Here is a 72,089-nt window from a genome sequence, read left to right as displayed (position 1 = left end):
GCTGGATTTAGGCAGATGTGATCTATGTCAGGATAAAGTCTTAATCCTGAAAGACAGGAAGGTGGAGATAAAGGCCAAAATTGTATTCACGTTGTAAATAGGTAGAGTCAAAAATTGAAACCATCCTGTAAAGAATGTCCAGATCCTCTTAGAGGATTGTCTGGAGGCGGCCCAGATGCTGGCATGGAAGAGTCTGGAAGAGAGTCAGCTCAAGTGTGATAAAGAGATAAAGAGAAACGGATCATGGGAGTGATAACCAGTTAGAAAATCCTGACCGAGGAGACAGAGGGAAATCCAATTGTGTAATCCAAGGTGACAGCATCCAGGCAGGGGCTATGCTCTGTAGGCTGAATGTCTGAGAAAGGGAGGCTGGAGCACAAAGAGAATAACTAGTTTAAAGATTTATGGTAAACAGAGATCATCCAAACTGATTTGTATATAACTTGAGCCCAAATGGCTACTGCTGGCTGCTTCTTGTCTTTTGTCTCCTTTAATATCATCTCCAAAGTGTCAAGAGACATGTATTATTTAAGTATAAAAGCCACGAGCAAGAGTAAATCCTGAAAAAATCAGATTAGGTGTGAGACCAGGAATTTGTGCATGGGTGAATACTTTGTCTCCTCTGGGTAACTTTGCAGACTCTTGTACCCAGTGTGAGGCAGTGGATGAGGCATGACGATAATGTATTCAGCCTGATTTTTAAAAACACTCTTGAACTTTTTTCTGTATCCAAAAACGTGCTATATCCACAAGAGTGAAGATAATGAAATTAATTCAGTTATATCTGCTCCTCACATTGATTTAAAAAATGTCTTCTGAACCACCCTTTGAACCAAATATATTTTAAAAGTTTTAAGTTTATTTTTAAATGAAAAATGCTATTGTTCAGTTTATTCACTCCACCCTTTCACCAGGATTCACTGTGATTGATGTTCAGCAGTTTTTAAAAGTCAAATCTACCTTCAAGTGGCGATGATTTCTACCACTGGTGACATTCAATACAAGTTTAGTTGGGAAAACGTTTTGAACAATTTTCCATGGTGAGTTATAGAAGGTGAGAATCTAAGTCAGGACAAAAATGTTTCTTGTGCCTGTGGAAATTGCCACTTTTTATGTGATCTTATAGACTCATCTTGTACACCTTTTATGTCCTCGTTTTATTGACACTTTGATTTTTTACATGCCATAGAACTGGTTTGATTTTGTATAAAGCAAAGAGAACATGCCAAGAGAATAAAAGAATCAGTCTTAAAGTAGTTATCTTGTTTGTATCATATGCCTCTATAATTGGTGAGTTAACTGAGAAGTATCTATATGTTTGGATAATAATCACAGTTTGTTGCTTTTGTTACTACTTTAGCATTTACACAACTTCTTCCGTGGACATTATTCTGTTTGATTCTCAAAAACCTTGTAGGATATTCATTTTAGGATGTAAGTAATTTTCTATCTCTGTTTTAAAGATAAAGGTTGAGTTCAGGAAATTAAATGATTTGCACAGGCTACATAGTAAAGTGGAAGAATTTTTGCTAAAAGTCATTTCATGAAAGATTTCTTTCTGCTCCACTATGTGAGGCTCTAAAAGATTTATCTGACATAAAAATGAATGCTAGGATAAAAGACATATGCTAAAAATTCAACAGAGAAGAAATCCAGGAAATACCATAGAGCAGAGTATTTTGTTTACGTGTGTGTTAGGGGTATGTGTGTGTCAGTGTGAGAGAGAGAGTGAATGCACATGTGTGTATGTGTGTGCATGTGTTTATGAGGTGGGGAATACAGGCAATTTAGATTAAATGTACTGAGAGTGTTCTTAGTTTTGTAATATATAAACCTTGAGGAATGACATAAGGAAAACTAAAATAATATGGACATTATTTATGCTGTCTCTGAGCCAAATAAGGGTAAGATTTTCAAAATATATAACAGGTTAGACTATAATCATTCTCCACAAATCTCTGTGCTCATTGATACTCCCTTCTCTGGCTGTTTTTACAGTGTCTGCTTACCTCTCTTTTCCTAATTTATAACCTACTCTTCCTTAAAAGACTTCAGTTTAAGGTTTATTTGTTTCAAGAACTTTTTCCCTTTTCAAAATTCACTCACTGAGCTTTTCTTAACTCTAAAGGCTTAAAACTTCATGGATGAGTGCACAATACTTAAATTATGTCTCATCTCTCAGTTTTCTTTTATTTAGGAAACAATAATTGAATAACCACCATATGAATTTAGGTACAAATTCCTCCCCTCAACTTCAACCCCACATTGAATAATGAAGTGCTTAAAGACAGACGAAAAATATTGTACCTTATATCTATCCACAGTATCAATACAGAGATTCTCACAAATTAGGAAACACAATTATCGTTTAATTGATTATTAGGGTCTGTATGATACCTTTATTAAATTCATAAAATATTAGTAAATCGACACCAGAAGGAATTGTTTAATTATTAGTACATCAAAAGGAATTGTTTAATATACCACTGAGGTAAAAATAACTATTTTAAAAATGAAGACATCCAAGTAAATTTAAAACAGTTTGTTCACATATGGTTAAATATGACTTCTAAAATAAAATATTGTCACACAATTAATTTATTCATCAGTAATCAATACCGTTTTTTGTAGTTGGAGATCAAACATTTCAGCTTGGTTCCCTTTTAGATTATCAACTATATGAGTAGATAAAAAATTAACATGACATTTTCTATCTGAGTGTGTGTGGTATGTGACTATAAGTTCAACTAAAAATATCTTCCTGATGAAAGCTCATAAGAGGAGATAAAGAGCATATGGACTTGCTTTCTAAGTCACATGTGTACATTTTAGTAGACAATAATGGTATTTTATTATCTAAAATCTTTTTATGGGTAAACATCAAGACCCCAGAATGGATTTCAAAAACGCTTTGCAGTAATGATTTACCTTATCTCCTACAAAAAGACTGCCATGTTGTAGATGTTGAAAAATAAAGAAGAATAATTCTAATCATTTGGTTGCCTGGGTGCTCTGGATACATGGTGGAAAAGAGGAATGATAAAAATAATAATTGGTTATAAAACTCCACTGGGATAGAAAGTGCCAGTGCACATCTTCAAATTCCATTTGCATTTAAAAGAAGCACACTCAAAAAATAATTTTCTCTTCAAACATTGCTAAGCCTGAATTTATTTTATATAGCTCCCGTAGGGCACATTTCTGGTAGCAATTGAACACATTTCCTTGCTCTGATGTTAAAGCTAATTTATTGAGCAAGTTGTGCCAAAATACCTATCAGAACTCTTTTGAGGTGTGGTAGTCGTGTCACCTGATTCTAATACCAAAACCATCCAAGTTATATTGTGTTTAAAATTTCTTGCCAAAATATTCAATCAAGAAAAAAATATAATAGTTAAAATTATCACCCAAGTTTACAGACTGAAAGGGTTTTAACTAGATCTACACGAGAATTGCAAATGTTTCTGTTTGTTGATATTTCTGTTGTCTGAGATTCTAAAGCACCCACGTTTATAGGAAAAATGCATAATTCAAATGCCATACATTGGACTGGGTTTTGCTATTTGAGAAACAGAAAACAGTAACATTTTTCAGCTGAAAAGTATGCTTAAAATTTACTCTCCCCCAAGTTTTTCCTTGTGGAGATGAAGAAAACAAGATCCAGAAGACGTTCACTTATTCCCGCGTTACACAGCAAATGGAGCCCAAGTTCAGATCTCCTGCTTGCTAATTCAGAACGCTTTTCTTTACCGCACCATGTCATTCTGGGTCACTATTCATGTGCCTTCATGAAGATGGTTGGTGTTCGACACCCCGCCGTGAAATTATTCCACCACACCTGAGGCCTGTCTTTCTACTAGACCCAGGTAACAGGAGTAGGCAGATCAAATGGGCCTTCAAGCATCTTTCCCTTATCCCGCACTGAGGAACCTTTTGTGGCTCTCTGGGTTGCTCAGGACTTGACCATGGAAGTTTGCCTCCTTGCACAGGAGTAAAACATGGGTGTTAAGAGTTTGGTAATCACATTTTTCATCCTAACTCCACCATTCCCCAATTCAGAGTTATGTCAATTGGAGAAAGTTAAATACATTTTCTTGAGTTGAATACACACATCTCTCAAAAGAAAATTTACCAAACTCTCAAAATTGTGTCTAGCTGGAGCATATAATATCTGTCAATAAATGATGCCTATTATTCTTATTTTTAGTAAACTTGACATGATTCACTAGTATGGAGTTATTGTCAAACAAGGTTAATGCAGCAATGGACATATTAATGGAGAAAGGTGTCTGGAAGGGGAGAACTGCTATTTCCACTCCTTTCTTTATTGTCAGCCCACTCCTGGGTAAAATCTACAGTTCTGTATATAATAAGGTTCTATAAAGAACATAGACATACCTATTTTTTTTTCTTCTCAACTACAATGTGAGTTTCTTCAAGTGAATCTGTAAGTTTCATTTGTCCTTATAAATGGTGCACCAAATACATAACCTCAGCTTTCTTATTTTTAAAATGCAAAAAAAAAAATCACCACTTGCAGGGTTGCTGTGATAATAAATGATGACAAAATTATGAGCAAAAATTCTGATACATGGTTTTTACTCCTTAAAAATATATTATCTTCTCCTCATGCCTCAGTTCTGTGTCTGCCTTCCCAGATATGATGTCTGGTTTCTACATTTCCTGGTTATACCCTTTGCCATTCTGAAAACAGTCTACCTTCTTCACAATGTCATCCAGGCTCTGCTCTCATACAGAAAGTGGCTTACTAATCTGAGACGTCTGTGCTCTTGTCTTTCAGATTTTAAAATCCTAGGTCTGGAAAATAAAAATGAGAAGCAACTACAAATGTAATCAGGTCCATCCTCCCATTGATTGACTGAGCTTTTACTGTGGCCCTTCCACTTGGTTAAGCATAATACACCTCCTGCTTCATCTACTCCTTAAAATATCTCTATAAAGTAAGTGTTATTATCGTCTCCATTTTAGAAAACAGAAAAATGAGGTTCAGAAAGGTTAAATCACTTGCTTCAAAAAACCATAGCTTAGAGGGGTGGGATAGGGAGGCTGAGAGGGAGATGCAAGAGGGAGGGGATATGGGAATATATGTATACTTAGAGCTGATTCACTTTGTTATACAGCAGAAACTAACACAACGTTACACAATGTTAACTAACACAACATTTACAGTATTGTAAAGCAATTATACTCCAATAAAGATGTTAAAAAAAAAACATAGCTCATGAACAGCAGAGCTGAGAGTTTAACCTCTTTTGTCTGATGCCAAAGCCCATGTTCATAATCATTTTTGTTTATGATGACTCCTTTCAATTTCCATCCATTGATTACGATTCTCCCTGTAGATCTGAACAAAAAGCATAAATCTCTTTCATCTGACAGTCCTCTACACAATTCAAATCAATTATCACTGGATGTTGTAGCCTTGAGTCTCTGTTTATCCAGGCTAAAAAAAAAAAAAAAAAAGAAAACAAACAAACAAAACTAAGGCCCTTTAGTACTTATACATATGACATCATCACAAATCTTGTCAATGTTCTGGTCACCCTTCCCTTAACAGCCATGACTATTTTATCTAGCCTCCACTGAAAACAGGAAATTTAAGAAACCTCTACTTCTCCTTTTTTTCATTTCAGCAAAGAATGGAAACACAGAATCATGTTTAATTTTTGCCTGATGATTTTGTTATTTTTTTCTTGACATTCACTTCATAAAATTACTTATAATAAAACCACATAGCATTGAGAGATGAATTAATACTTTAAAAGCATATTAATCTGTGTGTCCCTGTTTGGTAATATTACAGCAGATATAAGGGAGAGAAAGGACAGATAACGTTAGCATAGTCATTGTTTTCCCATCCATTCAGTAAGCATTTATGTAGCATACATTATGTGAGGAGTGATGAGCCAGACACCAGAGATAAAATGATGCCCAAGATGTCTGCTTTTTCCATAGGAGGTTTATAGCCTAATAAGAGAAAACAGACAAGAAAATAAAGAGGAATTGATAAAATATTTTGTAATAGAAGTCTGTATATATTTTTGTGGAAACACAAAAAGAGAAGGATTATTCTATCTTGAGAGAATCCAATTAAAATAGAGGTGATGGGGCTTCCCTGGTGGCGCAGTGGTTGAGAGTCCGCCTGCTGATGCAGGGGACATGGGTTCGTGCCCCGGTCTAGGAAGATCCCACATGCCGTGGAGTGGCTGGGCCCGTGAGCCATGGCCTCTGAGCCTGCGTGTCCGGAGACTGTGCTCCGCAATGGGAGAGTCCACAGCAGTGAGAAGCCCACGTACCGCAAAAAAAAATAAAAAAATAATAATAATAAAATAAAATAGAGGTGATGATATTTCAGCTGAATCTTGAAAGATGTGTTGCTGACCAGGAATCCAAGGTAGTGGCATTAAGGAAGAACAAAAAGGTTGAATCTTAAGGAGGCAGAGATATCTGCCCTACTTTGTATAAACTAGCTGCCGAATTAAAAACAGAGCCCCCTATGGACTCATCCCGAGCTTCCTCAAGACTTCAGAGATTGTTTCTGCACTCTTTCTGGGCTTCCTCTCAACTCTAGAGCTACCTGGAGCCAACCCTACACACATAGCAAGTTGAAGTCCTGCCAGGTAGGGGAGAGGCTGACTTCCCAGTAAGCAAGCCAGTGCCTGGTTCATCTTGCCTCAAACTAGCCCTTCTAAAAGATTACTTGAACCTTCTGAGTAGGCTGATGTTAGGCAGATACCTAAGCCAGCACAGAAGAATCTGCTTGGGCATGACTTGAAGATTCCAGAGAGACCTGTGATACAGAGGATCTTGAAAGGATGCTCTATCTGAATCTTTTCAAATGATATTTTGGGAAATTGAAGTAGGGGTACAGCAGGAGGATATGGGCCAGGTGAGGAGAGAAAGGAACTGAATGCATAGTGAGCCTTGACTGACACTCACTGAATCAGCAGCTAATTTGAGGTTGATAACATCCTATCAGAGCTGTTAAGTTTTAAAACATGTCTGCAAATTCTTTGACACTTTTCCCACAAAAAGTGGAGTCTAATTCCTCACCCCTTGAATATGCATCAACATTAAATGACTCACTCCTCATGAATAGACTGATATACAAATTCCATAAATTTCTAATTGGCTGTCTCTCCCAGGTCTTTGGAACCCTGTACATCCATGAATGAAGTCCAGTTCCCCTGAACTCAATATGCTTCAGTAACCATATGAAGACAGAGAGACTAGCTCAAGAAGCCCCAGCTGTTCAACTCCAAGTCCCAGCATGTGAGTAAAAGAGACTTCAGATATTCAAGCCCTCAGTTTTTGAGCCACCCTACCTGATGGTGAGAGGAGGAAAGAACTTTCCTTTTTCCTGACCAGATTGCAGATCCAAGAACAAATCATGCTGTTTTATTTTATGCCACTCAACTTTGGAGTAGTTTGTTACAGTCACAGCCACTGGAACATTAGCACAGATGACCTGAGTCTCAGAAAATTTCAGTATTTGCTGTCACAGAACTAGAGAGTACCAGAGCCAGGCGCTAACCCCCAGTTTTCCTTACACCAAAACTATGGTCTTTTTCTCATTCTACATGAACCAATAGGTCTCCTTTCAGCTGCAGACTCCTGATTACCTGTTTCCCCACTGTGATGTCTACCACACCAGAGTACTAACAGCTTCCTGTTGGTATCAATAATCAAAAAGCTGTTATCTGGTTGCAAATCTCTCGGAAAGAACCTGTGACACTGATATAATAGTAATAATAACCAACTGTATATACATTTGTAGTTTAAATGAGTCATACCTGCGGTAGTTAGGCTCTTTCAGGAGAAGGAACTTATATCCTCTCCCTTGAACCTATGATCGATTTTACCAATAGAATGTAGAAGATGCGATATTCTCAGACTTCTGAGTTCTGGCCTCTGTTTTCTTCCTCTTGAAACCCTGAGCCACCAAAAAATCCCAAGCTAGACTGACAGAGAGAATAGCCACATGAAAAGATGATGGAGGATAACCTGCCATGTGGAAGGAGAGAGGCCAAAGGGAGGAGCACAAGAGAGCAGACATCTAGCCTCTGCTACAGCTGTCATCCGACTAAAACACATGAGACAACCCAGTGAGGCCAGGAGAGAAATAACCCAGCTGAGCCCAGGTCAACCCATGGAATTGTGCGATACAATAAAATGCTCTGAAGTATAAGACTTTAGTGTGCAGAATTCTCTAATTTATGGATCATGGTACTATCCTTCTACCACACCCACTTACCTCCCTACATTTTTTCCTCACATTATTTATGAAAACTGGTTCTTAGAAAACTATACTTGTATGTGGATGCTTTATAGACATTTCGGAAAATGGATTGTTTTGGGGCACTTGTTTTGGGGATTGTTTTGGGGATAATTCCTAGAGGAATTATCTATCAAGTTTCACTGTACCCTTCAGGAAGTGAGAAGTTCTGGAGTTGACTGGAAAAAGCCGTGTTCAAAAGATGAGCAGAGTTCCTGGATGACTTGGGTAGTCTGAATACAAAAGAACTGACTAGGTTCCTAGTCATAAAGATGCCACCCCAGGATGAAGCCCTCTGGGTCTTCAGAGATCCAGGCTAGAATTTAGAGATACATTTGCTCAGAATGAACTTAGTGTATGAGAAAAAAAATGAGCTCTATATCTTATTAAGTGCCCACACCTAATAAACTGGAATAGACATCAACCTGGGAAGATTTCCAGTTTGAAATGAAGGCTTTCTTATCATCCGCATTTGAACTGGAATTCTTCTGTACTTTAAAAAGTGCATGGCATGAGTAGTTGCCTGCCTCCCTCTGTGCCTTGAATTACAGAAATCATCCACCCATCCTATGCAGCTCCAGCTTGAAATCCTAAGTACTTTGATGACACATTTTTCATTAAGTATTGGTTTGTAAAATTAATTGAAAAAATTGTGAGAAAAATATGTTTTAAGGGTGACTTCCTTCTCATTTTACAGTTTTTATTAAAAAAATTAATTCACATTTACAAAGTCCCTATTTTTGGTCCTGAGGATACAGTGATAAATGCAATAAAAATGTTTTCATTCTTTAAAGAGCCTAGAGTTTTCTATTTCAAGGCAGGATTTTTCCTGAATTCCATGTAGCTCCAAATTTTAGGAAATATTTATCAGTGATTATATGTTTCTGTTCCATGGATAAGACCAAATGAGGCTCAAAGAAGAAATGAGCTTATGCATGTGAAGTATTTCACAGACCTGTAGATTATTACAAAACAGAATTTACAGATAAATAATTCCCAATAAAGCTAAACAAATTACTAAACAAAGATGTCAAATTCCCAATATCTTACAGAACTCATGACTTCTAATTTGCATTTCAGCATTCTTAGTTATCAGTTCCCAAAGAGGTTTATAGTGTGACTTTTCCAGTTCACATTAAGATGTTTCCTGTGTTATTAAGGCGTTGAATTGGTTACTTCAAGTTTTTATAGAGTAGTTGAGATCACAGGCTTTGGAGTCATAGTGCCCTGGGTTCAAATCATGACCTCTCTCTACTAGTTGCATTATCTTGGACAAAATGATAAATTTCTAGGAGCCTCAGTACTTCCATTGTTAAATATTGGCTTGGCCAAAAAGTTCATGTGGGTTTTCCGTAAGATGTTACAGAAAAGTCTGAAAGAACTTTTTGGCAAACCCAATAGATTCTTTCTGCCCTCTTGGAATTGCTCAATTAATGTTAGCTATGAATTAGCAGTTTTCCTCAACTGGACTTCCATTTTATGTTTTATCCTTGGAAATTTTTAATTTTCATGACAAATCTTGGTTGTAAAGTAAAGCAATACTCTCATGGTTCTGCACGTCCAGTCTCTGGCACTAATGATTATAAATAGGTGTTTGGTGAATGAAAGTTATTTTAAAAAGACAAGGGACCCACACTCAGAAAAAGACATTTCTACCTACATGTGTTTCAATATTATTTTTTCAATGTCAACAAACACTACCAATTTGAGATAAGAAAAAATATTGAAGAAAGTTATGAGAATAGTTTAATTTACGAAGTAGTGGATAACCAAAGGTAACTGGGCATTGTCTAAGTACCTCAGAGAAAATACAGTCCAGTTTTTTTGGCAATTCCAAAGACCCTTTGATCATACAGCTTTCATATGTGATTTGGCCTTTTGTCTCCTAGTGAACTTGACCATGGTCTTCTGTTGTATATTCTAGAGCTGAGCAAGGGGAGCCAGCTTCTTAGTCCAATGTGGTTGTAATTTTTGTATTATTTGTGAATGTGTCTCTTCACTACATTAGGCGAAAACATCTTTATTCTAAGTTAGTCAAAAAAACAATGCCAACTCATATGGTCTAAATAGTTCATTATCTAAGATTAGCAAAAGAACTTTGGCTCTAAATATTTATTTTCTGTAAATAGTTAGATGCTGGGTGAATTAATTATGTTACTAGCAAGTGTTTTAAGCCCATAAAATTTGATTAAAAACTTACCATATGTACCCAGATACTTGTTCTTCTACCTGCACTTAACTAGGAAGGCTGTGACTACTTTACAATGATGTGACCATTGCTGGAATCAAAGGTAAAGTTCTATAGACTTGCTGTATAGGTTAAAACTCCAGTTATGCTATTTTACCAGATGTGCATTTTCTACCAACTTATTTGACCTTTTCTGATCCTTACTTTTCTCATCTATACTATGTGGATAATAATTGTTCTTGGCATTAGTGTTGCCGTGAGGGGTAAATGAGCAGTACGTAGTCTTGGAAAGCTCTCAGTATATGTTAATTACTATTACTATCCGTATTACTATTGTTCTTATTATTATTTTAGCTATTAGTCATAGAGAACAGTCATTTATAATGGATACCATTTTTTGAACATCAGCAGTGTGCCTAGCCCTGCACTAAGACTGTATTTCTTCTCTCTCAGTGACTGAGAGAGAGTCTCAGATGAGTGCACAGGTACTGCTAACATCCTTTGCCTTGATCTGGGCACAGACTGGATTGGTATATACAATTTGTGAAAATTTGTCAAACTGTGTCCTCTTCATAAAAACATCTTTTGTTATGTGAAATATTGTTCAATACAAAGCGACCAAAAAAAAAAAAAAAAGAAAAGAAAAGAACCAAACAGTTATAACAACAATACAAAATAGTTATATCTTACACTCATGGGTCTATGTGAGCCAGTTCTGTATGTTAAGATATAAGCAGAATTCTACAGAATGGGGCTTGTGATCAGGCTATTGTTTTTCTGATAGAAGGGGAAGACTCAGGTTGACCATGACTTTTGCCTTTTATCCTCTCCATTCCCCTTTTCTCATTCCTGGGATTCAGGCATGAACCTGGAGTTATGTCATATCCTTTGTATCAATAAAGATAAAAGCCACATGCTAACGCAGTAAAGAAGGAAGCTAGGAGGAGCCTGGGCAGTGACTTCCTTGAGCAAAGAACCTGGATTGTGACCTCTAGACTTCTTATTATTTAAGAAAAACATATCTTTATATATTTATGGCACAAAGTCTTAGATTTTTCTTTTGCTCTCTCTCTTTCATTCCTTTTTTTTTTTCTTTTACATGCAGCCAAATTTAATCCCAGCTTTCCAACCTTTCCTGAGAAACTACAATATTTACTCTCATGGCCAAGTTGTGTAAACTTAAAATATTTTATATGTAGGATTAGAGAAACCAACTAGCACCACCTGGGTTGATATGTCTGGAGAGTTTATGTTCCTTGCAGGGAATTACTAGTTGCTTGCACATGTAATATTACAATGAAATATTCAGATTTTATCTTTTTGCTACATTTTATATTCACTATCTTCAATGCCTTCACTATCTAATGCCTAATAAATTGGAAAGCCCATCTTAGAAAGAGCTAAAATGAAGGTAAATATACTCTACTGTTTGGTTTTAAAAACGAAATTGAATGAGGCTGAATATTCTATATTTCATTAATCGAACTGAATTCCTAAGAAGGACTTTAACTGCTCTGAGCTGAGCAGCAGTACTGTACTAGTAAATATTCTTCTATGAAAAGTCATTTGAAAGATAGCATTTATCTCTGCATATACATTTTGGTACTAGCAAAGAAAAAAAACTCAGCAATTCAGCAAATGTCACATTTGTTCTTCTAGTTGTTCAGGCTCCAAATCTTGAAGTCACACTTAATTCCTCAGTTTCTGTCACATTCCACATCCAATCCATCAATATCTGTCCTCTTTACGGTCAAAATACATGCAGAACCCATACACTCCTCTCCACCCTCACCTGCTCCAAATCCCAGCTGTTCTTTCCTAGACAATTGCAATACCCTCCTTCTCCTAACCGTCATTCTGGATCTTGACTCCTGTCTCTCCTTCCTGTAGGCAGAAGGCAGTTCACTCCTCTACACAAAAAAGTACCTATGTCTTCCCATCTCACTCGTATTATGATGCATAGGCTTTATTTTGACAAAAAATCTTTTTGTGACCTGGCCCACTGCTATCCTTATATCTTACCACTTATTTTTTCTTACTTTATCAGGATATGCTTTTGACTCAGAGACTTTGCATTTGCACTTCCCTCTGCTTGAAACACTTTCATCCCAAATGATATCTTGACTCACTCCCTTCTTTTGTTCATAGCTTGGATCAAATGTCCCCATAGCATAAAGCCCTATACTGACCACTAAATCTAAAACAACTAACCACCTTCTGCTTCCTCTTTCTTTCTCCATCCCCATTATCCAGCTTTCTTTCATACTATCTATCATGGGAATTAGTATATATTTAATTTATCTAATATATCGGATATATTTATTTTCTGTATAAAATGTAAGCTCCATGAAAGCAGTTATTTTACATATTTTATTCATCAAAGTGGTACATAAAATGAACTGAATAAATGATGAACAAAAAACATCAAATTCTGCTTCATCTTTGGACATGAGTTCAATTACTGGAACAAAAGTTGGAGGAAGAAAAAAAAGAAAACATGGAAGAAATCTGCTTCCCCTGGAATTCTTTGTGTAAGACATTCTGACAATTCTTTGTCAGATGCCCAATGCTAACAGCGCAGTTACTTAGGACACATTCATCATGGTCAGCATTCCACACGCTGCAGTGAGAGGAGGAAACCAGCCCTTCGGGCTGACAACTCTCCCAGCACTGACCCTCTGTGAAGCCTCATATCACCCCAGAGTATCCCAGCCCACAAATAACAGGCCCTCAGTTTCAGTTGGGGGACACAAGACAGGTAGAGAAGCTCTGTTCTGCAGCTTCAAAAGATAAAAGAATGCCCTGAGTATTCTGGTTTAAGATTTATGGCTATGAATCTGATAAATCATCAGAGATAAATGTGGTTTGTTTTTCTCTCTTGTCAAAGATTACCTCCCTCCAGACTGCCATAAATGTCTTTAGGTTGTACCATCTTATCACTGCAAGAATAGTGTAGAAGTATGTGAAATGCTCATTTAAATCTCATCCCAGGATCCCCAGCTTCCTCTGCCTCCTCTTGCTCACACTCATGCTAGCTTTTTTTTTTTTCCATATGTAAAGTATGAATACACACACACAGAGAAAGATACTATCATCTTAATGTTTTTTTCTGGTAGTTTTGAACATGCTTTGCATGAGCAGTTTCAATTGTGAACTCTGACCTGCTTATCCAGGCAATGCATTCCAGGTTTCAGCAGAAAGGTTTTTTAATGAAACTATCATCTTAGGAAAGCAAGTGATGGTGCTTTTTTCAAACATATCTAATTCTTAAAAGGTTACATAAATAACCTAAGACACAATCACATTCAATTCTGTTTTTCTTTCTGCAATTGGACTTTTTTTTTTTTTTTTTTTTTTTGCTATTTCTCCATTTGCTTGTGGGGTCATACCACTAGGAGATCTGAGGAATTAAGGAAGAAAATTTGGAAAGGGGCCAAACATATTGAGTTACCATTCTAGTTTTCTAAACCCTTCAAATAAAACCATTGAATATATCATTTTATGATATGAATATTTGATTTCATAAGCTGTAAATTATTATTTGAATGTTTGATTTTTAAATATTTTTAAATCATAAAACGTCTAGTTATTCCACAAATTTGATGTGCTGGTATATATTGAGTAAACCTTCACATTTTCTAATAATAGAATGTTAATGCTTTAATTTCTATTTCCTGGACTGGAGAATGCTTAAATATTAGAGGACTCAAGATATATATTAAAGAAAACTAAGCTTTGAAAAAAGAAGCCAGGCATTCTAAGCACTTTAATTATTTTTCTACTTCATTCCTGTAGTATTTCTATGAATAAAGGTTACTACATCTAGTTCACAGATGAGGAAACTAAAGTTCATACAAGTGAGCTGATTTTTTTCAATGGTACCCAGCTGGCATGTGTAAAAGTCAGTGCTCAAAGATGGATCTGACTCCTAACCTGTGTACAAGATACAAGAAAGCTGACATGGAACTCCAATTATTTTTTGATATCTATCTGAATCTTTGATTCCTTAGAATATACGAGACAGAGAGGATTCTAAGAAATCTTTGTAGAAGAAGTAAAATTTAAAATGGACTTTAAAAGAAAGATGATATTCAAACAAAGATAATAAAGGTAGAAGGGATAAAGGGAATAAATACTCTAGTGAGAGAAGGGAAATTTATTGTTGGGTAGAAAAAGCCTAGATCAATTAGAGCTGTAATTTTGTGACAGCTGACTCTATGACTGGGGAGATAGTTGGAGTTAGGAGATGGAAAATTCTGGTATATCAAGCTTATGAGAATCCTGCAGATACAGGTAAGACCCTGAAGATTTTGTGTAGTGGTGACATGTGTAAAGCTGTGGATTAGGATTATTCATCTAAAAGTTGAGTCTGGGGAAATTAAAAGGGGAAAGAATAGAGATAAAAGTAGAATTAGAAACCTGTCACAAAGACTAGTGCAGATGGTTGTAGTTATGCAGCTTTGTAGGGAATGTCTACACAATCATGAGGAGGACACTTTGCACATCACATTAAGAGAATATTATGTATCCTGAATTATTTTTCCATTCATTTATTTTTACTGTTTAGTCAGTACCTCCTCCAAGCTCAGGAGTTTGGATACATAATGGACATATATAGTCCCTGACCTCAAAGAGCTTCTATTCTAGTAAGATGGACAAACAAGACACCAAGCAGTTTTAATATGGTGCACTTATTGCTATGAAGATGGCAAATACTGGGGGCTACTGCAGCATGTGGGAATTCATTGCAATTGCAGTTTTTCTGTATCTTTGATCCACAAGTTATTTAGGACTGCTTTGAGCTATATATTTTGTTTGATTTTTTTTTTTTTTTTTTTTGCAGTACGCGGGCCTCTCACTGTTGTGGCCTCTCCCGTTGCGGAGCACAGGCTCCAGACACGCAGGCTCAGTGGCCATGTCTCACGGGCCTAACCACTCCTCAGCATGTGGGACCTTCCCGGACCAGGGCACGAACCAGTGTCCCCTGCATCAGCAGGTGGACTCTCAACCACTGCACCAGCGGGGAAGCCCCTTGTTTGATTTTAATTTCCACGTTCTTGGTGAATGAATAATTCTATGAACAAATGAAATGCTAATGAGAAAACAAAATTAGAGATCCAACTTCACTAAATGAGCAAACACTCAGGAAATTAGGTGACAGCTTTGGAGAACAGGGTGGGCCTGAGTATGGAGTGTAAAATCCTTTATATTTCCAAACAGCAGTTCTGGAAAGGTCCCTGGTAGTATTTGGATGACCAATAGCAACAGTTGTAATTTAGTAGCAACAGCAATTATTAAAGGGTATGAATACTAGGAGGCAGTTTTCATGGTGATTTAAAATGTTTTGATAATGAAATAGGTATTTAAAAATAAATCAACAATTTTAGCATCTCAGATTTTACATTTAAATTTGCAGTGAGAAAAAATGTATAGGTTTGCAGCTATATTTTTCTTAGGATGAATATTTTCTCTCGTTAGAAGTAAATGAATAATTACAGACTGAGTTTAAAATAAAATAGGGGGGGCTTCCCTGGTGGCGCAGTGGTTGAGAGTCCGCCTGCCGATGCAGGGGACACGGGTTTGTGCCCCAGTCCGGGAGGATCCCACATGCCGCGGAGCGGCTGGGCCCGTGAGCCATGGCCGCTGAGCCTGTGCATCCGGAGCCTGTGCTCCGCAACGGGAGAGGCCACAACAGTGAGAGACCCGCGTACCGCAAAAAAAATAAAATTAAATTAAAAAATAAAAGAAAATAGGGGAAGGTAGCATGTTATCTGGCTACAAAACGAAACAAAAAGGAGGCTGAATTGGGGTATCAGAAATCTCACCTTGGTTATAGTGATATTCTAGATATAACTATAAGGACTAAGAGCAACCTAATATTAACTAACATCAATGTGCTTCTCTTTCTGTCCTTCTCATTCTCTCTGTATGATACACCCATTCACTAGCCTCTCTGCCTTCCTCTCCTACTCTTTCATTTACATATCTGTTAACATTTATCTGGAAAAAGCAGAGCCAAATGGTTAAAAAATATTCACAGTGACCTTTTCATCTCTCCGAGTTGAAGTTTCTTTATTCCTAAAATGAGGATATTAATATATTGCTTATTTCCTAGAGCAGTTTTGAGAATGAAGGTGATGGTGTATATGAGGTGCTTAGAACAGCCGCCAGCATATGGGAGGAAATCAATCACGTCCTTTATTATCATTATGTACTAAGCACTTAGAATTGATTCCTCAATTTAATGTCCCATATATTCTCTCAGGTGTGTTATAATTATCTATAATATTAAAGGATACTAGTAATCCCCCTTCCATCTGTAAAACTCTGCAACTCAATGTTACGTTTATGCATTCAAGTTACTAAGAAAAATATAAATTGTCCTTGTATACTGAAAACTCAAACTAGGAATACACACAATTCTCTCTCTCTGTCTCACTGTCTCTCTCTCTACTGTCTCTGTCTCTCCTGTCACATCTCATATAAGAGAAATATGATGCCCACATTTCAAGTTAATATTTCATTCTCCTGGTGGCTGTAGGTTATTGATTTCTAATTGGTAAGAAAGCCCAGGAAGCCAGCAGTGGCAAAGATAGAAGCTAATCTCATGATTGGTGTAATATGACCTCATTTGGAGCTGTTTAGACAGCCTGCTACTTGGTTTACTCAACTTGCTTTTAATATGCTCATGTCGTATGTGGAGGAAAAACATAGAGCAAGAAGAGTAGAAAGGAAATTAACAGCTGAGTTATAGCATCATACGCATTCAGTTTTTTTCTTTCTTTGTATAGAATATCTTAGATGAAATGGGGATCAAGATTATAAAGAAGATCCAAAGAATATAAAAAAGATCATTTCCTTACAATAGAGAAGTATCGATGTGCACCATCAAAGATGAGCTCTTTGCACAAGCTATATTTTATAGCAAACATTGTAATAGTTTGATTAGGAATCAAAATATAGCCTGTAGTTCACTTGAGAAAATATCATGAAAGCTTATATGTCTAATGAAAAGCTCAACAAATTCTTCAACTTCATAACAGTATCAGGTAAGAGTAGATTTAGCTATTGTTTAGTTTGAGGGAAGATTTTCTCGTAAAATGTTTGGATTTGGCACTATCTCTTGAGGTTGTAATATAATTAAATTTAAAAGCATTGACTCTTTCATTCTTTCAGGGTGTCTGCTCCTGTGAGCGTATGATAAAAGTTATGGACCTTGCCATAAGAATAATATACATATGCACAGATATTTGAAATATTTCAGAATTTAATAACCTGATTTCCCCCTTTTCTGAAGTGCTCTCATTAACCCTTGAGAAGTCATGACCCTCTGCTTTTGAAAATATTGTCTTCCAAAGCTAAATGATTGTCCCAGGAAATCCAGATTTTCACTTCTCACTCTAATGCACAAAACAAGCAAGAAAGTTTGTGGAATTTCAAAGATGATGGATTTTTAAAAGTCTACCTTAGTTTGCTAATTCAGAAGAGAACAGAGCAAGTTAAATCATTTTGAAGGATAGAGATAGCTGTGCTCATCCAAAGTTCCTTCTCTTTCCTCTTGGAGATGCATTCTAGCTTTGTATAAGCTTTTTAGAGGTAAGTCTGGATTGTACAAAGAAAATAGACTTTGATATTAATTGTATATGAAACCCAGCAATGGGTCAGGCCCAAACATAACAAAAATGGGACATTCACAATAGAAAAAGCTGGCCAAAGCAAACACTCCCCTCTGACTCCTCTGCAGTCCATGGGGTACTATTAACATCATGGTTGGCTGAGCAAAAATTCTCAGGATATGAATTCTCCCAAGAAAGCCATGGCAAAGCCACCAGCCTCCAGGTTGAAGAAGTCACAGGACTGGCAGGGCTGCCATCTGTTCTCTTTGTGCCACCATTTTTTTATCCTCTGCACTTCAAACTGGCCAAGAGCTGATTTCTGTCTAGGGAGGGTTAAGATGCATGCAGGTGGCTTTACCACCTGTGACCATGGAGATTCGGCCAAAACAATGCTCTCTGGAATGCATGGCTGGGAATTTGGATAAATACGAAGAGATGACTCAGAGACCAGAGCGGAAGAAGACTGTTTCAAAAGTGGGGAGAGAGCAGGGAAGGTGAAGGGCAAATAATAGATATGAGTGATTCTCCTACCTCCTGCCTCTCTTTGCCTCTTAATTCATTGCATGATGGATGGTTGATTAAGTAAAGATATTGATACTTCGTGTTACAATGCACAGTCCTATTAAGAACAAATGATTTACACCTGGCATTTGTGTACTTTGGGTTTTACTTTATTCCTGAGACTGTTTTTGCTTCTATTTCCAGTGAATCTTTCTCCTGGGTTTTAAATTTAATGCTTCCTGTCAGAAAGACTTTTCTATATCTCCCTTTTGTGGGATGATGCAGACATCTGAAAAGGAGAGAAAAAAATACTTTGGATTATCATGCTAAAACACAAGCATCATGAGATATATTCATTTATTAAGTGCTTACTCTGTGCCATATGCTGCAGTGAGTATTTTACATGGATAGTTTGCAATCATCACAACTCTGCAAAAGGCTTTCATTACATGCATTTTCAGTTGAAGAAACTGAGACACAGAGATATTAAATGAACTGACAATCTTATCTGTGAAGGAGAAAGACCAGAAAATACCTTAAAGGAGGGCCAGAAAGTGTGAGAATTAGTAAAGGCCAACATTTGGGCCATATAATCTCTGCCATGACTATTCCAAGTACATTGCATATACTTACTATTACCAGAATTATATGAGGTCGTCTCATTTTAACAGACAACAAAACTGAGACACAGAGAATTCAAAGTCAATTTGATAGTAAGTCTCATGGTCCCAGAGAATACCTGAGTTCTTAGAGAATGGTGGGAACACAAAATAAAAGGAGGCTGGATTCCTGAATTTATACAGTGAGAAAATCTTGCCCAATTTGGACACTTTGGAGAGTTACGTCAACAAGAAATAAACGTTTAATATGTTAAGCAACCGAAATATTGGTGTTTATTTTTAGAGTTGCTACCTTAACCTTAACTAAGTTAATGATTATGATAAAGAGAAAGATTATAGAAATTATTATATTTTCCCAAACACACAAATTTATTAAGAAGCAGAATCAGTATTATAACCTAGATATAGCTAGATTTAGTTCTAGCTATATCTATCTATATCAATCAGTAGATTATAGATAGATAAATAGGTAGATAGATCTATCTATACCCACATGTCTGTCTATCTAGTTATCTATCTGTCCATAAACTTTTACTGTAGCATCAAACAATTCTGATATCTCTATTGTTTTAAATATATAGTTCTTATTCATGTACACAAGAACAGCAATCTGCAGTTAGATTAGGCTTATCTGAGCTGTGCCAGGCTTCTGGACTATGCTGTGCTTGGTTCTATATGTCTCCTTATTTCAGAAACAAGGCTAAAATTATAGTTCTTTTCTGTGACATAATTTTCTTATAATAGAGGCCAAATCAGAGACAGAAACATGCACAAGTGCTTTGAAATTTTTGGTTCATGTGTGGTATATAGCATACTCACATTTAATTGTCCAAAGGAAACCACATGTCTAAGCCCAAAGGCAATCAAGCAAGAGATTACATTCTCTCTAGCAGAAAACATGGCAAGTGCAGGGAACAAATGAATCATTAACCAATAATACATCCACTACATTTTGGGGTCCATATTCATTGCATTATGATACTTTAACAATAGCTATGGAAGAAGATGAACATCATCATATACTCCTAATAAAGCTGCTTAACTAATAGAGTGATCAGCTGACCTTATTACCTATAGATAAGACACATATTGAAGATAGCATGTTAAAATGGGATATGGAAAAGAATACAGGGTGTTTTTAAGGAGGTATCTGAGCCATCATAATACAAATGTATGAATTTTTCTATTTGTGCCAAACAAATCATAAAAGCCACCACCTTAAAGTAATTTTTTAACTCTTCATATTTGTACAATTCCATATGTGGAACTTACTCAATGAAAATTCAGTTAGTAGTTATGAATCTCAAAATGTATTGAATTTTATCATTAAGAACTAATATAATTTGAAATAATCACTTCCACTCTACCCAGAACCCTTAACAAAACTTTTTCTTCTCTTTCTTCTCTTTATAACATCTGGCTAGAAGAACACAGATACCTTCTTTGAAAACCATTTGGCGAGCAAGGCCACCCATGATTGAGGTCAGTCATACAACTGAATTTATCTCGCTAGTTTTAAAACATCCAATTGTTTGATGAAATTCAGTCTGGTATCTACCTTTTCCCCCTTCAATCTGGAATAGTGTGTTCCTCTGTGTGTGTGTGTGTGTGTGTGTGTGTGTGTGTGTGTGTGTGTGTGTGTGTACTATAAGTTCCACTTATTGATACCAGTTAAGAAAAAACAATTAGAGAATGATGACTGACTGGGTAAATTCTCCACATCTCACTTAGACACACAGGTGTTATGCTCTTATACAGAAGACATTGTATAAACATAAGTTCACTGCAAATTAATTAAACAACTAGACATGTAAAGAATATATCAAATAGTTTGTATCAGTTCACTTTCATTAATGGTGGGCAGGATACACTGGATCTCTATTAAGTTAAAAAGATGTGCTGAAGGGTTAAGGGAATGGGAAGTTTTTATCTAATAAATATAAAGTTTCAATTTTACTAGATGAATGAGTTTTAGAGATGTGCTATATAACATAGTGTCTATAGTTAACAGTATGATATTGTGCACTTCAATGTTTGTTAAGAGGGTAAATCATGTAAATTATACTTATCAAACACATACACACACAGAGACAAGCACAGAGACACAAAACAACGGGACACACAGAAGTTTCAAGAGTTGTTGGATGCATATAATGTACATTACCTTAATTGTGGTAATGGTGTCATAGGTGTTTGCATATGTCTAAGTTAATCAAATTGTACACATTAACTATATGTGGTTCTGTGTATATTAATTATACCTTGATGGAGCTGTTAAAGTTGCATATAGACTTCATTAAATATATCTTCACAACTGAGCATTAATATAGGTGCTGTAATGCCAACTTACTTATGAGGCTCAGAGTTATTAAATGATAGTAACACTTGTATATATCAAAATACAGTCCACTTCTTCCTAGGTCTGTCAGAGTTTCTTTTGCTTCATGGAAGAAATTATACCTATTTCAATGAGTCTCCTAAGCACTACCTTGTCATGTGGCTGTGACTAGATTCAAAATAATAATAATAATAGTGATGATGATGATGATTAAAATAGACACGATCTTCACCCTCTGAGAATTGATGGGTAATCTATATAGACAGTAAGATGGACATAATACTCACAGTACATCAAGCAACTTAGACATCTTTAACCCCTTGGAAGGCACATGCTATTAATTAATAGAAATACAGTTCTTATATTTCAGTTCAAAATATATACATGTAGAATTTATCTCCAGGTCAATGGCTTAAGGAGGGATTAAGCAATTTAGTCTAAGGACAAGATCAGTTGACCTCAGTCTGGTATTTCACTCTTAAGGTACTTTGGGATAAAATGGGTGGTATGGGGCTTCCCTGGTGGCGCAGTGGTTGAGAGTCAGCCTGCCGATGCAGGGGACACGGGTTCTTGCCCCAGTCTGGGAAGATCCCACATGCCGCGAAGCGGCTGGGCCCGTGAGCCATGGCCACTGAGCCTGCGCTTCCGGAGCCAGTGCTCCGCAACGGGAGAGGCCACAACAGTGAGAGGCCCGCGTACTGCAAAAAAAAAAAAAAAAAGGGTGGGATGCCTTCTCTTTCACATTATGTAACTTGGAGTACACTGTAAAGACTTAATTCTAGAAGAACTTAAAGCAATAACTTCTTATTACTTCCTTAATGGTTTTGTAAGAAGAGACATTAAAATTCTTCCATGTTAATCAACTGCATGGGAAGAAAGAAATATATGAAAGAAAGAAAACAAAAATTTTAAATTGTATGTTCAAAACTTTAATAAAATAATTGATGCTGTGATTTCAAAGACTCAGGGCAAAGTCAACATTGATCATAATCATGAAAAATTAGGAAGATCCTAAATATCCAAAAATAGGAAAAAATTACTCAAATTTTGACACATGTACATAATTTAACATTAGGAAGTTATCAGTAAAATATATTCTTTTTATACTACATATTGTGTGAATAGTGAAAATCCAAGTATAAAATATAGTGAAAATAGTGGAAAGAAACAAAATATATAACATAATGTAAACAATAGATATATGAGTGATAAGAACATTTAATTTTCCTTTTTTTTTTTTTTTTTGCTATACGCGGGCCTCTCACTGTTGTGGCCTCTCCTGTTGCAGAGCACAGGCTCTGGACGTGCAGGCTCAGCGACCATGGCTCACGGACCCAGCCGCTCCACCACATGTGGGATCCTCTCGGACTGGGGCACGAGCCCATGTCCCCTGCATTGGCAGGTGGACTCTCAACCACTGCGCCACCAGGGAAGCCCTAATTTTCCTTTTATTTAACAAATACTAATATAATACTAGGTGACAGGCATGAATTCAGCATCTTGTGAATATTAATTTATTTATCCTCCAAATAATTATATGAAAGAGGGGCTATGCATTAGTTTTCTATTGCTGTGTAAAAAATTACCTCAAACTTCGTTGTAGTTGCACTTTAGCAGGGCTGCATTCTGATCTGGAGGCTCAACTAAGAAAGAGTCTTCTGAGCTTATGCACATTGTGAGCAGAATTCATTTCCTGTGGCTTTATGAACCCTGGTTTCTGACTGTCAGTTGGAAAATATCTCCTCAGGTTTTTAGAAGCTGCCTGAACTCCCCCGCCACATGGTCCTCTCATAGGGCATTAAAGACACGGCTGTTTGTGTCCTCAGTGTCAGCAGGGAATCTCTCTTGCTGCAGTCCGCTAAGACAGAGACATATAATGTAATGGAGTCAGGGAGGGACAGTCTATCTTGTTTGCTATACAATGTAGCCTAATCAATGGAGTGACATCACATCATTTTGACATATTCTATTGATTAGAAGCAAGTCACAGACTTTCCACGCACTCAGGGAGAAATTATACAAGGACATGACTCTTTGGAGGTAACCTTAATTTTCATCAGCCACATAATATTTTTCTTATCATTTCATGAATAAGAGAATTGAGATTCAGAGAGATTAAGTAGCTTGGTTAAAAGTTAGTAGTAGGAAATGCCGGTATTTGGACACAAGCAATATGGATCTAAGATCCTTGCTCTTAATCTTATCTTTTCTAAAATTCAACATACATTCAATATATAAATTGAGTGTCTCCAATGTGTTAGGCATTATGGTAACATTGGAACTACTGTAGCAGAAAAGATATAATCTTTACCCTCAAAGACTATGTAGTCTAGTGGGGAGATGATATAACCAGGTGAGCAACAAATACAATTGAGTATAAAGACAATGCAGACAAAGTGTGGAGTGCTGTGTAAGCCCAGAGAAGGGCTACCTAATCTAGAATTGTAGAATCAATGGAGACGTCCAAGAAAGCATGACATGAAATCTATGGTGAGATGAATGGATAGGAATGGAAATGGAGGGCAAGAAATGAGTGAAGGAAGCAGGTAGGCAAAGTGCTTCAGGAGATGGAAGCAACAATATTCAGAGGTACCATGGTGAGAGTAACATCACTCTGACCAGGAATTAAAAGTGTCTCCACAGCTTCAACCAAAGATTATGGGGCCATAATGGGAAGGGTAGATATAAAACTTCTGGGTTAGCAAGGGACTTGTGAAGGAACTTGGCTTTATATGAGAAAATGGGAAGTCATTGAAGAAAGTATTTTCTCAACTTATAAATATTTTATTGGCTGCAGATAGAAGGATAACTCCAGGCTGGGGGCCCAGCTAGAATATTGTTGTAATAACCTAGGCAAGAGATAATAATGGTATGGACCAGGTTAATGAGATTTGGATTGGACAGGGTTGATACATTAAGAGACTATCTCTATGCTTTTTTGTCTTCCTTACAGTTTTCTGTGTTTTCAGGATTATAAATAATAAGCATATCTCACTTTTAATGTCAGAGATACGTGCTTTTAATAAGGAGTCAAAGCAGATATTCTCCCCAAACACAGTGCTCTACTAATTTTCCTACTAAAGTTAGGTTCATTTACTAAGAAGAATACCAGCTGGGGCATTTACGCATCTTTTTCTGCCTTCTTTCCTAAAGAGCTTAGGGTTTCATAATGAAAAGCTGCTTCATTAGTTTTAATGGTTTCCCTGTCACATGGGTCTATCCAGAATTAGTTTTTTGTACTTATCTGTAGGAAATCAAAAGACCCAAAAACCTATCTTATAAGGTCCATGAGACAGGAGTGCAGGAGTGTTCCCAGAAACGGGCCACAGTGCTTCTATTTCAGCTCACTGGACTGCAGTGGCACATGAGGAGTGAGCAACTCAGTGTGAGTCTCAGCATTGTCTCCTCCCCAGATGCTCAAAGATACGTGATATAAAAAGCTTGGCACCAAGATTCCAGAGTCCTGACTCCGGAGCATCTGCCCCATTTCCATCATCTCAGAATGTTCCATTGAATACCCTTGGTATATACATTCTCCCCAAGTTTTACAACAGTTTAACTTCTTCATTCTAAATGGCACTGAGATTTGGATGTGCTTGAACGCTCCTCTGTCTGAAAAAAAAAAAAAAAAAAAAAAACAACCTATTCGCAATCAATCATGCTGTACCCCCAAGATTAAGCTATTACCTGGAAGCAGTTTGAGTGATAGACAGTAGGCTAGATAATGACCATATAAAGATACTGAGTCTTAATCCTTGAAGCTTGTAAATCTTACCTTATTTGGGAAAATGTCTTTTGCAGATATAATTAAGGATTTTAAGATGTGAAGATTACCTTCAGTTATGCAGTTGGGCCCTAAATGCTATCACAAGTATCCTGATAATAAAGAGAGACAAAAGGAGATAACAGAAGAGAAGGATGCTTGATGGAGCAGGGAGAAATGCAGCCACAATCAAGGAATGCCAACAGCTGCCAGAAGCTGGAAGAGATGAGGAAAGGATTCTACCTTAGGGCCTCCAGAGTGTGTACTGCTTTGCTCTCATCTTGATTTCAGGCTTTTAGCCTCTAGAACTGTTAGAAAACACAATTATATGCTTTAAGCCTCTAAGTTTGTGGTAATTTGTTATGACAGCCCTAGGAAAGTAACACAGGAGGGATAAGATAGCGTTAGAACATTTTCTGTGCAAATTAAGAAAGGCGTTTGCTCTTTGAATGGACAGAGTTCCACAGACAACCAGCCTGGAGAGGAGGTACCTGGGTTGGATTTTAGCCTCCACTTATCTCTTCAGAAGGTACCTTTGTGAAGAGAACAACTTGCACCACAGTCCTAAGAGTGGAAGAGATAACAAGATTCTGGGTTTACACAAAGGCAGAAAGAGAGCGCAGAAATAAGAGTCAGGTGGCATGGAGGACACATTCCAAAAATCATGATTATAATTCTCACTTCAGAGTGTATCTCAAAAATGCTTCATGTGAATTATCTATGTGGCCTCACAGTATCCCTTGAGAAAGACACTAGCCCAGTTGCCTCTGAATTCTGTTAGATACTCTAAGAAGATTCACTTCCAAATATTCTCCTCTGTTTCTTAGTTTCCTGTCACCGTTGGGTTGACTAGGCAGAATCACTTTATTCTATAGTGAGTTTAATTAAGCAATTCTTTCAGGAAGCCCGGCAAGTCTAGATTGATTAAGATTGCTTTCAGAATGATATTTAATTGGGATAATGGTTTTCATTGGTTATTGATGGGGGAAGATTTGTTTGTGACTAGCTTAATTCCCTCTGGGTGAGATCAGAAAGCTTTCCCCGGCCAGTATGTAGTTCCTCGGATAATTTGAAAAAAAATTATATTAGGCATAATTAGCGACTGAGAAAATGCTTGACTGAGGTGATCTAAGAATTTAGCCAAACCATCAAGAGTATAAACTCTCTAGAGGAGACACACTCTAAGTGACAAACGATTTCCACAGAGTTGACTGTGAATTTCATGCTAATTTTTTGCTTTCATAATGTATACTACGGGTCAGAGGCAGGCATTTGCAGCGTAAGCAACAACTAAGAAGTCCGGAGTCCTGCCAAAAACAGAATTAGGCATTGGACACTCCATACCTTTAATCACTATGCTGCTCTGAGTAGAATTTTACCATTCTCATTTAACAAGGCTCAGAGATATCAAATAAATAATCCAAGACCAAACAATGAGTAAATGGTGATTGGTAGCTTTAAAGCTCAGATCCCTCAGAGTCTGATGCTAGTTCATTCATTCAGCAACTATTTAATAAATACCTACTGTGAACTAGGCGCTTGGGATAAAGCAGAATAAAATAGATTCTGTCATCCGAAAGCATACATTTGAGTGTGGGAATCAGAGAGTGAAAAAATACAAAAGGAAATAAATTAAGTATCAGGGTATAGGAGAAGTTAAATGTCCCAAAACACACTGTTCTCTCATTCATTCTTTTCTCTTTTTTCCCCAAGATACCGTCTTTGTCAGGGACCACACAAGGTCATGGATTCAAACAAGAACTTTTAATAGGAAGTTTCCAGGAAGATATCCTCTAAGCAGACAAGGGCAATGTGAAGAGTGCCTCGTTTCTAAGAGGTTACAATGGTGATTTTATAAAGATGAGGTCTTTTTTGCGCAGGCTTAGCAGCCATGGCTCACGGGTCCAGCCACTTCGCGGCATGTGGGATCTTCCCGGACCGGGGTACGAACCCGTGTGCCCTACATCGGCAGGCGGACTCTCAACCACTGCGCCACCAGGGAAGCCCCGTATTTTATTTTTAAAGGCATTTCTAATGTTACAATTTCATAAGAATTCCCCATAAAACAATAAAGAAATAAGTAATCTAGCAATGTCTGTTTCTTTTCATGATTAATTATTAAACAAGCTTAGAATTTCCTTCAGAATTAATAATAAAACTCTGGATTTCAGTAGCATTCCAATTAGCAGATGAGTGTTTAAAAGACTAGATTAATCTGTGAGAGCTACCTTCATGTGTGCAAAACCCCTGCTTAATATTTGAATGACTATCTAGGTGTCGTTCTGGTAGCAGAATTTTTAGAATGAGAAGACAAAAAGATCACCTTTGCGGGGTATATGTTTATCTTGAGATTAATAAGGAACATCAGGAAAGAGGATTCTATGCCCAGGGTATTCAGAGAGAGTGATTTTCTTATCCTATTAGAGTATAGCTAATTTCTTAATTACTCTAGATTTCTTTCTGATACATTTAACAAACTGAATAATAGGCCCATTCACTCCCTGGTTAAATAATTTCTTTTCTATATTGCTGGTTGACAGCTGAATTATTGGTTGAGAGTAACTCTTGGCTTTTAAATAATTCAGATTAAGGAAAATAGAAATAAAATCTCTGGGAAGAGAATAGCTGAGTGATGCTTGTAAAATAGTTGAAGATGTATTTGTTCACTTCGGCTGCCAAAAAGCCCCAAAAGAAATGAAGAAAATATGTCTTAAAACAAGGTGGCAGGGCTAGATCAAACATAACTTTCATAGCAAATATTGAATTAAAAACCCCACAAAAGTATATACTATGTAAAAGCAAAAAACTGGAAGCAATGTGATTCAGAAAAGTTTAAAATTAAAGGATGGGCAAAAGCATAGAAAATAATATAAAACTACAAGAGACTTAGGCAGAAACACAGTATTATGAGTTATTAATAAGTTTCTTTTTTACATCCACTTCCCAATTTAAGCAGACAAAGAATAATAAGAAAATATAGAGAATGTATTTTTAAATGGCCATAAAAAGATCATATAATAGATCAAAATTAAACAATATTTATTAAAATTCTAACTAGTGGAATTAGTACATCTTGGATACTTTGATACAGATGGCCTGATTTCCCATTCCAGCTCAGCCACCTTGAACAATTCCCATAGTCTTTCCATGCCTCAGCATTCTCATTGTAAAATGGAAATTATAATGGTACCTACCTTATAGGGTTATTGTATGTGTTAAATGGTTAGTAATAAGTAAAGCTCCTAGAACATTGTCTGGCACTATATAAATGTCAACTGTTATTATTTCTAGTTCTATTCCTATCAAATAATAATTTCTCTGTTCTGTATATCTCTTTTCTGCAATCACTTATTTTTCTTTTGCTTCTGCATTCTGGAGGGCCTTTACAGCTTTGCTGCAGTTCTCAGCAACGTCAGTTCTTTATTACCTACAAATATATTTCAATTTTGCTATTGCATTTCATATAACCTCATATTTTCACACAATAGTCTGATTATTTTCATCTCTGAAATTATTTCATCATATCTCCATATGATATCTTATTCTCAATTTATTAAAAACACATCTTCTTGCAAATATCTTATGATATTTAGGCAATGCTTTCTAAAAGTTTAATTTTTTAAATGATTATTTTCAGAGAACCTTATTTTTCTGAATTTTAAGACAATGCAACCTTGAAAACAGATAGAATAACTGTGTTCACTTGTGATATATATTTACAGTCTTCATCTATTCACAGAGAGAATAATTGGGTCTGTAGTATTTTTCATCATGCAATCAGTGACTTAACTTTTTTTAGCCATCAGATATCCATTCAATTTTCAATAAAATATATACTGAGGACTTACTAACTTACAGACACTGTTCTAGATGATGGGGACACATGAAGCACAGGTCAGAAATGATTACTGCTTATGTGATGGACAGACAGCTGACAAACAATATATGCATATATAAAATAATGTTAGTACTAGGAAACAGAAAGCAGGATAAGGGGCTGGAGAGTTACAGAGAATAGAACGGAGGCGGAATGTGACTAGACAGAGAAATGAATGAAGAAATGGAGGTCTTCTGTGATCAACTGGGCATAGAGAATTCCAGGAGGATGTTCAAGGCTAGTGCAAAGGCACTGAGGTGCAATAGGGTTGGTCTGTTTGAGAAACAGCCAAAGGTCTGGTTAGCTAGAGCAGAAATATAAACTCAAAGCTCTTGTGTGCAGGCTTTAATTAAATTACTGATACCCAACAGATTCTTGACTGTTCTGGAGCTCCTTGCATGAGGAAGAGAAGTTTCTTGCCCTCACTGTTAGGTTTTCTGACTGAACTAGAGTCAAATGCACTTTTTCAACTTTCTGAGGACTGAGGTTAAGGGAACTCTTTCACCTTCCAATGGCATCCAATTTTCTGATCAAATACACCCTCTATATTCCACAATTAGACACAATGGGGCGAAAAAAGGCAAAACCTTTCTGTGGTATCTGAGAGCACATCCTATTCTGCATTAGATTGGAGCATATGCCACTTGCAGAATTATGTGTTTTTCTAAGTCTATTAACATTCACAGCACTGATAGCAGGTTTATCCATACTGAACATATGCTTTTCGATAGTTTTTAATACATAGACCTATTGTCAATTTTTGCTTTTTTACATTTCTTAGTTAATAGAGAATTTCAAAGAGACACATACCAGACCAATCCATCCCTGTGTTCACTTGTGAATTTTGAGGGAACAGCTTTGAGGAGTAGATGATGGATTTTTTTTAACATCTTTATTGGGGTATAATTGCTTTACAATGGTGTGTTAGTTTCTGCTTTATAACAAAGTGAATCAGTTATACATACACATATGTTCCCATATCTCTTCCCTCTTGCTTCTCCCTCCCTCCCACCCTCCCTATCCCACCCCTCTAGGTGGTCACAAAGCACAGAGCTGATCTTCCTGTGCCATGCTAGATGATGGATTTGATTCAATAGTCCTTGAAACCTTCCATTTAGAGTTCTCTGGTGTGTAGCAGAACTCAGGGGAGAAGTCAAGTTTGGAAAAAGAGATCTTTGAGTGATTCACATAGAAGTGAGAGTTTTTCATTCCCTGAAGCAGGGTGAATATTTCTCATTTTAACAGTCCCTGTGCTTGGTGAAAGGCTGTCTAAGTGGCACTGATCATATTTATCTCCTTTACTTTGCTTTACTTAGCTGACCCCTTCTCATCCTCTAGGATTCTATTCAAACGTTTTCTTCTCATAAACTCTTCCCTGATCAAACAATCTATTATGGGGCATTTTGTGTTTGTTTATCACCTAGTGACTACCCCTTTTATCTCATAGCACTATTCTACATGTAATTGTATATGTTTTTGTCTTTTTATATAATACCTGTCTCCATCATTAGATTTCAAGGTCACTGACAACAGGGTTGATGTCTGTTTCATTTATCACTGTATTCTAAGCTTATCACAATGTTTGCCCCATATGAAATGTTAATTATTATTTGTATTTAGAAGGAATAAGGGGAAGACCAAATAACATAGAAGGTGTTTAATACATATGTATTCAATGAGTGCATTATGAGAGAAAGAAAGGGAACAGGAGATGAAGGGAACTGTGGAAGAAAATCACATCACCAAGAAAATAAAAACAAAAAACACACCGAGAAATAAAAGTAGAAAATGAGAAAAGAATTGGGATTGGTCAGCCTAGTGTTATTCAATAGTAGCTTCCTGTTTTTTGTGGAAAATCTTCTAAGAAATATATATTATAGTTAAGTATGAAATTTATATTTCATCACCAAGAAATGTCTAGTTAGCACCAATATTCCTACCATAATAACAGTAGACAAATCACCTTACCTACAAAATAATATTTCATGCTTTATGTGTAAGATACAAGAGAGAGATTCATGGAAGACTCATGTCTTCTAAATTATACATCTATCGAAAGAGGAATTAGTCTGGTTTTGGTAAGAAAGTGGGGGGGACCAAAGAGGTATGGTGAGGTGAGGGAATATTAAAAATATCAACTTGCTCAAAGCTCTCTATGAGAGATCAGGGAAAGTAGAGAATATAGGTTGTGTTCAAAGATAAACTGAGGCATATTAAAAATCTGAAGAGTTTATTTGACCAAAAATCCATTGGAATAGGGTAGCGCCAAACCAAAAGTAGTTAGGAGTGCTCCAACTATAGAAGCTGGGGAAAACCTTTTGTACAGAAAAGGCAGGAAACAAAGTAAGAAAATTATTGATTGACTATAGCGTAAAGCCCAGTTGGCCGTTTGCAACTGGTTGTCCTTAGGTTTTGATTTTGTAATCTTGAGATATTTAAAAGTTTAGATTTTGGTTTTCTCATGTAGGCCACCACTGCATTAGAGTCACCTCAGTCTAATATGGCCACGTTGTTTAATTAATTTAACAGTTTAAAAAAATTGTTTTTTCTAGAGAAATGGAGAAAGAGCAAGAAATAATTACTATGTTATCTTATAAAACATAGTAGATTTTAGAAAGGTCAATTTTCAGTTTCTTAAGGAACCTATATACTGTTTTCCTTAGTGGCTGCACCAATTTACATTCCCACCAACAGTGTTGGATGGTTCCCTTCTCTCCACACCCTCTCCAGCATTTATTGTTGGTGGATATTTTGATGATGGCCATTCTGACTGGTGTGAGGTGATATCTTATTGTAGTTTTGATTTGCATTTCTCTAATAATTAGTGATATTGAACATCTTTTCATGTGCCTCTTGGCCATCTGCTTATATGTGGAATCTAAAAAAAAATGATACAAATGAACTTATTTACAAAACAGAAACAGACTCACAGACTTAGAGAGCAAACTTATGGTTACCAGGGGGGAAGGGCGGGGAAGGGATAGTTACGGAGTTTGGGATTGACATGTACACACTGCTATATTTAAAATGGATAACCAACAAGGACCTACTACTGTAACACAGTGAACTCTGCTCAATATTATGTAACAACCAAAATGGGAAAATAATTTGAAAAAGAATAGATACATGTATCTGTATAACTGAATTACTTTGCTGTACACCTGAAACTAACACAACATAATCAACTATATTGCAATATAAAATAAAAAGTAAAAAAAACCCTAAAAAAAGGTGGAAACAGGTCAAGATTTCTCTTATCCTGCTTGAGGACAGTTGGACAGGGAGAATGTTTCCTAAACAAATTCTTCCTCAGTTAGGGGTTCATGCTTGAAAACTGATAGAAAACAGGAAGAACCAAGAAATTAAAAGGAAAGACAGTTCCTGTAAGATTTCCATGACTCTCTTGCAGATTCAAGTACTTCAGGGCCTTCCATGCAAATTAAGCCTCCAACATAAAACACTGGTCCCAGAGGAGGGAAAGGAATTTAGTCTAAGTACGCAGGGCCCTAGTTGTGAATGGCTCATCCTAAGAAAGCAAGCTAGGTGTAGTCTAACAATATTTTTTTTCTTATCAGTTGCTCAGTGAACACAACAGGAATGCAGGAGTGGTAGAAGCAAGCTCAGCTAATAATTCACATGGAAACATCTTAGTAATGGACAAAAGTAGAAAAACATTGTCTCACATTTCAGAATATTGAGGAAAGAAATATCACAAAGTCACCATCAACAGTAAATTGTGATTTTTCACAGAACTAGAACAAAAAATTTCACAATTTGTATGGAAACACAAAAGACCCCGAATAGCCAAAGCAATCTTGAGAACGAAAGAAGGAACTGGAGGAATCAGGCTCCCTGACTTCAGACTATACTACAAAGCTACAGTTATCAAGACGGTATGGTACTGGCACAAAAACAGAAAGATAGATCAATGGAACAGGATAGAAAGCCCAGAGATAAACCCACGCACATATGGTCACCTTATCTTTGACAAAGGAGGCAGAAATGTACAGTGGAGAAAGGACAGCCTATTCAATAAGTGGTGTTGGGAAAACTGGACAGCTACATGTAAAAGTATGAGATTAGATCACTCCCTAACACCATACACAAAAATAAGCTCAAAATGGATTAAAGACCTAAATGTAAGGCCAGAAACTATCAAACTCTTAGAGGAAAACATAGGCAGAACACTCTATGACATAAATCACAGCAAGGTCCTTTTTGACCCACCTCCTAGAGAAATGGAAATAAATACAAAAGTAAACAAATGGGACCTAATGAAACTTAAAAGCTTTTGCGCAGCAAAGGAAACCATAAAGAAGACCAAAAGACAACCCTCAGAATGGGAGAAAATATTTGCAAATGAAGCAACTGACAAAGGATTAATCTCCAAAATTTATAAGCAGCTCATGCAGCTTAATAACAGAAAAACAAACAACCCAATCCAAAAATGGGCAGAAGACCTAAATAGACATTTCTCCAAAGAAGATATACAGAGTGCCAACAAACACATGAAAGAATGCTCAACATCACTAATCATTAGAGAAATGCAAATCAAAACTACAATGAGATATCATCTCACACCAGTCAGAATGGCCATCATCAAAAAATCTAGAAACAATAAATGCTGGAGAGGGTGTGGAGAAAAGGGAACCCTCTTACACTGTTGGTGGGAATGTAAATTGATACAGCCACTGTGGAGAACAGTATGGAGGTTCCTTAAAAAGCTACAAATAGAACTACCATATGACCCAGCAATCCCACTACTGGGCATATACCCTGAGAAAACCATAATTCAAAAAGAGTCATGTACCAAAATGTTCATTGCAGCTCTATTTACAATAGCCCAGAGATGGAAACAACCTAAGTGTCCATCATCGGATGAATGGATAAAGAAGATGTGGCACATATATGCAATGGAATATTACTCAGCCATAAAAAGAGACGAAATTGAGCTATTTGTAATGAGGTGGATAGACCTAGAGTCTGTCATACAGAGTGAAGTAAGTCAGAAAGAGAGAGACAAATACCGTATGCTAACACATATATATGGAATTTAAAAAAAAAAATGTCATGAAAAACCTAGGGGTGAAACAGGAATAAAGACACAGACTTACTAGAGAATGGACTTGAGACTATGGGGAGGGGGAAGGGTAAACGGTGACAAAGCGATAAAGAGGCATGGACATATATACACTACCAAACGTTAGGTAGATAGCTAGTGGGAAGCAGCCGCATAGCACAGGGAGTTCAGCTCGGTGCTTTGTGACCGCCTGGAGGGGTGGGATAGGGAGGGTGAGAGGGAGGGAGACGCAAGCGGGAAGAGATATGGGAATATATGTATATATATAACTGATTCATTTTGTTGTGAAGCTGAAACTAACATACCATTGTAAAGCAATTATACTCCAATAAAGATGTTAAAAAAAAAAAAAGTAAATTGTGAAATCATATGATATTTGTCTTCCTCTGTCTGGCCTACTTCAATTAGTATGAAAATCTTTAGGTCCATCCATGTTGCGGCAAATAGTATTACTTCATTCTTTTTTATGGCTGGGTAATATTACATGGTATAAATATACCACATCTTCTTTATCTACATGATATTGCTTATATATGGAATCTAAAAAACCATGATACAAGGGAACTTATATACAAAACAGAAATAGACCCACAGACATAGAAAACAAATTTATAGTTACCAAAGGGGAAGTGGGGGGAGGGATAAATTAGGAGTTTGGGATGTACATATGCACACTACTATATATAAAATAGATAACCAACAAGTACCTACTGTTTAGCACAGGGAACTATACTCAAGGAATCTGAAAAAAATATATATGTATATCTATCTATCTATCTATCTCTCTATCTATCTATCTATCTATATATATACACACACACACATATATAAGTGAATCACTTTGCTGTACACCTGAAACTAACACAGCATTGTAAATCAGCTATATTTCAATTAAAAAATAAGTTTAAAATAGTCAGTTGCAATAAGCAGAGTGGGGAATAGCAGAATGAAGGAGGAGAGAAGACTTTCAATAGAGAAGATTTGGGAAATGCATAAAGACATTCTGCCTTCCAGAGAAAGAGCCAGAGCTAAATCTACTCTGCTCTCTACCCTGTACTCTAACTTGACCTCTTCATATAAACTTTGAAACATGTGGGCCTTTGAATTTTTCAATGGCATATAAATAAGAAATCCCAAGAGCAAAGATCAGATTTAGAGCCTAAAGAAAAAGAAGAAAATATATTTTTCACTTGAGATAATTTATTACTATTATTTTCACTAATGATAATTACAAAGAGGTTTTCCTTTTCCACAGAAAGCTTTCATTCAGGAAGGACATTGGAATTAAGGTTTAAGTTGATTGGAAACAAAAAGTACAATAATATTCATTTAAGAATCTACTTGACATATTCCAGGCACTCTTCCCTTTCTCTGTTTCAGGAATGAGGGAGGGATTTTTTTGGCTTTCCTGAGTTCTGAGCCTCTAAAGAGATAGGAGCAAAACAGCTAAAAGAAACCAGAGGAGAGCTGTGGTTCATAATGGGGCTCACAGGACTTCAGAGTGAGGTATTGGGGTTCGAGTGACAACATTTCCTTCCCAGATGCCTTTACTCAGGTGTGAAATGGAAAGAGTTTGTTTGTCTCTTGACAATTATTCCCTCCAAATACTTTCTTTATACATGTGTGTTAGAATGATGAGTTACCACATGGTTAAACCCAGAAATCTCTAAAAATAGAATCACCTTCGGTAAGTCATGGAAAAGCCAAGCCTCCAGGATACAATTTATGAAAACAGAGATAATGAATAATAATTGGAACCTCATATTTATTAACAGCTATGATATCTAATATTCCTGGTATAGCCTCTTAATCACATTAGAAATGACTCACTGGTGCTCTTTAAGTCCAATAATTGCACTAAAGGCTTAGCTAGATTTCTGGTTTTCTTGGCAGATAAAGGAGACTCTGACCTCTGCTCTTGCTGAGATGTGGTCCTTTCATGAAAATCCAATACTTAAAAAAAATCTTTTTAGCTCCTCAATCAGTTTAATTTTACTTTAAAAAGATCTCTACCACTTAAGGCAACCTAATAGAATTCCAGATGAAGACCCCTTGTCACCTGTATTACCTATGTACCTGAGATAGGGGAGTGACCCATAGGATCTTCAGCAGAAGTAATGGTGACCTTTGTAAAGGGCTAGAACATTACATATTTAAAAAATACATGAATAATTGACATCTGGAAAACATTGTTCTGGTCCTATGACGGCTACAAAGGTCATATGGATCAGAAATGTTGTTTAGAAGCTCACGGTTTTGTAATGGATATGAAATGTGTGCATAAATAACTCAAATAATAGTCAGAACTAATATAAATCCACCCTAAACAAAAAACCAATATGAGAATACAAATCAGAGAATAGCAGCCATAGAAGTTAAAACAAGCAAAATGTATTCCTCCTACAGAAAATAGGGATGTTTTAAATGAAGAATACGGCAAGTTCTAAATGGAAAGACAAGATGTAAGAGAAAGTAAGGGATATTTTTGATATAAGGAACAACTCGGGCAATAAAGTTAGGCTAGAAATTATAAGGATATTTATTCCAGGTTTCCAGGGTCATAGAATATATTTTCACCAATGGCAATAAAGTGGGAGAATTACTTTCTGGGTCATGAAAATTTTTGGATGCATGTGAAGAATTAGGAGTGCTGAGTGAAAGCTTCTTGGAAGGAGACTACCTGAGACCTTTATGTGATTAGAGCTAGACACTTAGAATATTAATCTGTCAATAGTTATTAAGATAGATTTTGGTGGTTAGAAACTGAGCGAAGTATTCCAACTAAGAGATTACTGTTGTGAAATTTTTGTAACAGTACCATTAGAGTGGCAAATATTAATATTGGCACCTGATTAGATGGCAGACACAAAAGTCCAGGAAAAAAATGCTATGAAATATTTTATTTAGGGTAAAATTATTACATGTCTGTTCTACAAAATACTAATTAAAAAGAGTTGCTATACCTAAAAGTGCTCTCTGGTGAAATGTGTTGAGTAAATAATAAAAAGCCTTCATTTTATTGACTGGCCTTGTCAAGAGAGTGGTATTATAAATGTTGATATCTAAAGACTAATAATGATGATGATGATGATGATGATGATTTCAACAACACTGTGTCAAACAGTGTGTCAAACTCTTTATATGCATTATCTCATTTAAATCCATTAGTGGCCTTATGAAATAGGTATTATTATTATGCCCATTTATGAACAAAAATCTTCAGATGCAGATAGCTTAATAATTTGCCTAAGGTCACATGGCTTATATGTCATGAATCTGCAGTTTGAACACAGGCAGTAGACTCCTAACCTACACTCTTAACCATGATGATATAATTACTAAGAAATTATTTATATATGTGATTTTAAAAGTATTTAATAGAGGGTTAAACTGTTATTAAAAATGTAAAAATAGAAACTCCCTAAATGTTCTAAATTATGGAATAAATACACCCTTTTTATGAAATAGTGTTAGTAGGCATCAAAACCTATATTTTCAAGTACTAGTCATGTCACCTGACTATAACCAAGTTCAATATTAAGTGAGAAATACAGCACACAAAACAATATATAGTGTGATTTTGTAGCTGATTACATAAAAAAAGTAAAAGAAAGAGAACAGCACATTTGCACATTTTTCCTAACTGATATGTTTATATGTGAGTTCAACTTTTTCATATTTTTCTCTATTTTCTAAATAAACCATAATTAGCATGTATTACTGTTATAGTTATTTGAATTTTATAATCAACATTTGAGCATTTTCATCGTAGAACAGGATAGGCAATGATCTCTACGTTTATGTTATCCACCAGCTGAAATCTCTCTAATCACCATCCATTCCTCTTAAAAGAAAATCCAAACCTTTCAATGGCCTCCAAGGCAAAAGTCAGAATGAGTAGGTGATCAGGTCAGTCTGGTTCAAGGAAAGTATTTTGGGAGATGAGATTGACTTATTAAAGTAGGGCCAGATGAAAGAAAAGCAAACAATGTGTGGCTATAGCTCTTCATATGGGACATCATCAAAATCATGGTTCCACATTTGCCTGAGCTGAGGAAAGGTGACAACATTTTGTTTTCACCTAATTCCTTACATACCTGTATTTGTTTGAAGTTTTCCATTTTGTGTGTAATCTAAACTGCCAAGAGAACCCCATGTTTTATTGCTTTCATATATTAGTGGGCATTAAGACATTAGTGACTAGTCTTTGAGAAATAGTCATGGTGAAGCTGATATATTCTAAGTATTATGTCTTTCTCAGAGTTAACCATGTCACCATAGATTACTGAGCAATCATTTTAGCTACAGCTAGAAAATCCATTTCAGACTGGCGATTTTCTTTCTCTTTTCTTTTTACTTGTTCTGTTGTATGACTAGGGGTCAGGGACCCATTTCAACATATATAACTTTCAAAATTAAACTTGGCTAAAACAGTGAGACTTAATTTTCAAACAATTTGTTCAATGTTGTTAACACAAACAGATAAAGTTGGATTGTTTAGCAAGTTGATTTTTTTTTCTTCAAATTAAAGGATTAGTTTGAACCATAAAAGGAAGACAGTCTTACTGTTAGTAAATATGAGAGCTTTTCATATTCAGGGAGATTTTGAATATTTGAAATACATTTTTTGTTGTTTTCCTATAAGTTTAAAAAATCAAACATTAACATGCAGAAAACTTAAACCAAATGTAAAACAAAGAGTGGAATATATTTTCTATGTAAGGAAGAGAGATATTTTTACTAAGAATACACAGTGGGAAAAGGAGAATGAGTAACTGACAGTTTAAATTTTTAAGGGTGAAGAGAGAGAGCCATCTGTAGTTAATCAGCATAAATCTATAGCTTGCCTTAGCTCCACAATTAAGATACTCATAAAAATCCACTGTGTAAGAGCTTTCCTGAATCATAATTTAACCACTATACTCTATCCAATGACTTTTTTATTCTTCAATTTAAGACCACCAAGAAAATACATGAAGCAAATAGGTGCTGAAAAAAATATTTACCAGTTGGCTGTTACTTTTGTTCTTGTTAATATAAGTGATAAGAAGTAATTATTTTAATGATTTGATCATTCTAATTTTATAATTTATATTATTTATTAATATGTTATATAATAATAAGAGATGAAATAGATTTACATTTCATAAATCAAATTAAAAGAAACTTTAGATGTTTTAATTTTGGAAGAAGCAATTATCATATCACCATAATAATAATGTATGGGAAACTATGGACTCTAGCTCTAGTGTGCTTGAATTTTAGGAGACAGATTTTCATTAACATATGTTCCATTTCATTTTGTTGCATTTTATATATATCTAAAATATTATCAAGTTTCAGAAAATATAGAAGATATATGGATGGATTAAAAAACAAAATACAATAAAGAAAAATTGTTAACTTGGAAAAAGGTGGAATTCAAACTCAAACACTTGAACAGTGGATTGGTGAAATCAAGATAAAGCTTTTATCACATATTCATGTCTTTTACAGCAGAGAGAAGAATTTTAGTAAATGAGGCAGAAATGAGATTTGGAGCTTAGCAGAAACAGGACATTCAGAGTCACTAGATAGTCAAAGAAATATTGGGGAAGAAAATGACATTTTCAACGTTTCCTGAGATGATGTCTAACCTAATTTTATTTAAATCTCTAAAAGTAACATAATGTCAGTGGACATCTGGATTAACCTGAAGAAAACCCTCAGTCGATAAGTTTGAGAGAGAGAAAAGAACAAAGAAGCTGTGACAATATTGATGAGAACTTCAGTGGAGGGTACAGAATAATAAAAGCTTGGTAGAGAAAGATGCAGTTAAATAAAGAGACAATTATGTATGGCTATAACATAGATGAGGAAATGATCTTCTATAAGCAAACTTAAAATGTTAACAGTGGTTGAGTTTGTGAAGCATGAGGCTCTCAGAAGAGTAAAAAACAAAGAAAAATAGTGGCCAAGAGATGTATAAGGGCACAGTTAGGAAGTACCCTTACTCTAGAAGGGATTGGAATAATTAAGTACCATCCTATGCATGGATTAAGGAAGACTTTGTACAAGGGGATTCTGTAGAACACTTACTTGCCTGTGAAAAGATCTGCCCCTCCCCAATTAGGAGAAAAGTAGCTCTGTACTCAAATCAGCTTGGAAAGTGCTGTAGAACATTGCCACACTCCACCATGGAAATTCATAATTCATATTAGCACACCACAATTCCTAAAAAATTGTGCATTGAAAAATAAATATTTTTAACCAATTTACCTTTATTTAACACAGTGTTAAAGCCTCTTGCAAGGGACATCATTTACTCTCCCATGAAAGTGTAATAAAAGTTGTAAAATAGTAATTTTTTTATTTGGCCGAGTTGGGTCTTTGTTGCTGTGCGTGGGTTTTCTCTAGTTGAGGCGAGTGGGGGCTACTCTTCGTTGCAGTATGCAGGCTGCTCATTGTGGTGACTTCTCTTGTTGTGGAGCACGGGCTCTAGAGAGCAGGCTCAGTAGCTGTGGCGCATGGGCTTAGTTGCTCCACAGCACGTGGGATCTTCTCGGACCAGGGATCGAACCCATGTTCCCTGCGTTGGCAGGCGGATTCTCAACCAGTGCGCCAGCAGGAAAGTCCCAGAAAATAGCGAAGAGAACGTTCAAAAATTTAAGCCTATACTGAGCTGAGTTCCTGTGATTTTTCTGAACAGTAAATTATATTTTCTGGAAATATCCATATTGTGTGTGTGGTAACAATTTTCTTCCTGAATTGTTACTGGGTTTTGGACTAGAGTAGAGAGCAAGCCAAGTAACAGGTGCTGCCAAATAAGAATGAAATACAGAGTAGGCCTTCCTTGTCCCTTTCTCATCCACTCATGGACCCTACAACAAAAACCAAGACCAGTAGTGGCAGTAACTGGACTTAGAGGGTCTTCTCTTTGAGTTTGCACAGAGAGAGGACTTCTAGCAAAAGCCATACTACTAGTTGCTATTCTAAGAGAATAAGTAACTTGTAGTATACACATATGATAGAATAATACTGAGTAAGAAAAAGGAGCAAACTATTGACACATGCTACAGTAAGGATGAATATTATATTGACAAATGAAACCAGAAGAATATATGCCGTATAGGTCCATTTATATGAAGTTCTAAAACAGGTAAAAATAATCAATGATGAAAACAGATCAGAAAAGTGCTTGCTTCAGGAGATTTGTTGGCTGCCAAGAAGCACAGTGGAACTTTCTTTGGGGGATGAAGAAGTTCTATATCTTGACTGTGGTATAGGTTACATTGGAGTATATACCTGTCAAAATCCATCTAATTGTATACTTAGGATCTGTGCATACCATTATATGTAAATGTCACATCCCCCTATAAAAAAGAAACAATAAACAAGTTTAGGACTCTAGTTAGTAAAGTTTCTTTTTTTAATAATTATATGGGTTAGAAATTCAGGAACTACTTTTTATGTAGTTTTAGCTTAAGAAGTGAGTAAATATATTAAAGGTAACAGGACACAAATTTCTCGCTATTGATTATGAAGTTCTTCATATAAAAATGTGTTAGACTAAATATACTCTGCAGAGCTGGAGTGGAATTGAAAATCTCAGAATGTATTCATATTTCATAAACACATACATGCACATGTACATATGTAATAAATGTACACACATATATATATGTAGATACATATATTTTTGGAATTCTGTCTGGAGAAAATGGATTTAGTGCAGAATCATGAACATGGTAACCAAATAACCACTATGTCACCCACAGCTTTTAAAACTTTCAAAAAATAGATGAGGATTCAGAAGGAAAAGGGAGATCATACACTTTACAATAAAATGCTAAGCTTTTTAGCTCAGGGAATCAGTTTTATACTGTTTCCTATTCTTCACATTAGCATTACCTACAAAGTGCTAAGAGCATGATAGCTTCTTGATTAGTACATGCTAGTTATAGCATGTACTGATCGAGTAACCAGTGCTGATTGGGTAAGGAATTGTGGTTTCCTTACTGGCTTTAGAGACAGAACTTGTCTACATTTCTTAAGAGGCGTGAAGGAAGTGATGAAAGAAATAGCATGGACATTTAAAAATATGTCTGCAAAGTCTCTTGACACTTCTTTCATTGAGATAGGGATCTGTGTGCCCCCTCCTTAAAAATGGGTGTATCGTTGTGGCTGTTTCAACCAACAGAGTTCAGCATTCAACAGGACAAAATATTAGCAACTCCTGAAGCTGGATCTTAAAAACTGATGTAGCTTCAGCCTTGATCACTGGAATATTCATACTTGAAATCCTTAGATGCCATGCAAACACTATGGCAGCTTGGGGCTGTCAAGCTGTGAAGAAGCTGAAAGTAGCTCAAATGGAGAGACTACATGTAGAGGCTTTGAGACCCCACAGACATACACACACACACGTGCACACATGAACATATGTCCCCTTACACACACACTCACACACATGCCCAGAAAGCTCCAGTTGTTCCAATCACCTGATGTTCCAGTTCCAGCCACAGTCTGGCTGGAACTGCATGAGAGAACCCAAACCAGAACTCCCTATTCTGAGTCTTTCCCAATTTCCTAATCCACAGAATCCAAGACAGCATGAGAGATAACACAGTGATAACTGTTGTTTTAAGCCAATAATAAGTTGTTACATAGCATTAGATGGCCAGAACAAATGTGCTTCTTCTTTGTTTTTCTTCTTTTTCCTCATACGACCTCAAATTTAATGATGTTTGGTTACATATAGTGTCTGAAATGAGTGTAAAATTCAAGAGTCTTTAAGTATACAATAACCAGAAAATACCCACCTATATTCACTAATGCCGGGTTCTGCAGAGAAAAAGAACCAACACACTTATATAGACTTATTTTAAATAATTGGCTCACATAATTGTGGAGGCTAAAAAAGTCCAAAATCTGATTGGAGACACAGGCTGGAGATCCAGGAAAGAGTTGCAGTTTGAATCCAGGGGCAGTCTGCTGGTGAACAAGGGAGGGTTGATGATGCAGAAAAAGTACAAAAGAGGTCTGCTGGCAGAATTCCTTCTTGCTCAGGGAAGGTAAGCCTTTTGTTCTAGTCAGACCTTTAACTTATTAGATGAGACCCACCCACATTCTGGAGGGTAATCTGCTTTACTCTAAATATACTTATTTAAATATAAATCTCACCCAAGAATCATGTTTACATCTAGAATAATGTGTCACCAAATATCTGGGCACCATGACACAGCCAAGTTGGCACACAGAATTAACAGTTACACTACCTAAGTAAAAAGCAAGGTGATCTCTTTTGATACAGCGTCAAATTTCTTCATTAATTGCTTGAAAGACAGAAGGGAAGTTTTTTTAACCTTTCTTGCCTCATTATCATTCTGTATGACATTAGTTTAGTAATACAATTTATAAGGATATTATAAAATTATAAATAAAAGTTGCTAATATGTCTAACACATTTATGCCTGGCATACAGTGAGCATCAATGAATGGTAACACCTGTACTCTTCACTTTAATATTATGTCATGGATAAACAGAGAAATATATAACAATAGGATTGGTACCTTGGGGGTCATCTAGTCCATATTTATGTCAAAAACATCTTACTATTCTTTTTATTCATTGAATAGAAGCGAGAATATGAAAGGCAACAATGCAATACCTGTGCAACGAGGTGTCCCACATCCTGGCAGTACTAACTGATCCATTTAGTTGAGCCCTTTAGAGGCAAGGAATCCCTCCCAACGTAATATTGTCAGCAGCCACTACTAACAAATAGGATTTGATATTTACGATGAAACAATGTTTTCCTGACCATGGTCCAGTAATTCCACCATCATTAAATATACATTCCGGACCTCCTACTATGTGCCATGTCCTGTGTCCTTTTAACATATGCTACCTACTCTTCACATTTATTAATTTCCCTCTAAGCTTTATGTATGCATGTATAGCCTTGCTTTAAAAAATGTAGCCTGGTAGACACCTTATATTTGTTACGTACTACTTTATCCTGGATGCATTTATGAAAGGAAAGGTGAGGTTATGAGAAAGATGTGGTGTAAGAGAGAAATTTACCTGGGTACAATTACTGAGATAATTTCCAAGTCCTGGGGCCACATTTGGGAACTAAGATGAAAGAGACACCAGTGAAATATAATGATTCAAGGAATTCAGTTCAAGGGGTACAGTAAAGATATAATATTCCAAACATAAATTGACCAATTCTGTTTCTGTATAGTTCAATAAAATACTAAGCATTGGGTAAGTCCAAACCAGAATAAGTTGTCTTAGAAGTAGACTATAACAGTAATTTGTTAAAATAAATAATGAATATTGGGGAAATATGAAGGCAAATTTCTTTATTCACTAAGTATCCATCAACAGATTAATGGATAAAGAAGATGTGGTATATATATATATATATATATATATATATATATATATATATATATACACACACACACACACACAATGGAATACCACTCAGCCATAAAAAAGAATAAAATTTTACCATTTGCAGTAACATGGATGGACTTGAAGGGCATCATGTTAAGTGAAATAAGTCAGACAGAGAAGACAAATATTGTAAATATCAGTTACATGTGGAAGTTAAAAAATCAAACAAACCAGCGAATATAACAAAAAAGAAGCAGACTTACAGGTATAGAAAACAAACTAGTGGTTCAGTGGAGAAAGTGGAGAGTGGCAAGATAAGGGTAAGGGATTAAGAGGTACAAACTATTATGTGTGAAATAAATAAGCTATGAAGATATTTTGTACAACACAGAGAATATAGTCAAAATTTTATGATAACTATGTCAATGTCAAATGTAATATTAATGTAAAATGATAAGTTAAATAATAATAATTATAATAAACTTATGCTGACCTGTTATATAAAATAATTTATGATAACTATAAATGGAATACAACCTTTAAAATGGTGAATCAGTATGTTGTACACCTGTAACTTATATAATATTGTACCTCAACTATATTTCAAAAATTTCTTTTTTAAATTGACTGGCCTTAATGAAGAATAATGGCAATAATTTTATTCTGAAAGGATAACTCCTAGCACTTACAATAAGAAGAGGAGATTGATGCTGGAAAGATCAGTTAGGTGAAAAATACTGAGGACTTGAACCAAGGCTCTTATGATGGTAGAAAGGAGGTGACAGGTTGAAGAAACATTCAGAAAACCAGGTAATTCAAGTGTGACATAAAAAGGATGATTCAAGGATGACCCTGGGGTTGCAGACTTGAATAACTGAATGCTTTAACTAGACTAGATTTATTTACCAGAATAAAATATGGAAGAGATTGGAATAAAAGGCACAGATTCGGAGCCTAGAAAAATAACAAGCTGAGTTTAGTTTAAAATGTTCAGCTTGAGATTCTCAGAGATTTATTACATCTACTCACATTAGTGTCAGTCCATCATTTCAGTCTCTTTGACTCTTCACAAATATCAGTTTTTCATCTGCATTGTGAGCTAGGCTTCCTGGCTGTGATATCATTGATGATGAGAAATGTGTGAAATGAAATAGGATTAAAATTATCCTTCCTTGAGCCCCTTCTTTGTATCAGACACCTCTCTACATGATATTCATATATTTGTTTTAATCTAAAGTTCAGAATTGTTAATGAGTATAAACTAGGTCTTTGTGAAATGTGCCTTTTTTTGAGGTCAATTATCCTCATAAATATATCTAAACAATACTCATAACCAATTGGATACTCTTGATACTCAGTGGTAGACAGGAAGAGTTCCATTAAATATTTTACAGAGTGGTAATTTGAGACATGCAGAGAAATCTTTCTGGTTAAATACATATTATCTCCTTCCAAGTATTTTAATACCTTTTCCATTTCTTTCACTCAGCTTTCACATGCTACCCTGTTATTGAGCTATCGGGGATGCTATCCACCTCTGTTAAGGAGGCCACAGGATGAATTGTGTCTTCATGTTGTAAACCATTTAGAGTTTTCTGGGTAGGGTAAATGTTACCACTTGAGGGCATCCTGTCATTATGTTCTGTGATAGTCCTGAACTTCTAAATCTACCTCAAAACCATAGCTCTCTGACAGAAGGAACTAAGGGAAGGAAAAAAAATCTTTGCCGGAAACGCTGAGGCAGCAGTGAAAATGGTAATTTACCATGCTAAATTGGTGTTTCCTGGAGTACTAGGTCAGTGAAGAATGTATTTCAGGAAATGCTAAGTCAACAGAAGAGGGCAAGTGACACAGATAGTAGTTGATGGAATCTTCCTGGCAGGGACCAAAATAGATCTTTCAGACACACTGAGTGCTCTACACGTTAAAGTGATTTTGGAGGAGGAATCTGCATTCAAAGTCTTCTTTGAGCAGAGCAAGCAAGGAAAGCACCACAGTCAGCAACATTCCTTCAGGTAATAATGGCAGCTTTTCTACTTTGAGCCCATCAGTTGTGGGGAAGAAGTTGAGAATGAATTACATATCTAATTGGAAAATTTTAATTGACTGTAACCCTAAACATTTAGGATGTTTTTCCCTTGGGTCTTCAATAAATATGATCAGACAAATGCATTAAAATATGTGTAAGTATGTCTGAAAATTTAGAATTACTGTTAGAATACTTCTTCTATCTAATGTAGAATAGTAAATTTAAAATATACTCATTATGAACATTTAATTTTCCCTCTGTGCCTATTCAGGGTTACAGAAAATAACAAAAAAACATAAAACCTAACTAAGGCATAGTTCTAAGGAAGGAGAAGTATTGTGCCCTAAAGAGAAAGCCATAGTCAAAATTAGGGTGCAGTATACAAAATTATATTATAAAATATTAAACTCTGGTGAACCAATACATTTAATTGATCTAATAAAATCTACTGTTTGGGAGAGTGTCAAAGTATTTATGAAAAAAAGTAAGTTTCTAGTTTCATCCAACCCCTCAAATTTTTAGCAGTACATTTTACAATTAAAATGGATAACAATAATTTGTAGTACACCAAATTGCCTTTACTATTGTTGGGGGAGTATAAAAAGTCATATTTTTGGAAAAAAAAGCATATATGACAAGCCTATTTCTTGTATTTAAAGGACATTGAACTATTTTTTTCTATTAAATTTAGTATGATGAGTATAATATAAAGAGGAAATATGTTTACAATATGGAAACCCAAATCAGAGCTAATCATAAAGAAATTATACCCATGTATAACAAAACATAACATAATATATAACTCTTAAGTACCAAGGTTAATTATATTTACAGAGCAGCTGGTTAGTCTTAGGAAATTTGGTTCAATACCATTCCTGACAGTTTTTAAATGAAGGGATCATGAGTGATAGATTTTTTTTCTGTCTTCATGGTTTAATGCTTCTCACCAGTAGCTACTTTCAGGCTATTAGCAGCCACAGCAGGTCAGCAGAGGAATGAGCCATGTCAACTCGTTATTGGTTTAGGGTCAGTGTTCTTTAACACACTGTCATGACTGCTTCCTTATGACAAGATAGCATCTTAAAAAGATCTGGAAGTAAACTTCTTGTTAAAGGCAAACTATCAATTCTCCCAACCAGGAATATTTGTCAGCGATTTTCTCAGAAGCTTGGTCTTAGATTTCTATTCAAAATAGAGTTAAAATCCTGCTTATTCATTCAGGGGAAAAAAAAAAAAAAAAAGCCCTGGGTCCAGAAATAGAGACTATGACGGTCAGATAAAATAAAATTTTCTAGTTTGGATTTTACTGATAGCTTCAGTAAGACAGAAGCTCTAGTGGTAGTAGACTAGAAAAAAACATCCATTAAGGAATTGAAAGTCATTTATTGTAGGCAAACCAACAAGGAGTGGAGGACAAAATCTAGTGAGTTCTTGTTTATAGTAAATTTCAAACAAACGTGTATGTGATGTATAATAATCTACTACCCCAAAATGATTTCCTTGAGGGAAAAAAAAGTTGCTACCCAGCAAACTTTATTTATTTTTTTAATAAAGTTTTTTTTTGATAAATTTATTTATTTTTTCTTTGGCTGTGTTGGTTCTTCGTTGCTGCGCACGGGCTTTAGCTAGTTGTGGTGAGCGGGGGCTGCTGTTCGTTGCAGTGTGCAGGTTTCTCATTGCGGTGGCTTCTCTTGTTGCAGAGCATGGGCTCTAGGTGTGTGGGCTTCAGTAGTTGTGGCACGTGGGCTCAGTAGTTGTGGCTCGCGGGCTCTAGAGCTCAGGCTCAGTAGTTGTGGTACACAGGCTTAGCTGCTCCGTGGCACGTGGGATCTTCCTGGACCAGGGATTGAACCCATGCCCCGTGCATTGGCAGGCAGATTCTTAACCATTGTGCCACCAGGGAAGCTCCCAGCAAACTTTAAAAGCAACACTAGGAAAAAACACACAGAGGTCATTACTATGAAATTTTTAATCACCTTATAAATGGAGGGTAAAAAGCAATGGATTGCAGGACTAACTCCTTTTTCATCTAATCAACAAGTTGCTCCTGTTCCATGCAATGAATATCATGGCCTTTTTAAGCAGCATGGGGGATCCATTTATTGTGAGAAGAGATTTGCTGAATAACTGTAAAATGCAGAGATAATTTTGGAAATCAGTTAACAGCTTTGCCGTGGACACTCTCAGATCCCACCTGCCCATGATATCTGTTCCTCTCCAACAGGCATCTGGAAATCACTTTTCTTGCAATCATCAGCCAAGGTATCTGCCCAGTTTAAAAAAAAAAAAAAAGGAGTTTCAAAAAGTGACAGTGACAATGACATGTGCTAATTCTTGGCGTGGTAAAGATAAGGGACATGAAAAATTGTCATTAGTGTCTATTAATTTCATTGTAAAACAGAAGAAGGAAATGTGTTTCAGATTTTTTTCATTAGCACATGTCTGCTGTGGTTCTTTGTGTGAATGACATGAAAGGAAGGTGAGTGGTGATATGAAAAAGGTACAGTCTCTTTTGGTGGTCCATAAAGGTATTCCTCACTCTATTGGCTAGAAGGAGATGGGCTTGTTAAAAGATGTTGCAAATTGAATCTTTACTGTTATTTTGAATATCAATTATAAACTTTTGGAAATGTAATTTTCTGGAATTTTACTTTTACCCTGTCATAATACAAAACAAAATAGTAGCATTCATTTTTGTATCAATATTTAAAGCAGAGATAATGAAATTCTGAAAAAATATGTAAAGATGCTCAAAAGCATAACATATATAAAGTCATTCCCATATTTAGCAAAGTAGCTTATATAAAGAGGAAAAGCAGTAATAAGAATTTAACCAAAAGCAGTAAACTCATTCTGAACCCTTCCTCCCCCTTTCTCACCCTCAGTTTTTATTCAACCAATTGTACATATTCAATGGTAAAATAAGTAAATGATTTTTTGAGAATAGTTAGTAGATAAATACATTTTAGGCTTGAAGACATTACTTTGGAATAAAGGAGTGAAGGAAACACAAAAGAGCAGAGATCATGATTCAGAGCATAACAGTAACACAGTAAGGGAAAGTATATTTCCTTGGACATGTGTGACATTCAGTAAAGCCCAATTATCTGAATAGTGAAATACTGGCCTCCTTTAAAATTATATAGATGTCAATTTTTATAGATCTCTACACAAACAGGTATTCTGTTATTGAGTTCTGACTTAAATGGCAGACTTCTATTTCCAGTAGCATGATGGTCTCTACACCCTGAATGACCATCTCCATAAAACCAATGAAGTGTTTGAAAATAAAACATTTTAAATCTTATTTACTGCATTCCTGAGCAGGCATGATAGAAAAAGACATCATCAGAGACCAAGGTAAAGCTAAAGCAGAAGAAATCCTAGAGAGTAAGTGATCTCCAAAACCAGCTGGGGGCTTTGGCCTAAAACTGGAACCCCCAACATGCTATATCTGTCTTTTAAAACTCCAGAGACTAAGCTCTTAACCATTACATATAGACATATAGTGCCTGACCATATGAGAAACCCCAGACCCAATTTCACATAGCCTCGTGAAGTCCTGCAGTTAGGTTTCCTGATGTCTTTTGGACCAGGAAGAAAAAGTTTTGCTTTTAAACTGTTTTACAGTTTAGAAGACATTTAGACATCTATTTCCTCATTTAACCTCAAAACGACTCTATGATGTCAGAATCTTTTATTACCCTGGTTAAGCAATTAGGAGACCCATGGTCAGCGAGAACAGTGAGAACAAAGACTGATGCAGAGTTTGGAATTAAACCTAGTTTTTCTGATTCTGAAGCCTGTTTGCTGTCCAAAACTGTCCAAACACAGTCTGTTAATGTGGTGAACTTCACCTCCTAAAGCATCTAGCCTACATCTGCAGAGTAGTTCCTGCTCTGGGAAACTTTAACTTCCTGCCTAATAGATTGTTAAGAGCCTTAAAAATGTGCAACAGTTTTAAAAAATTTATTTATGTATGTACGTATGTATGTATGTATGCATTTTCTGATGACCCAACTTAGAAATACAGAGCAGCAGAAAACAATGATACCCACGTCATCCTGAGGCTTTTCTCAGAACAGTAAGGTAATGGTCTTTAAAATAGCTATGGAGGTTATTAAAAACAATGTACTTAAGTCACACCTGAGTAGATAGTTCGATTAATCAGAACCAGAGGAGTTAACCAAAGTGTCAATTCAAAACCATCTCCGTCTGAGGTTTCATACCAATTCCTTTCTCTTCCTCAAATGCATTGGGCCATCTATGAGTCTGAAAAGGGTTTTGCATTAACAGTCCTAAAATCTGTGTTTAAAATTTTTATTTAATAAAACAATCTAATGGTTTAATCAGAAGCCTGATTTTAAAAAACCCAAAAAACTAAAAACAAAACAAAAATAACAAAGTAACCTAATACTCAACTGCAGAAATTTCATGGCAAATAAAATCTTACACAAAGAAAACAGTGGGAGTTAAGTTTTCATCAAAAGGAAAATTTTAATGATGATGGTGATGATGATATTGATGAAAATTGTGTATCATGTGAAACATATATTTCTATTTATCTACATCTTTCTATCTATCTATATCTATCTGTCTATCTATCTAATATCTCTCCCTTATATAATTAGAGGTAATCATATTAAGGTGTTTTCCTTTGACATTTGAGATATTCGCAAATGGAAGAGTACAGGGACTAGGTCTATACCATTAGAAGGACAACCTATTACACTGCAACACTGAGGCTACTAATGAAATGGGGGACTAGCTTCCACAGTCCTGAGGGATTTGACAGACAGCTCAGTAATCCAGCAGATGACAGTTTTACATCCTGGAGGCTGGTAGTAGAGTAAGTGAAAAGAATTTTGAATACATATTTGGATGGGTGAATTTCTCTCTTTCTCCTCTCTCTCTCACTTTGATTTTTATCATCCAAAAAGAGTGAAGTACCAGAAAAGTGTCATTTACAAAACAAAAACAGACCCACAGACATAGAAAACAAACTTATGATTATCAAAGGGGAAAGGGGGGAGGGATAAATTAGGAAGATGGAATTGACAGGTACACACTACCATATATAAAATAGATAACAAACAAGGACCTACTGTATAGCACAGGGATCTATACTCAATATTTTCCCCTATAAGGAAAAGAATCTGAGAAAGAATATATATATATATATAAAATACATATATATATATGTATATATATAAACTGAATCACTGTGCTGTACACCTGAAACTAACGGGGCATTGTAAATCAACTATACTTCAATTTTTTAAAAGAAAGATGAATTTTGGTCTCTTCACTGATACAGTGCAAAGATGACTGAGGTACATTTGTGCACCTTGCCTCCACCCGCAGTAGGAAATTCTTTTTCCAGCTCCTCATTCAAACTCTGCCGTCTCCTTCAGGCTTCTCACAAAATAGTAATAATAACAACACTGCTAAATTGCAAAACTATCCCTCTTCAGAAATTCATAAAACTCTTCCTAAATATCATTTTATTTAATTATTACCACAGCTGTAATATGCTAGAAGGGCAGGCACTTCCATCTCCATTTTGTAGATGGAGATACTAAAGTTTAAAGTGGAGACTTATTACTGAGGCTCACAGTGATTGCTCCTTCTTGTGAAGTCTTACAGAACACGCAGCCTGTACCATTTTTTAACCTAGGTCTTTGATGGAGATGTTAAGATCTTTCTGATGAGTAATAACATAATGGCAACTACCACGTATCATTCTTGCTATAAGTCAAGCACTGTCGAAGAGTTTCACATGTATCAATTCATTTAATCCTCACCATACCCTATGAGTTAGGCAATATTTTATTCACATTTTACAGATGAGGAAACTGAAACACAGAGAGGTTGAATGACTTCTGCAAGGTGGTAGAGACTGGATATAAACTATAATGGCTTGGTTCCAGAATTTGTATTCTGGTAGACTAGCCTTAAATTCCAGTTTTGGTATAAATGGCATTGCCTTTACTATTTTCAGTGATAACTAAAATGCTTTATGCTTAATTATAGCTGCAAGGATACTTTCAATTATTTAATAGAATAATTGTGGAATTCTGTTTGAAAACTATCAACCTCCAAATGCTCATGGAGAAGCTTATCAGCGATCTGTGCCTGTCCCAAGCCCTATAACTCAATGACTTGTTAACTATAATAGAATATAATGTAGATTAGAAAATGGGAGTGATAGCTCCTAAGATCATCAGGTTTCTTTGGCCAAGTATAATTTTACTCTTGATATATTAAAGTGTGTCTCTGAAAGAAGAAGGGTAGAGACCAACCGTATTTATAGTTATCCCATATTTTACAAATCAGTATATCAAGGGAACTAGGTGTTGTTATTTTGTTTATTTGACAAAGTTGTTTTACTTTTCTATTTTACCTTTGGTTCACATCCCCAAGAGCAGTTCAACATTTTAACATGTTTTCACTTTAGTAAAAGTGTTCATTCCTGGAAAAACCACTGTGTCTCCATTATCCAGAATTCAGCTGGAAGTGAAGTGGTCCATGTTTCTCTCCACCGGAGTCCTAGAAAGTTGGGAAGTTTCACCATACCCACAATTAATGTCTCTCTCCTGGGTCCTGAAGTCCCCAGATTGGTCACAATGTATCCTACGGATATTTGTGAGATTAACTCTCCAGCATGATGGGCCCTGGCTCTTGGGATTTCCCCCCCTTCTAGTATTAAACATCCCCATAACCAATAATTTGGAAGTCATTTAGAAGGATCCTGCACAATTCCAGGTGATTGGTTAATCAACATATATTTAAGTGTTTGATATTCAATTCAGGGAATCTTGAAGACCGTTTAATTCAAAATACTAACAGAGATAGTGCAGGAGGACTAATGTCAACTCTCTGGCTTATTCCCATTGCAAAGATTTGATAATTTAAGCATTCTATATGAAGCTAGAGAAAACATAGTACAGTGGTTAAAAGCATATTCTGGAGGTAGCCTGCCTGGATTGACCTGATTATGCCACCTGGCAAGAGGGCATTTTCAAACACCTAGAATAGTGCCTGGTACATAGCATGCCATGCAAGAGTTCCTAGTATCATTATGACTTACAAAGAAGATGGTATCCTCTAGATTATTTGTACGCAAAGTATATTCTACCTATGAATGACGTGAGGAGACTGTTAAAAATATGTTTATGAACTCCACTCAGATCTATTTAATTTATATCTCTAGCAAGTTGCAGCCTAGAAATTTCTACTTGAAAAACATTGATGATGTTTATGCAGGGGGTTCTGACATAGTAGGTTGAAGACAATTCCTTGAGCACAACTGACGAAGACTTTTTTGACATATATAGCAGTAATTCCTTAATGCTGTTAAATCTTCACATTTGTAAGGTATTGCACAAAAAGTGCAAGAAGACTCCATCCTTGAGTATTTATAAAATGTCTAGCTTATCTATTTTGCTTGTTTTCTAGCTAGAATAGACATGGCAGTGTTCACATTCATCTCACAACAAAGTAGAGGATATTGAATCCTACCTTAAATTATCTCCCCATCCAGCCCTTAGGACGCTTTGGGTGCCATTAAAAAATTTTTGTGAACATTAGCAATTAAAGGGGCAAGGGCAGTAAGAGACCAGGTTATTCTTTTGAGAATCCTAATACAAAGGTGGTGAGTGGGTGTTTCCTTCAGCTTCCCCCAGTGTGATTGTTGGGGTACTTACACGTTAGGAACCACTTGAGCAAAGAAAGTGAAAACTCAATGCTCTGAAAGAGAAATGATGAGTTCTCAGAGCAAAAGAAGGAGTAACGCCAACAAGTAACAGAGACTCTGATGTGCCATAATCAGTCTGAACCAGCTCTACAGCAGAGTTAAGGGAAAGGAACAGCTTAAATCCTTAAGCACTACTAAAGAGAATGTGTAACCTTTGGGGAAGATTGTGAGACCGGTTAGCTCAAGAGGCTTAGGCAGGGTTCTCTCAGTTTCATTTAGAGGCAGTCAGTCAAGCTACTTCACATCACACAATATGAATTATACTCCTTGAAGATGAGGAGTGTATAGCTGTAAAATTGAGGGTGGAGGGAACAATGGTACTTACATTATCAGGTTGTTGTGATGGTTTAAAGGGATAATACTTTGAAAACACATAGAAGAGTCCTTTGCACATGATTGTGTTATGTAATTATTAGGGTAAACATTATAATATGTCTTATTAAGATTAATTTATACTGGAAGTCCTCAAAGTATGGCCTGTAGACTCCTGGATATCTCAGAGGAAATTTACACGTTCAAAAAGATCAAAACTATTTTTTTAAAAATTTAAATTGCGGTAAAAAATAAAAAAAGAAACATATCAGAATTGCTAAACAAAATGTGGTATATATAAACAACATTTTATTTATTCATCCAGCCATGGTGGACACTTGGATTGCTTCTGCCTTTTGCGTATTGCAAACAATGCTATTACTAGCATGGACACACAAATATCTATTCTAACTCCTGATTTCAATTCTTCTGAGTATATACTCAGAAGTTAGACTGATGGATCTTACAGTAATTCTATTTTCAAAATTTTGAGGAACCACCATGTTTTCTTTAGTGGCTGCATCATTTTACATTCCCAACAGTACATAAGTGTTCCAATGTCTCCACATTTTCACCAAGACTTGTTAATTTTTTTGTAGTAGCCATCTTAATTGGTGTGAAGTAGTTAGCCCTCATTCTTAAAGTGATAATTTCACTGGAATGGAGTTTTCTCCTAACTTTGTAGATATTATTCTTTGAATTCAGTCTTCTAATGCTGCTTCTGAGAATTCAGCTACGAGTATAAATAATCATCTTTTGTTTACAAGTAAATTTGTCCTTTCTTTCTGATTGCTTTAAAGACTGTCTGTCTTTAGTGTTCAGCACTTTGATTCATGTGTATCTAGGTGTTCACTGATCTATTTAAATGTACTTATGAAGCCAACAATGACCTCCAAACTAACTCCTAAAATACGTTAATATCTGTCCCTCAGTCTTTCTATACATTTTGGCGTTATTCAGCAGAAATAAATACTCCCATATATTAGAAATATTCTTTCAATTTTTGTGATTTTACATTCTCATAGTTTTCCTTTATCTAACTGATAATTCCATGTAGGCATTTTTTTAATATATTCCTTATTCTTATCTGATCTCTAAATATTTGCTATTCCCAAGATTGGTCCTAGGTTTTACTCTCTTCTCTCTATATATACCTTCTCTCTGAGTTATCACCTCCATGTCAGTTGCTTTACATATCAACTATATGCTCATGACTCCCAGTTATATATTTCTGGCCCAAATTTGCTCTGAACTTCATATACATGACAGATTTTGCTATATCGAGTGATCTCTGAAACTTATTAAGAATGATATTAATGGCTCTCACCATTCTAATAGTTTTCTCACTCAACTCAGTCTATTCCATATAAATAAATGATACCACCATCAAACCAGATGTTCAAGCCAAAATGTAGTAGTTAGTCCTCTCTCTGTTTCCCATACATCTAAACTCTTCACATATTTATTCTATAATTATCAACTACATCTTCACTGCTTATCCATAGTTAAAACCACTCTCATATCTCACCTTGTCACCTCCAATAAAATCTCTCAGACTGGGCTTTCCATCTTACCTTCATATAATCTATTCTATTTTAACTAGAGCAATCTTTTAAAAATGTAAATCAGATTAAGTTACTCCCCTGCGCAAAAGCTTCCAATGGACTTAGAATAAAATCTGAACTTCCTAATGATAGTCCACAAACTTAGCATGATTTTTTTCTTTGTCCACCTCTGCTACCGCTCTCTTCTTTGCTCACTGCAGCACAGGCATTTCCTTGCAGTTGCTTGAAGCTGATTTGTGCCTTGTAGTCTTTGCACTTGTTGTCTCTATGATTGAAATATTCTTTCTGGTTCTTTTCAGCCTTCAGATCTCAGTTTAAATTCCATTGAGGCCAAATCTCAATCCTTTCTTGAGTGGCACCATCCTCTCATTCCCAATCATTACTACTTCAAGGCTTTTTATTTTCTTTGAAGCGCTTATCAAAATCCAATATCATCCTAAATATTTTAATGTCTACCACCTTCTACAAGAAGATAATCTTCCTGAGGCAGAGACCATGTTTATCCAGGACCTATCAAGGATCCTATCAGGGAAGATACTCAATAAATATTTGCTGAATTAACTCTAAATAATTAATCAAATAGTAAATGGTGATTAAAATATGTCCCTAACCTTATCTCTGTCTAATGGTGGAGACTGGCATGAAAAAGATATATTTCCCAATAATAATAAACTGATAATAATGTGAAAGATGATATAGAATTATATTTACTTATACTACATAAAAATTCTATTTTTGATGCTGTACTTATTTTTACATTCAGAAGAGTAACTTTTATGAAATAAATGACCACATCTAATTAGATAATAGGGTCTATGTATCAGAAACATCTGGTGCCTCTTAGATAGACAAAGAGGGACTGGTGAACATCTTCTGGATCTTCAAGAGGGATTATATTGCAGAAGGCTTTATCTGCCAAAATCAATTTGTTCTTTCCTTTGACTTCTTTGTCTTCTACTTGCTTCCTACAGCTTCAGGTCTTGACAGGTTTTTATTATACTTCACCAAAGTCATTGCTAGTAGCATTTACTTGCCTCTAACATTATTCTCTTTACCTGCATCCTCTTGAGACTCCTCTCTAGCATCTGAGGACATTTTTCATATTTTTAACTGCTCCACTAGCTCTGACCTCCAACATAGCTTTTAGTTTTACTTTCAGAGGACCAAGTCTTGTTGAGAATAGTGGTGCTGAAATAGTTAAAAGAAGAAAGACAGCAACTGGACCAGAGTAGTTAAGGCTGACTTACATAGTTGGTTCCTCATCATCGTGAGTATCGCATGATGGAGTTACCTCCATTACTGTAAGCTCAGAATTTTACATCTTAGATACTTGAGAATAAAAACTGCTTAAGCAAAAACAAAATTATACCATCTACCATCCTAAAGTAACTTTAAGTTCTTCATATGTGACTGCCCACCACAAACAAGATTCATTCCTTTAAAAAAAAATTATGGAGGTGTCATTTTCTTCCAAGCACTGTTCAAGCATTGGGAAATCCACGGTGAACATGAAAAAAAAAAGGGGTCTCTGCCCTCATGAAATATATATTTTAGTGGGGAGGGGAAAGATAATAAACACATAAATATATACTTGAGATAAATTAACATGTAATGAGTGCATATATGTGACAAACATTGTTCTAGGTACTTGTATTGCAGAAATTAAAAAAAAGATAACTAACAAATTCTATGGAAAAATAAAATGGAGTAATAAGATGGAGAGTAATGATTGAGGATGGAAGAGAATAGCATAATACATTTAGATCCATGGTCAGAGAAGAATATCAAGTTGGAATTTGAATGATCATGAGGCAACAACCATGCAAAGATCTGAGGAAAGAAGAGACAGAGGAAACAGTCCAAACATAGCAAGTAGTGAACTTGGACTTGATCAAGAGACAGCAGAAAGTCATTGTGTCTGTAACATGATGAAAGGGAAAGTAGTAGGAGTTGAGACTGTGTAAATAGGCAAGCTCAAGGGTTTAGAGATAATGGTCAGAAATGTTGATTTTATCCAATCACATTGTACAGTCATGAATTAAATTCTTCATAAGGATGTGAGGTACAGACAACCAGCCTGATCTGTGTATCCAATGTCTTTGCAAGTAATTGTTCTACAAAATATTGTCCTAGCTACTCTTGCCTTGAGTCAGAAGCCCTAGTCACATCCCTTGATTAAGCTATCCATCAGAGTCAACAATATGCCTCTACAGGAAGTGGACCTTCCCTGGCCTCACAGCTGACTTTTAATATCTGGTTACAATGCTAGGGGGACTTTACAGAGTGTAATGTCTGGAAGCTCCATTGGTGAATTAAAGAACAATTGTTTTCCTAATACTTAAAATAGACAATTACAGGAAGATCATTTTTATTTTGTACTTTTAAAATTTGGTTTTGGTAAAACGTTTACTTCCCCTCAGGTAAATTTGCATATAAACTGTTTTGATGAGTGTGTCTTCTGTCCATTTGGTCTTTGAAACATTAATTAGTAATGTTAATTAGTAATGTTGAGGTTAAGAATGTTGAGGTTAAGAATGCTCTTCATCAAATTATAAAAGTTTGAATGTAAAAAAGGACTAGGAAGTTTATACACCAATCTCCAAATATGCTCCTCAAGTCTGTCCTCCATATTTTTAGTGACCCATATACTACTTGAGACAACTCAATCATATTTTGATCATATTCCATTGTTAGAAAAAATTATCTAATGAATGAAATTTTTCTTGAGACTTCCACTCTGTGTGGTCCTGGTTTTATTCTCCGGAAAGACTTCATAGCCCATAAACAGTCATGCAAGAACACGATCATATCTCCGCCTAACTCCTCTCTAAATTATACACATAAAATTTTCTCAAATTGTTTCCATTCAAATTAGTTTGAAAACCTTTTTCTATTTGGTTGCTTCCCAGGAATATAATCAAGTAAATCAGTATTCTTTTAAAAGTGTTATGTCTAGTAAAACGAAATATTTCTGATCGACTCTAACCAGCACTAAGTAGTTATTATCACCTTCTTTCTGAAACTACCTGTTCTTTCTAAAAACCTAATCACTAAGATGTATCTTGCTCTAGAACTTTGTCTTAAAGAACTTTTCACATTAAACACTAGTTTTGTTTGTTCACGGAAGCCCTCCTCGTGACCTATGTTGCCTTCTCTCTTTCGTACTAATAGACAGCATCTATGCAGCTGTTATTATGCACCCCGTACTATTACAAACTCTTCATTCGCCAAGTCATTTGATGTTCATCTCTATGAGATAAATGCTGTTTTTATTCCTATTTTATTGATGGATGATTGAGCAAAAGAATAAATGAGTGAAAGAATTCTGATAATTCTCCCACCTTGCCGGAGCCACAAGTGGAGTCTGAATATCATCCCTATTCTTGAAACATCATGCTTTCAGGATGCCATTAGCTGACTTGCTAATGGAGAATATTACCTCTCAAATAAGGGAGTCTGAGATGTAGACAACTTTTTAAAAGTATCAAAAATAAAACTGTCATGAACAAAATAATACACATAGAATTGATTTCTAACTGAGGGCTTGTTCACCTTAAAATACATGCCATTTAGACAATGCCTTATTTTCTGCACACTCCAGCAGCTGTACCTGCCCAAATCCACACAGGCGATCTCTCAGGAACCCAGACAAGGTAATTATGGGGAGGCTTCCATTCTCGTCCCCTCACTCCGGTGTCCCAAACTGTCATTCAGTCAATCTGGGTAGTTTCTAGGAATTATCCCTGTTCCCTGCAATTCCCGTAAGGCAGCCGCCTACATATTTCCCTTTTCTTAGTGTACAGAAGGTTCTCCTTCATTTGTTGTTGTGATTTAAACAGCACAGACTAACTCCCAAATTTAATTTCAGACACATGTGCCTTGGATCAAATATTCTGCTGGCTGCTGTCCAAACCTTTTTTTTTTTAACCTTGGATTTCCTGACTTAATTATCTCAAACTCAGATAAGCCAGATCCAAATTGTATGAAAAATCATATCATTAGCCATTATGGAATGGGCTTCAGATTTAAAACAATTGCAGAACATAAGCTGCGGTAAAGTAATGAGGAACAACTTTCACTCCTAAAGCAGTTTTCCTATTCAGCACTTTACTAGGTGTGAATATATTTTAAATGTGTTTTGTTCTACTTACCATCTTTGTCAGTTCCCCAGTAAATAGGTCTGTGTAGTAAGACCTGGACTGGAATTGTGGAAGAGTGACTCAATAACCACCTTCATTATCACGAGTATGATTATACGGAGGATGATGACCAGCTGTTCTCTCTCTGATGAGGGCAGAATAAGAGAATAAGGGCATAAATGGCAGCTGGAGGGAATTCAGATGAGGTAAGGAGGAACTCTGGGGGTAGCCATCATGGTAAGTAGCAGAGCAGTTAGCAGAGCGGTTAATTCTATCCCTGACAATGTTTCTGGAATGGTTTGGTGAGCTTTACATAAGGCAAGGAGTCCACCTAGATGATTTCAACAGAAATTTCTGCTTCCAAGATTCTGCCTTCATTCCTCACTCTGCATTTCAATTGGTGGCCCTCACAGTCTTTATAATGCAAATGAATCACAAAAGTAAAATCAATGGAGGCATTTTAAAAGTTAGGCAATTAAAGAAATTATATATTGTACAGATTACAAAAATTGAACTTGAGAATCAAGGAGACAAGAGGAGTCCAGGTTCAGCTATGTATTTGTTTTTTGACCTCAGGCAAGTCATGTTATGTTCCTTGACTCAGTTCATGGTGGTGTCATGAGAAATGGATAAATTGTCTGTAAAGCACAAAATACATATAAATGAAAATATTCCTACTTTAATCAGCACATCTTGGTGGACTTCATAATTGTTTCTTTAGAGCATATATAGGATTTGTTTATATCTCACCTCTTGAATTTAACCATAACTCTTGAGATCAAGAGTTAGTATTTTATAGTGCCAGAAACTGAGACTTAAAGAAATTGAGAAACTTGTCCAAGATCACATGGTTAATAAAGATGATTTAGATGCTAGAACTGCAACTTTGCCTTGCTTTTCCAGATCTACATCAATTGTTTCTATTGTTTCATTATTTATCACACTTCATCTAATAAAGTTTGTAAATTTACTGTGACAAAATAAGGGAAAAACAATAATTGTCACAACTGTGACCTTTTCTCAGAATGAGAAAGCACTTTAAAACAGCCTGTTCTGGGGACATTTTAATCCATAGTTCCAAAAATAAAAGTCGATGTTATTTTATGACAGTTTTCAGCAGTAACGTCTTTACTTAGCAAGTTCCTTTTTCTCTTTGTAAATACTTATACTATTTTGCAATAATCCCAGCATCACAGACAGTGGCCAACGGGACCTGATGCACCATCTTCATTGGCTAAATTCATATGACCATATATCTATATGGGCATTTCTTTAAGAGTAGAAAAGATCCTATGGAAATTGGGAAGACCTATTAAGTAGCTTCCCTAGGAGTAAGATTCTGAAAAACTTAGCTTAGACTGGAAGAAACTAATTCTCATGTGTGCCTCCCTCCATCTGGCCCTAAATTGGGGGTCAGCATTTGCTGCTCAAATGATCTCTTTCCCACAGTTTTTTGAGAGTGAAGGAGTGACAGAATGTGCAACACTTTCCTTAGCTTCTCAGTTGGGATTCTTCATCTAAACTGTATAACCCAGAAAATGATTCCAGTGACTATTACCTCAATTCCTTCAAAATGATAGTTAGGTAGTATCATACTAGATGAAGAGGAAAGAAAGAAACTCATTAGGTAAAATAGATGTCTCTTGGAGCTTCAGGATTTAATTTTCTTGTGGAGTCCCTGGTTTTTGTTTGTTTTTTGTCTTCTGTTTTTTTGCTGCACCGTGGTATGTGGGATCTTAGTTCAAGGACCAGGGATTGAATCCAGGCCCCAGCAGTGAAAGCGCGAGTCCTAACCACTGGACCGCCAGGGATTTCGTGGACCCCTTGTTTAGAAAGGCAGATGAAAGCAACTATGTAGTTGGTCTTTCCTCATTCTTTGGGGTTCCTAATGGTCTCAGTCTTCCTAAGATGCTCCAGCTCCACTGTCTGCTAGCAAAATGTAATTGGTACTAACAGTCCTCATCATCCATGGGCCCTAATATGACCTATAGACTGCTCTAGCCTTGTTTCAGCACTAACTAGTAAAAGCAAATAGCAAATTGAATATGAGAAAGGGCTGACTCATGTGAATACAAATACTTATGTAAATTCAATTCATATTGGGTAAATTTTAAAAGCATATAACTGTGTTAAATTTCACAAGGACAAGGATGCTTGTGATAATCTCATTTTGGCTCACCACCCAGATCATTATTTATCCAATGATTTCAATCCTGATATATTTAGAAACAATAGAGAACAATAGGGCATAATGAAATGTCATAAAATTTACTTGACAGCAATTTTCAAGATAAAATATAAGAACTAGATATCCAAGTATTGTATCCACCAAAATGCCCAGATTTGGGAAAGAATATGAATAGAATCTGACTAGAAGTCTGGTTGGCAAAAATATCAATTTATTATGGAAGCAATATAACTAAATATATGTATATATTTAGTTATATATATATATGTATATATAATTAAATTTGTTCCAGTTAAATGTGGGAGGTTGGAGGCAAGTTAGCTGAGCTGGAAATAGGTTAAAATTAACTTGTATATTCTGGTCTCTGTTAGAGGTATAAAAATGGAAAATGGTTGCTCTTAGCTTGTTTGCACAGTGACACAGCATCCAGTGATCTCACCTAGACCTGCCTTTCCCTAGTTTTCCAAGGCAAGAGGATGAGTGAAATGAGAAGATACCAAGGAAAACAATGTAGATCCTTATTTATGGCATCTTTGCCCTGCCTGGATGAGCAAAGAAGATTAGGTAAAGTGATTAACCTACTATGATTAGGTAAAATTAAAACTGCCGTATATTTGGCAATGTGGCCAGATGTTAGGTTATATTAGCAATCTCTACCCAGAGCAGAGGTTCCAGGGAACCTATCTGGAGTTCATGATAAAATTTCAGCCCTTCCACATATATACAGTGACATATTACTCAGCTGTAAAAAGAAACGAAATTGAGTTATTGGTAGTGAGGTGGATGGACCTAGAGTCTGTCATACAGAGTGAAGTAAGTCAGAAAGAGAAAAACAAATACTGTATGCTAACACATATATACGGAATCTAAAAAGATAAAAAATGGTCATGAAGAGCCTAGGGGCAGGACGGGAATAAAGACACAGACCTACTAGAGAATGGACTTGAGAACATGGGGAGGTGGAAGGGTAAGCTGGGACAAAGTGAGAGAGTGGCATGGACATATATATACACTACCAAATGCAAAACCGATAGCTAGTGGGAAGCAGCCGCATAGTACAGGGAGATCAGCTCGGTGCTTTGTGACCATCTAGAGGGGTGGGATAGGGAGGATGGGAGGGAGGGAGATGCAAGAAGGAAGAGATATGGGGATATATGTATATGTATAGCTGATTCACTTTGTTATAAAGCGGAGACTAACACACCACTGTAAAGCAATTATACTCCAGTAAAGATGTTAAAAAATATTCAGGCTTTCTATTTAACAGTGATGTAACTGTATGTTAGTAACTTAAATTCATTAAACCTCTGTTTTTCTGAGAAGTATGGATAATACATAAACTTGCAGTGTTGGAGAGAAGATCAGCACTTAGGTACATACACTGTAGATACACAAATGGTAATTATTTTCTAGATAAATACTTGAACTGATTTTTCCCCCTAACTATAATAAAAATATATGTATATAAAAACATGCCTCCATCTTGATTTGGGTAGTTTTCCCTTTGGGGGTCATCTTACTTTTTCCCCTCTCATGAAACTGGTGGGTAAAGAGGGGATGTTTAGTACAACTCCAGGAAACAAACACAATGTCCACTATATAATCCGTTTGCCTGTTCCTTTGTTGAGTAGGAAATACAATACCAGGTGCCTTAGAAAACCAACCAAAATATTGCATTTGTACGATAAAAATGGTCAAACGGAATGATCACAGAATAGTCAAACTCTTTTTCAATTCAAATGCCTGCAGATGCAGGTGGTATTGGAACAGCAGTTTAATTTTACCTCATGCTGCACCAACCTTCCATTCAGCCCCTGAGCAAAGTCACTGTAATTGAATAAGAGAGAACAATAGCAAAAGAGAGAGTAAAAGGGAATTTTGGGGATTTAAACCGGTAATAGACTGAGAGAGCAGGGAAAACTGGTAATGGACTAGCAGTCTGAAGCACGGCATTGGATCTCACACAAATTGTGACTGAAAGTCATTACCAACTGCAAGCTGCCCATTCAACTGTGAGAATGTGGTCTCAGCATTGATTCTATTCCCACTGGTCACAGGTCCAGTGCAGGGGCTCATCATTTGGGACATCTTTGGCAGCAAACAGGACAAAAATTAAATAAGTAAATTTTAAAAAGGAGGAAAAAGAAGCAAGTGCTGGTCTAGTATAGAGAGTAGTCTTTTGCCCTGCAAATTCTCTCTCTGAATGAGGCCACAACAAGGCAATGGTTCTCTGCGACAATAAAAATGGCTCAGACATATCCAATCCCTTCCACAAGCAGGAAGCAATAAATCACAAATTAACAAATGTTAAACAACTATTTTTCCCAGCGTATCTTTTTGAAACTTCTATACCTTTAACTTATTAGGAGGAATTATAGATGACCTGTGACTTTAACGCAGATGATAGGCTGGAAAATGATGACAACCTCAAGAATATTAGACAAGAATAGATACATTCTAAATTAATAGTATTACAATGATTGAAAAGCTACTGAGATAAAACTTTGCATACATTTTCTCATTTAATTTCCACAACAATACTATTATTCATATACCTTTAAACCTCTTTCACAGGGGAGGAAGAGGAGTGCTGTATGTTAAATTGTGTCCCCCAAAATTCGTATGTTGAATCCTTAACTCCCCTCAGAATGTTAACTTATTTGGAAATAGAGGCATTGCAGATGTGGTTAGTTAAGATGAAGTTTGGAGTAGAGTTATGCCTGGGGAAATTTGGACATAGACACATATACAAGGAGAAGACCATGTTGATTATTGCAAGCCAAGGAACAACCAGCAGCTAAGAGGGAAGCCTAGAAGAGATCCTTCCCTTACTTCAGAGGAAGCATAGCCCTGCCAACACCTTGATCTCAGAATTCTAGCTTCCAGAACTGTGAGACAGTCAATTTCTGTTGTTTAAATTTCCAGTTTGTGGTACCTTGTCATGATAGCTGTTGGTGAGACTGTAAATATACAGCCACTATGGAGAACAGTATGGAGGTTAATTAAAAAACTAAAACTAGAACTACCATACGACCCAGCAATCCCACTACTGGGCATATACCCTGAGAAAACCATAATTCGAAAAGAGTCATGCACCACAATGTTCATTGCAGCTCTATTTACAATAACCAGGACATGGAAGCAACCTAAGTGTCGATCGACAGATGAATGGGAAAAGAAGACGTGGCACATATATACAATGGAATATTACTCAGCCATAAACAGAAACAAAACTGAGTTATTTGTACTGAGGTAGATGGACCTAGAGTCTGTCATACAGAGTGAAGTAAGTCAGAAAAAGAAAAACAAATACCGTATGCTAACACATATATATGGAATGTTAAAAAAAATTTTTCTGAAGAATCTAGGGGCAGGACAGGAATAAACATGCAGATGTAGAGAATGGACTTGAGAACATAGGGAGTGAGAAGGGTAATTTGTGATGAAGTGAGAGAGTGGAATGGACATACATACACTATCAAATGTAAAATAGATAGCCAGTGGGAAGCAGCCGCATAGCACAGGGAGATCAGCTTGGTGGTTTGTGACTACCTAGAAGGGTGGGATAGGGAGGGTGGGAGGGAGACACAAGAGGGATGAGATATGGGGATATATGTATATGTATAGCTGATTCACTTTGTTATAAAGCAGATACTAACACACCATTGTAAAGCAATTATACTCCAATAAAGATGCTAAAATAAGTAAATAAATAGAAGAGTCCTTCATCTCAATCCATACTCTTAACACTGCATTGCAATAGAAAGTATTAATGCATCCTTGTGGCCAAATCTTCAACATTTGGTCTAGGTCCCATCTCCAACTGTCTTTCTGGTATTATTAGTTACCCTTCCTATGCTTCCTTTCTTATCCTTCTATCTCACTATTGTGTCCTTCACAAAATATGTTGAAAATATTGTTAATTCTCAAACTCTAGTTCTTACTTCCCATTTTCTCTTCCACCTATTCCAATCTGGCTTCCTATCTACTGAAACTTGTTATGTCCACAGATGATCTGGTTGCTGAATCAAATACACACTTTTTAATTTTCAAATTTACATTAATTTGTGGCACACATGGTCAGTTTCCTGTAAAACTTCTCTTATTCTTGTCTTCCTTTCTAACAGAATGTTAGCTATTCTAGGCACACAACCTTTCACCACTAAGCCACTAGGAGATACCTGTCCCACTCTCAGTACCATCATGGTTGGTCTTTAAGTATTTCCATTTCTCTTGCTCATGTAAAAATGATCAGGTGACCCAATCATAGGTAATAGAACATAAGGAGGTGTTTGTGGAAGACTTCTGGGAAAGGTCTCAAAAAAGGGAAAGATTTGTTTCAAAGGATGTGAACTCATATAACTCTGTTTTCGACTGGCAAGAGGGAAGCTGGCCTGAAGATGAAATTTACACTATGGACCGCAGAGCAAAGAAGTAGAAAAATCATGCTCCTTTACGTCCTTGTTGAGATGCTGGATCAATCAACCATAATATTTAATTCAATACAAATTCTTTTTCTTTAAGCCAAATATCTCTAGTGTATCTAAATCATCCCTACAAATACACTTTTCAAAACCGTGACAGACAGCTTTTATGACAATCCCCAGATATTTCTCCTAACTCTTTGTCTACTTCTCCACATTATGCTTTTCATGATTCTGCTCTTCTTTCTGACTAAATCTGAGTGGTCCTGAGGACTCATCTCCTATGCTCTGATAGTACAGGGCTATTGGCATGTCTAAGAATTTGAGACAGATTTGGCTTCACATGCTGATTTCTTTTTTTTTTTTTTTTTGGTCAGGAAGTTTCTTTCATGGTCTCCATCTCTTGCCTGCAAAGATTTTATACATTCTTCAAGTCATGTCTTAAATATAATGTCCTTAGAAAGTCTTTTATTTTTCACCCCCTAATCTATTTCAGAGTTCCTGCTATAATTCCTCATAAGTTCCTCTACTTTTTCTTTATAGCATTTGTCCAATTTGTTTTTTAATCTTAATAACACTCATCATGAAACTTCTCCAAACAGAAGAAGAAATTAAAATTAGATGATATCACAGGTAAATAGAGATGTAAATATTAAAGAGCATGTTGATAAATCAAAGAAATTTGTACATTAAACAAAGCTCTGTAGCTTTATACTGAAGCATATAAAGGGGGGTTGATATAATGAAAATAATAATATAAATAGTGCAAAAGAGAAGAAATGATAATATTCATTGATTCCAATTATTAAATAACATTTCTCTGTAAAAAACTCTAACTGTATTTTTTTGTAAATTAATATTTGGTTTTGATACAATACCTATTCACATGTCAAATATGTTTTTTAATGTTTCTGACATGTTCCACTAAAAATGCTATTTGTAAAAATATTTCTAAAGTCATTCTCCAAATTAATGTTCTAGAGTTAATGTAGTAGTGTACAAAATCTAGAATACTCAGGAAAATTATTTAAATGGAGTATAATGAGGACTTTTTAAACCATTATTAAAAGGTATTATAAAGCTAAGATAATTAAAATTGGTGTGATGAGTGCCAGATTATTGACATACAAATCAATAGAACTATTTGTAGACTCAAGAAGTAGATCCATATGTATGTATATAAGTATGTATATGTAGTATATGTATGCACATGTACATGTGTACATGTACATATGTAAATATATACATTTGCATATATATGTGTACACATATGCATATAAATACATGGTTGTATAATTATGTATTGTAACATCATATATATTATTTATTAGACAAATTATTTCTTAAAAGTCACATACTGATTTATTTATTTTAAGTTAATCTTTATCTTACATCATATAGTAGAGCAAATGTTAAGGTTATTCAATATTTTATTTAAAAACAGAAAAGTAAATATTAGAACTTATAGGTGACTATTTTAAAATATTGCAATGCGGAGTATTATTTGAAAACATTACCAAAATTTGAAATTAAAGATAAAATGGTTTAGAATTATTACAATTGTAATGAAGGAAGAAACAATGAAGTAAAGTCAAACAAATGACAAATGGAGAAATAGTTAAAATATATATGTAAAAGACATACATAATCAAACATTATTTCAAACTATTATAGTATAGAAAAGACAACATTCACCCACCAGGCTATTCCCTTCTACAACTCCAGTTGTGTGTTCTCCATTCTCTCTGCTAACTGTGCATTCACCCTGCATTGATAATTAAAGAGATATATTACATCATAATGTTAAGAACACATGATATTAGGTCCAACAGACCTGAATTCCACTTCTTTTGCCATTCTTCATACTTTCTGAATCTGGTAGTTACTTAGCATCAGTGGTCCTGTATTTGTGAAGGAGAAGAAGAAGATTACCTATTTTATAGGATTAGTGAGGAGAATTTACTGTGAGCTAACATTTACTCTAGTACCCAGCACACAGTAAGGGCTTAATATACATTAGCTTTTTTAGTATATATGCAAACAGAGAAAAGTTAAGAGAAAGCATTTGTATAAAATAGAATGGGATTCATATATTTCGAATCTTTAGAGGAGAAAAATGAAGAAGTAACAAAAATAGGTAGGATGTAATGGAAGCATAAATCAAATAAGAAAAAATAAAATAAAATGACAAAATTAAGACCAACTATATCTAATATGATGATAAGTGTAAATGTGTTAAACCTCTCCCATAAAAAAAATTCTCAGGTTGACTTTGAAATACTTAACACAGCTTGATGTTATTTATAGGAATGACATGGGAAATGTGCCTTGTATATGGTTTATTGTCAAAACCACAGTACAAAAAGTGAAGTGCCAAATGGAAGCATTTCCAAATGTCAATCATGACAATAGATGGTTTGAAAACTACAGACATTTTATTGCCAGACCAATTTGACAATGCCAATAAATTAATTACTTAATTAAAAAGCTCTACTGTCTTATTTATTGTGTATATTATTTTCCCTTTTATGAACAAAGCCTCTGGATAACTCACTCTATAGAGGGTCCTAATAAGTTTGTTCCTGACCATTTTTACTTATTTTAGAGGTAAGGTGTTCAAGATCATCTGTTTGCCTGGTGAATTGTTCAGGGTTTCACACTAGAGAAGAAAATGTTACAATATTCAAGTGGAGCAACCAGGAGGCTTTTATATCTACTTGGACTCCAAACAATAAGATTGAACAAGCTATCTCAGTGCTGCAGAAAAGGCTAGGAAACATAGAGGTAACTACATGGAAGAAAAAGCTTGTAATCAGTACAGTTATAGTTAGAGCAAGAGCTCCTTGAAACTTCCCTGAGGAAAATGCCTTTATTAACAAGGGCCCACACCCTGGGGAACATTTATTTATTTTCTTTTGTACTTATATTACTTTTTAAATAGTCCCTTACTAGACACTTTCCTAGACACCCTAGTCTCTCTACTTTCTTTTCACATGTTACCCTCTTCAAATTGTAGTGGAATCATTTCAATTGACATGATTTGTCATTGTTCCCTTTTCTTTCTAATGTTTTTTATTCAATTCTGTCTTTATTTGCTCATCCTTTCAAGAAAGTGATAATAAAATCTAAGTCCCTTATCTTGAGAGATGCAGTTTTTCTCTAAATTTGCTTCAAAATTTTCCTTTTTGTTCTTCTCCTTATGGTTTTCTCTAGCCACAGAATACTTGTTCTTAAGTGTCCAAATAGTGTTATATGATACACCTTCAGGAATTATGAATTAGTATAATTTAAAATTAAGTTTGATTTTCAAATAAATTTTCATTTTCGTCTTGTCAGTCTACAGGAATTTGCTTATTTCTCTTTTGGAATATGCAATTTTGGGGCACGTTTACTGAAAAAAATTAATAACCCAATCTTTGTGATATAAATTACTCAATATGTACTAGAGTAAAATAAACCTCCATAACTTTAAAATTTCAATATTTTCTTCTACATGAAACTTTCAATATACGAAACTATCTAGAGTAAATTTGAAATCAGGTTTTCCTCAATAAATGCTCTCTTTTTAAATATTAAGGTGGAAAGTCAACATAAAAAGTGTATTAATTCCTCTTGCTTGAAATGTTTTTAGTAAATAGTTCTCTGTCCAAAAATGAGAAAATGTGTAATATTAATTCTAACTCCAGACTAAATCACTCACCAGTTAAGAGTATCTATTTCTAAATTATTTCAATCATTCTGAAACTGCAAATAAAAATATGTGCAGTATTAAGAATCACAAGCACTTTGAGATTTATGAAATGGGGGAACTTTAGCCATTTTTCCATTTAGCTGTTGCAACCCTGAGAGTTATTGATGGATTAACGATATGTGTAAGTGACAGTGATATAAGTAGGTGGAAAGTATCAGAAGTCTGGAATGTGTAAGTTTTATTATGTCAAGTGACTTTGAAATGGAGAATTCTTGCAGTTCACTTACAGCAACATTAAATAGTTATTCACTTAGGTTCCAATTTTAGCCTTTATAATTGGTTCACTGAAAAACAATAACACACCAAAATTCTTATTCAAGCAATTTTTCTATAGCAACAAAGTTTTTTTTTTTATTACTTATGTATTTTGGTTTAGTTTTTAAGAGTCAGGTAATTCCCAAAGAGATTTGTATGTTTCCATTGAATTTTTTAAAGTAATGAGTTTCTATCTTATAAACGAAAGATAGGATGGAAGGTTACTTTTTCAGTGGAAGAAGTTATAGGAACCAATATACCACATTTGTATTTCATTCAGGCAGACAATTTGCTGCATTTGCTCAGTGACAGCCCAGTGGTTACTTCCATCAGTGGTCAATTAGCAGAGGACCAAATTTCAGTAATGTTCTGAGATGTAGACTGCTATTTAAGTATTTCACCCATTTTACAACTAATCTTCAAAATCATGGCAGCTGGTCAGTGAGGTAGACATTGGGATCTCATGGTTCCCTACCATTCAATATGTTCTGTGGGGCCACCTGGTAGACAGGAAACAACTAGGTGACTTTTTGGTCTTCAGTTGCCATAGTAGATAATCTTACATTAAAATATTCCATTTTTAAGAAGGTCTATAAAAGAAAGAAATTCATAAGGATTATGAAGTTAGCAAAATTCATATAATATGTGAATAAACTTTGTGTAGGTCATAGCACACAGTTAGAATCTTTGAGAAACATCACCCAAAGCTTCATGTAGGAAACCTGAACAAGTTACTACATAGAGAGCAGTAGGCCATCTGTAGGAATGAGCACATGTTGAAGTAGCTATCCCATCACTATGCCATCATTTTCTCTGAACTGTGGTGCCATTCAGGAAATGAAAGTTTGGTTTGATAGTTTTTTAAAAGATTATATTACCTTAATAAGCCTCATTTTGTTTGAGGGAGTGTGGTAGATAAACTCCAGGATAACAACCAGAATCCTCACCTTCTGATGTTCTGCCCTTCTTTGGTCCCTTCACCTTGACTGTGGGCATGACTTGTG

Source organism: Delphinus delphis, chromosome 5 (genome assembly GCF_949987515.2).
Source record: "Delphinus delphis chromosome 5, mDelDel1.2, whole genome shotgun sequence".
Classification (NCBI taxonomy): Eukaryota; Metazoa; Chordata; class Mammalia; order Artiodactyla; family Delphinidae; genus Delphinus; species Delphinus delphis.
Note: the sequence above shows the minus strand (reverse complement) of the source record.